This window comes from Nicotiana sylvestris, chromosome 5, assembly GCF_000393655.2.
Source record: "Nicotiana sylvestris chromosome 5, ASM39365v2, whole genome shotgun sequence".
Taxonomy (NCBI): Eukaryota; Viridiplantae; Streptophyta; class Magnoliopsida; order Solanales; family Solanaceae; genus Nicotiana; species Nicotiana sylvestris.
The window spans coordinates 162,831,733-162,903,821 of record NC_091061.1 but is presented as its reverse complement, the minus strand read 5'-3'; the positions used below and the strand labels follow the sequence as shown (position 1 = coordinate 162,903,821).

General features: G+C 37.9%; 4 protein-coding genes and 1 non-coding gene across 12 annotated transcripts; 2 read left to right on the top strand and 3 right to left on the bottom strand.

Moving 5' to 3' along the window:
- Positions 1-26,127: 26,127 nt before the first annotated feature.
- Positions 26,128-28,392, bottom strand: LOC104223624 (probable bifunctional TENA-E protein). Its single transcript, XM_009775088.2, has 3 exons — positions 28,160-28,392; positions 27,703-27,926; positions 26,128-26,637 (listed from the first exon to the last, which is right to left on the bottom strand). The coding sequence occupies exons 1-3, from the start codon at positions 28,328-28,330 to the stop codon at positions 26,328-26,330; spliced, it is 705 nt and encodes a 234-aa protein (XP_009773390.1). The 5' UTR covers positions 28,331-28,392; the 3' UTR covers positions 26,128-26,327.
- Positions 28,393-29,747: 1,355 nt separating this feature from the next.
- LOC104223623 (uncharacterized) lies at positions 29,748-31,921 on the top strand. Its single transcript, XR_011399952.1, has 2 exons — positions 29,748-30,247; positions 31,455-31,921. It is a non-coding gene; the product is annotated as an uncharacterized protein (transcript).
- Positions 31,922-35,056: 3,135 nt separating this feature from the next.
- LOC104223622 (protein LURP-one-related 8-like) lies at positions 35,057-36,913 on the bottom strand. Its single transcript, XM_009775084.2, has 3 exons — positions 36,683-36,913; positions 36,260-36,525; positions 35,057-35,608 (listed from the first exon to the last, which is right to left on the bottom strand). Exons 1-3 carry the CDS (start codon positions 36,783-36,785, stop codon positions 35,162-35,164), a joined length of 816 nt encoding a protein of 271 aa, XP_009773386.1. The 5' UTR covers positions 36,786-36,913; the 3' UTR covers positions 35,057-35,161.
- A 2,457-nt stretch (positions 36,914-39,370) lies between these two features.
- LOC104223621 (uncharacterized) lies at positions 39,371-41,348 on the bottom strand. The gene has a single exon (XM_009775083.2). The coding sequence runs from the start codon at positions 40,945-40,947 to the stop codon at positions 39,541-39,543; it is 1,407 nt and encodes a 468-aa protein (XP_009773385.1). The 5' UTR covers positions 40,948-41,348; the 3' UTR covers positions 39,371-39,540.
- An 8,114-nt stretch (positions 41,349-49,462) lies between these two features.
- Positions 49,463-66,900, top strand: LOC104223619 (uncharacterized). Of its 8 annotated transcripts, none has more exons than XM_009775081.2 (9): positions 49,463-49,845; positions 50,762-50,813; positions 56,362-56,453; positions 63,268-63,321; positions 63,412-63,479; positions 64,822-64,862; positions 65,343-65,358; positions 66,132-66,358; positions 66,493-66,900. In XM_009775081.2, coding segments are annotated over exons 3-9 (462 nt in total). In that variant the 5' UTR covers positions 49,463-49,845; positions 50,762-50,813; positions 56,362-56,398; the 3' UTR covers positions 66,494-66,900. The 8 variants fall into 8 exon arrangements, 5 of the variants coding, with proteins under 5 accessions (XP_009773383.1, XP_070001713.1, XP_070001712.1 ...); XM_070145612.1 differs by adding an exon at positions 54,993-55,121 and having other exon boundaries at positions 63,268-63,479; XM_070145611.1 differs by adding an exon at positions 54,846-55,121 and having other exon boundaries at positions 63,268-63,479.
- Positions 66,901-72,089: the final 5,189 nt, after the last annotated feature.

The following is a 72,089-nucleotide window of genomic DNA, read 5'->3' as shown; positions in this document are numbered from 1 at the left end:
TCATGTTACCTGCATTCATGTGCATTTTGATTCAATTTTCAATTTCAGTTTAAATGATTTTGTCGAGTTCTGTGTGGTGGTTTAAATTTAGTTCATTTGTTTCAATTGGAATTCAACCTTAGTCATTTAGCTGTCAATAAGTTTGGTTATAGTTGTTAGTCAGATTTAGTTTTTAAATCTTTGTTAGCTTGAACAGATTTTAGAATTAAAAGTTTTAATACAGTTGAATAATTGTATTAGGGGCAGTAACATTAAGGGATTTCAGGGGTGATTTGAGAATGAAACAGTTAGGATAATATTTTAATGTTAGTGTTTTGATTAGTGGGATATTAGTGTCTTTAAATTAATATGGTAATGGGGAACAAAAGGGAATGAGGGGCTGAAAATAAGGAAAAGTTTTCCTTAGTGAGGTTTAAAGTGAAAAAATTCAGATTTTTAGTGGAAGAAAGGGGTCGGGCAGTAAGTTGGAAAGGAGGGAAGGTCTGTATAAGAGGGAAGAGAGAGGTTTGTAGAGGAGGACGGGAATTGAATTCTGAAAGCTGAAAAAAAGTTGAAAAAGAATAACTGTTCTTTTATTGCCTGGTTTAGGATCTGAAATAGCTAGAACTTTCTTCCTTTTACTTCTGCTCTATACTTGGGGAAGTTTATAGTTGCTGGTTATTTGTTGTTGTACTGCTGTTGCCACTTCTGTTTGCTACTACTGCTGATGCTGACTCTCTTCTTCTTCTTCTTCTTCTTGTATTGTCAATACCGGGTGCATATTTCGAACTCCCTTGATGTAGTTCCTTGAAGCTCACAAAAAATGGAAATATTCACAGATTTGGGTTTAGTAGTAGGCTGTCTGTTGTTGGATAAATTGTTAGTCAGTTATACCTAGTCAATATTGGTTATGTGTTTTGTATTATGTGAACAGTAGAGACATACGGATTGTAATTAAGAGCTAACTAAACTGCTATGTTCATGTTGACATGCTTTTAATTTACAAATTTGAACTGCTATGTTCATGTTGACATGCTATTAGTTTACAACTTTGAGCTGCTAGGTTGTCAGTGCGCCTTACCTAAACATGATTTGAGCTAGAGTTTGTGGTTATAACTGCTGCACCAGTATTTTAGGAGTGAGTTTACTTAAAGGATGATTTTGTAATTGTTGGCATTAGAACGTATTCAGCCATTGTTTAGCGTATCTGTTTATTGGTGATCTTAAGGTAGAACTCAATTGTTATAAGGTTTTGTTGACCTTATTGATTAGTTGGAAGTTTGATTCCTATTATGGCTCCACCTTGGTGACTGATTGAAATATGTTTGTGATTTATTGCTTAATGCTAATTGACAAAGGGTACAATCTATTGCTTATATTTCTATACCATGTTCTTTCCAGAAGTCCAGGCAACAAAATTCATTAAAAAGGAAATATAACAACCCACTTCTTTATGCTTGAATACTAGTTGGTTATTGTTAAAAAAAAAGCTCATGTCTAATAAGCGACGAAAACAGAGGTGAACGAACTTGAGATTTTGAATGATGTCATATAATATTTGTTTGGTTGCGCTGATTTTGGTTCTGAATTATTCTGTTAATAAGCCGTTTCGAAAATAATTTAAGCCATAAGGCCATTGTGAAACAAGGAATGTATAGCCTTGCAACTCATTTGGGCCAGCTGCCAGCCCAATGCCATTTCAGCTGAACGCTTTGCTTCAATTTAACACAAGCCCAATAGTTATTAAGTTATCTTGAACATTAGCCTAAAATAATTAGAATTCCTTTAAGCTCTCCTTAATTAATTAGGCTCTTGCGATTGGTTTGAGATGTGCCATATTAGCCAAGCCAACAATTATGGCCCTCACTTAATTAACTTTAATCCTTTAGAAATTGAGGTGTGCCATTTAGTGAATTTTCCATGGCCTCGCAAAGTTAAAAATGCGCAGTGGCTTTTAAGGGCAATATTTTAATAAAGTTATTTTCATAAATTTGGGTGCGCATTTATGTGACCCAAATCCAAATCTCAACAAAGTCGAAATATGTCGCTAATCACTGGTACATTGATTGTGACGTGGTTCGAGATGCATTTCCTCGACGTTGCAAATTCCTTTCAAAAATAATGAATGAGACGAGCCTCGGCAAACAAAAATACACAAGTTGCAGGGCCCTCTATACGTGTTGGTAAAGTTACTTAGACTTCAGGATGGGCCGTTTATCAAAATTTCACGGCCCTACCCAAAATAATGACACGCTAGTCGCTTTAGGCGCATATTTAATAATGTTATCTTCTTAAACTCGGGTGCACATTTATGTGACCCAAATCCAAATCTCAACAGAGTTGAAATATGTCAATAACCACGGGTGCATTGATGTGACGTGGTCCAAGATGTATTTTCACGATGTTGCAAATTCTCGGTAAAAATAATAATAATAAAAGCGGTAAATAGTTAAAATTTGCACATAGGTTCAACATGTATTAAAACCAGATAAATAAGCCGAATATGATAGTTGAGCGACCGTGCTAGAACGACGAACTCGGGAATGCCTAACTCCTTCTCCCGGGTTAACAGAATTCCTTACTCGGATTTCTGGTTCGCGGACTGTAATACAGAGTCAATATTTTCCTCGATTCGGGATTCAACCGGTGACTTGGGACACCATAAATCTCCCAAGTGGCGACTCTGAATCTTTAAATAAAATCCCGTTTCGATTGTCCTTTAATTAGAAAAACTCCCTTTTATGCCCCTTTGCGGCGGCGCGGGTAAAAAGGAGGTGTGACAACTCTGGCGACTCTGCTGGGGATAGATAGGCATTTTGTGGAGTTGGGTACTGGGAGAGTGATGTACGACTTTGGAAAATCCGTGGAGAGAAGTGGCATTGGGGAGGATCATCTGGTGCATAAAGATATCCACGGGGACGATGTCGAGGCTGGACGTGTTGATCGGGAAAGCCCATTGGATCATCTTTTCTATTTTTCTTTCTTCCACCCAAGCTTACTGAGATGTTCTGAATGTTTTTCAAACAACTCATGATTTTGCCTGACTTGATTCCCTTTTCAACTAGCTCCCCCATTTTTAACACATCATTGAAAGGCTTCCCCATGGCCAGGATCAAATGACTGAAGTAGGTGGGCCCCTGGACTTGTAGGAAAAGCTCAACCATTTCTTCTTCACCAATCGGGGTATTGACTCGAGCAGCCTGCTCCCTCCGTCTGAGCCCGAACTCTTTAAAGCTTTCCTCCGGCTTCTTTCCCATTCTAGATATGGAGGAGCGGTCTGGGGTAACGCCTGATTTGTATCGAAAGTATTGAACAAAATCTTGAGCCATGTCACCCAATATAGGCCATTTACCAACATCTTGACGAGCATACCAGTCTAAAGCTGCCCCAGTCAGGCTCTCACTGAAATACGCCATCATCAAGTCATCTTTCTCTCCAACACCTCTCATTTCACTGCAATAAACCTTCAGGTGGGAAACCGGATCCCCACACCCATCATACAAGTTAAATTTTGGCACTTTAAACCCCGCGGGAAGGCGAACGTCAGGGGACACATACAGTTCTTTGTAAGCCATGCTTCCCTGGTCTCCCATTCCTTGCTTGTTCTTTAAGGACTTTTCTATGCCTTTTAGCCTCCTAGGTTCCTCATCTTTCCCTTTTCTTCTTGTGAACCTTTCATTTTCAACATGAGACTCATCCCTTGGGCCCTGTTTGTATGAATAGGGAACCTTGTGGGCAACCTCTGAGGGGTAATATTGGGCATCATGAGCTTGGAGACAAGCGGGTGGATCTAGAGAGTGTGGAGGATCATCTGGCATTGTGTCCAGATTTTAGGTAAGGGCAGCATCTAGGAAGCTAGATGGTGGCGGGGGTGGTGCCTTCCCAGTCATCCAAGCCCGATACATATCAGCCATGTGTTGTTTTAACATCTTTACCTCTTCAACCAACCCATTGTCCTGTTCGACCAACTGCTTTCGAGCGCCGGTATCAACCAACTCAGTTCTGTTGTTGTCTGCCATTGCCTTTTGACTTTATATTGTAGAGAAGAGTTACTACTTTAAAACCACAAACCAACCACCCTTCTGCTATGAATATAACAAAATGAAGCCATCACGTTAGCGTTAGGGCATTTAATATAATCTCATTTTATGTGCAATGCATCTAGCCATAGTTATCGGTTCTAAAATGACTTCGAGGGTACAAAGGTCAATTGGCATCATCCCAATTTGTTCATTTCAACCTCTCTTTTCTTTGCCTTTCTAGCACTTGCTGGCTTCCCCATTTTCCTTCATTTCTCCTTTTTTTTAATCATCACTCTTTCTTTCTCTCATATCTCACATCCCACAATTTCACTTTTTTTTCGTTTCCCTTTTCTTCCCTTCTTTTTTTTCTCTTTTCTTTTAATAATAATAAAAAAAATGATTCGATCAAACCCTATGTAGGTTACCACTTTGTTATTATCTGAACTGTATATATAAAATGCTACGAAATCCTTCTCTTCTCTCTCTTGAGGAGTGCACGCTGGTCGTGACTTCTTTCTGTTAGTGTCATATAACAAAATAGAACGAGGATTCGGAGGAGTTGAAAAATCGGATGATCTTTTGGTTACCGGTACGCAGTTCCCATCCTCGGCTCGAGTTGTCCACTCGGGTAAGCCAGGTCTAGAACACACCCAGGATAAACCTAGTATAACAAAACCTTATGCCGGATCCCTAGTAGGAATGCTTATTTGTATCATGTGCACTTAACTTAGGGGACTCAACACAGGGGTTGGGTCCGTCTAGGACAAGCGACCTGAAATGAAAAAGACCATCCTGCTTCATCCTGTTTGTTTTACGCATTTTTTTGACTTGCATGCCGACCGGATTCTGAAAATACTGGAATATCGGAAAAAGAAAAAAAAGGAAAAAAAATGAAAAAAATGTTTTTTAGTGTAATTTATTTAAACAAGTCTTGTTTTCAGAAATAGGTTATTTTCGTTGCCCGAACTACGCCGGTTTGATTTTCACCGGATGTGAGATACGTAGGCAACCCTCATCGGGTCCAACCTCCCCTTTTTGCAAAAATAGCAAAAAATGTCAAAATTTTTAATCTTTCGTCATAAATAAGTCGGGTGATTCCATTCTTGTAAAAATAGCCAAATGTCCCTAAAAAGACTCCGGAAGGCTGTTTTTGCGAAAAATAACCACTTTTGGTCATTTTCAAGGTTTTGTCCGGTTGGTAAAACACAGCCTTTAAATCTTCTTCGAAGTGCTGAAAGGCCGTATTGACAAAACCGGAGTTTTATTTAAACGTGTGTCAATTTTAGTTTATTCTTTCTTTGAGTCCAATGAGTGTTAATCACCCCAAACAAACATACAGAATGAGCCCGGGTCCAAGTTTGCCGGTAACAGTTAGGAGCAAGATCCCTTTGGAGTTGCGCTTGTGGTGGAAGGACTTGGAAAAGTCAGAGCGAGATAAGATCAAATTACATCTGGCAGGTCTCCCCAGTTTGTTGAACGTCAGACCCAGATGTGACATCATAAAGGCTTTGGTTACATTTTGGGACCCAACCCACAACGTATTCCACTTCTCGGATTTTGAACTCACCCCAACCTTAGAAGAGGTAGTAGGTTATATGGACATTACTGATGGGCTAAGGCATAAATATCTGATTGCTCCAAGAGCCGTCAATTTGCACAAGTTCATGGATCTGCTGAAGATAAGCAAGAGAGTCCTGTACTCTGAATTGGATAGGGTTTTTTCTACTCTGCAGTTCATATACCAGATGTATGGGCATATAGGAGGGTTCGACGATCTAGAAAACGGGGTTTGCAGCCTAGGGAATCGGACAAAATGGGATGAACATAGGCGGTTCGCCTTCATGGTAGCATTCTTGGGCATTGTGGCGTTTCCTCGGAAAGACAGAAATATTGATTTGAAGGTGGCTGGAGTCGTCAAGGTCCTAATTACCAACAACAAAAGCACGCTTGCCCCTATGATAGTATCCGAGATATACCGAGCTCTCACAGCCTGTAAAGCCGAGGCAGATTTTTTCGAAGGATGCAATATGTTATTGCAGATGTGGATGATCGAGCACCTGTGTCATCATCCTCAGTATATGAGCTATATATCTACAAACGAAGGTTGCATTGAAGGATATAACACGAGGGTTTCAGGGCTCAAATTGCCAGAAGGGTCTGAAGACTGGGTATCTTGCCTTCGCGCCATCATTGCAGCACAAATAGGGTGGACATTGGGTTGGCTTCCTGTTGAAGAAATTGTGTACATGCCCGCCACGGGTCCTTACTTCCTCTTAATGGGACTCCAAGGTATTCAGCCTTATGCGCCTTACTGGGTGATGAGACAGTTAGGGAGGTGTCAGGTGGTACACCCAGATTAAGATCTCAGTGTTCATGCAATCGAGGTTAGCACTAACGGCCAATTTCATGAAGAAACCGTTCGTTCTATATGGAATGAATGCCAGTATTTAACGGTAAACACTCGAGTGCACGACCTATCCAGAGGTGAAGTCTCACCGGCTTATATCGCTTGGTACAGGAAGAGAGATGTTGTAAGAGATGAGCTAGAACGGCCAACCAAAAAACCTCACATTCAAGAGTTCGTTGAGGCGTCACAAGAACCGTGGGACTGGTTGGCCAAAGAGTGCGAATACCGGGCCGAAATAGGCAAGCTGAAACAACAGGTTAAGGATCTAAAATTTGAGAACAAAGTGCAAGTTGTTGCCGATGAAGGAGAGAAGAACAAATTAGCTCGGAAAAGCAAGGTCCTCAAAGCTCAAATCCGAGAAATGAAAATAGCTGCCCGAAACCCGAAGAGAAGCCGGGCTGATGAAAAGCTCATAAACGGTCTGAAGAAGAAAGTCCTCGAGTATCAAGAAGACCTGGAAAAATCTAAAGCTGGTCTAGCGAGAATCCAGGTGAAATGGATAAAGAAGGCAGAAGAGCGAGCACGGTCTATGCAACAAATGAAGAGGGACTACGAAAAGAGCATCGCTCTATTGAGAGAAACAATATCCACTCTCGAATAGCGGATCTTCGGACAAGCCCGAGATTCCAGAGCAGATAGGAAGCACTACTATGATCTACTGGACCGAATGGAGAAATAGATGAATGAGTTACAGGATCAACTCCTTTACGACGCGCAAATGCTGGGGATGCGGAATCAACAAATAGAGCGATTGCTTATGGAAAGGGACAAAATCAAGGGAAGAATCGACGATATCGGGCACTATATCACCATAAAGTGCCTAGCTTGTGAGGATATGTCACGTACCACCTTCTTTGCTTCAATAATGATTTATGTCCACCAGATCATGGAAGATTTGAAAGATCTGCAAAGGGGCCTTGCACCAAAACCCGCGACGAGGCCAAACGACGCCCCGCGGGCGCCAAAATTCAAAACTCTGAAACATTCATAGCTTGAGTCTGTATTTTCCTTGTCTTCAGAGTCTGTTGTCCGTCGGAGTTTGTATTGCCCTTTTTGGCATAAAAGTTTGTAGTCTGTATCAAGTTTGTCAATTTCCTTTCAAAAATGTTTTGTCTTATAATAAAACGTTTTGCTAGTAAAGGTTGAAAAATCCAAAAATGGTGTCTTTATTTTCCGCACTTGTGTCAGAACTACGCACGGTCTGGTTCATGCGGGGACATGATACGTAGTCAATCCACATAAGATTCGACCACCACTAAAAAAGGGAAAGTTTGGAGGAACTTAAAAAAAGTCGGAATGACGCATGCAGTCAGAACAAAGACATGATAGAAATGGTTAAACTGCTTAGGAACATTGCATCCTCAACGTGAAATTGCAATATATGTTAAACTCTAACGCTAATAAGTTTGTTGTTTATACCAGAGAAAGATTTCGAAACAGTTAGCTCATTAGAACGTTCTGGCAGATTACCATTACCACACAAGATCTAAAGGGCCCATTCCGAAAAGTATGTCTGGTTCGGACAAAAGTTTTGAGGAGGAAAAGACAGAGATGCAAATGATGAAGGAGGAAGTAGACAGGTTGAGACAAGAGATAGCTGGGATGCACTTAGCCTGGGCTAAGGGACAAACATCACCAATACTTCCCCCTACTCCCACCCTCTCACCAGCTCGAACTCCGGAACACCCTTCCACTGGTCCATCAACGAGCTTCCCCATTGCCCAATACTATCAGGGGGAAACTTCCTATAATCCCCAAGCTCCACCACCCAAACAAAACCCTCCTCCACCAACTGTTCCTATTTTCGTGGCACCTCCACCCGCCACATTGCAAAAATCATCCGATGAACCAGTGTTTCAGGTTCACGACAACCAATACTATCCTCCCGAACTCACCTTCAAAGCACCCGAGCCATACACTTACACCCCTCACCTTCAGTTCCCGGCGGAAACTGAGAGGCCGACTAAGAATTCGAAGCAGGACGAAATGCTTCGTAAAGTGAAAAGCCTGGAGCAATCCTTCAGGAATATGCATGGATTGGGCAGCCAAGTTAGTGTGGCCTACAAAGATCTGTGTCCCTTCCCCGATGTTCAATTGCCGGCAGGTTTTAAGATGCCAAAGTTTGATCTATATGAGGGACATGGTGATCCCATGACACATCTACGAGGTTTCTGTAGTAAGATGAGAGGGGCAGGTGGAAAGGATGAGCTACTGATAGCTTATTTTGGTCAAAGTTTAAGCGGGTCCGTACTGGAATGGTACACGAGGCAGGATCCTAGCAGGTGGTATACCTGGGACGATCTAGCACAAGCATTTGCAGGTCACTTCCAGTATAACCTTGAGATCGTCCCTGACCGTCTCACACTGTTGATACTTGAGAAAAAGCCTGGAGAGAGCTTCAGGGAATTCGGATTCCGTTGGAGAGAACAAGCAGCAAGAGTCGATCCACCAATGAGGGAAGGCGAAATGGTGGACTACTTCTTACAAACTTTGGAGCCAACTTACTTTGGTCACCTGGTGACGTCAGTTGGTAAATCTTTCAACGAAGTAGTAAAGATGGGCTGTATGGTTGAAGAGGGACTCAGGTCCAACAAGATAATGAGCTATTCGGCAATCAAGGCCACAACTCAGGCTATCCAAAGTGGCACAGGAGGTGCGCTCGGGAAAAAGAAGAGAGAGGAGGTCGCAACAGTTGAAGCAGGTACTTGGTCCAGATCCAGAGGTCTTTCCCCTCACTACCAACCCAGACCCCATCACCCAAATTACCCATACACTCTATACAACCATCCACAACCCTATTATCCACCACAAGAGCCACATTTCTCTGTCCATCATGCCCAAACTTACACCCAGCCTCCGGCTCACCCACAATGGCGTGCGCTGTTTCCCCAGAATACATACCCACCTCCGCAAAGCACATATCCACCACCAAGGGCTTACAGGGGCCAGGCTTCCGCGGAAATCAAGCTTTCAGGAATGAAAGGGTGTACAGGCAGAGAACATTCACTCCGCTGGGAGAAACCTATACTACTCTGTTCCACAAATTGAGGCAATTAGGCCTATTGAGTCCTGTTGAGCCCAAATTGCCAAATCCCCTTCCCAAAAATCTAGACCACTCGGTAAGATGTGAATATTGTTCGTGGGCTCCCGGGCATGATATTGAGAAGTGTTGGAAGTTGAAGACTGCCATACAAGATCTTATTAACACAAATAGAATCGAGGTTCAGGCACCAGAGGCACCCAACATCAATGAGAACCCGTTGCCGGTGCACCATGAGGCTCACATGATCGAACTAATGCACGAAGGAGGGGAGCCCAAGAAAACTTCACAAACGGTAATGATGATTCGTGCCAGTCCAAACGAAAGTCCAACCAGTGGAAAGACAGTGGTACAGTTGGGAAGGGTAGATGACAAGCCAGTTGTGGTAATAGGGAAAGGTACGTCTGTTGTTGCGAATAAGCCAAAACCAGTTAAGGTAGTGTTGCATTCTGTTCCAAGAACACCAGTGTTAGTTGTGAAGGCGGCTCGCGTCGAACCAGTTGTTATCAGGCCAGTAATGTAGTTGCCGATAACAAGTGAGAAAGCTGTGCCATGGAGCTACAGTCAAGTGACGGTGATGCATAAGGGGAAGGAGGTTGTGGAAGAAGTATGTGAGGCCCAGGGGTTAACTCGTTCGGGAAGGTGTTTTTCTCCCGCAGAATTGAGAAGGGCCAATCTTGTAACAATAAAGAAGCCAGTGACGGAGGAAGAAGCAGAGGAGTTTTTGAAGAAGATGAAGGCACAAGATTACTCCATTGTAGAGTAGTTGAGGAAGACCCCGGCCCAGATTTCGTTGTTATCCTTGTTGATCCATTCAAGCGATCATTGTCAGGCCTTAATGAAGATTCTGAACAAAGCCCATATTCCGGACAAGCTCTCAGTGAACCATTTGGAGAAAATAGTGCACAAAATCTTCGAGGTAAACCGAGTGACATTTTCTGACGATGAGTTGCCAGTAGAGGGTACAGAACACAACAGAGCACTCTACCTGACTGTGAAATGCGAAGACTCGGTGGTCACTCGAGTACTGATTGATAATGGGTCCAGTGCCAATATCTGTCCTTTGGCCACTCTGAACAAACTGAAGGTTGATGATGATATGATTCACAAGAATAACGTCTGCGTCCGAGGTTTTGATGGGGCAGTACTGACACAGTGGGTGATATCATACTGGAATTGACAATTGGCCCGGTCGAGTTCACCATGGAATTTCAAGTGATAGACGTGGCAGTGTCGTATAATTTTCTGTTGGGGAGACCCTGGATCCACGCAGCCAAAGCAGTGCCCTCTACACTGCATCAGATGGTCAAATTTGAATGGGATAGACAAGAGGTTATCGTACACGGGGATGACGGTACACATGCCGTTAGTGATGCCATTGTGCCCTTCATAGAAACCGATGATGACAAGGGCCCATGGGTTTATCAGGTTTTTGACGCAGTCTCAGTAGACAAAATTCCTGAGGGTGGGGCCTTCCACTTCCCAAAATCGCAGCTGGGACCTTCATGATAGCCTCAAAGATGTTAAACAGCGGGTTTGTACCAGGAAAAAGATTGGGGGTTGATCTGCAGGGTATTGTCCAGCCAGTTTCTTTGCCCAAGAACCTGGATACTTTTGGGCTGGGATTCAAACCTACGACAGCAGATGTAAAGCGGGCCCGTAAGTTGAAGAAAAGAGTCTAGGTCCTCCCTAAGCCAATCCCGCGCCTATCCAGATCATTTGTCGAAGCAGGTATCAGAGAGTTGTCGGTCCCGAAGGTTCTCGGACCACTGATCGGGCCAGATGGAGATTTGAATGAAGGCTTTGAAAGGTTGTTCGCCGATGTCAACATGATAGAAGCTAGAGAAGGTTCCAGTAAGGCAGACATACAGTTTGTGGGGCCTAGGGCTAATGTCAACAATTGGACAGCTACTCCTTTTCCTACTCGGAGGGAGTCCTGGTAGTTGGCTCTGATTTTCCTTCCTGTTTTCTGGATTATTCGAGGGTTGTAATCCAGATTTCTTTTTATTTTTTTTGTGTTCATCAAAGTGTGAAACCTTGTTATACTATAGTTCAATAAAATAAAAAGTTTCTTCTTCATTCCTTATTTTTATTTTTATTTTTAATTTTGTTTTCTTCTTTTCTTTGTCTGAACAGTTCTCTTTATACTGGTCTTAATGACATGGCATGCACAACGGATCTTCAACCTAGTCTAAAAGATCAATCTGATTCCGAACTAATTGTACAAGAGGTCGATTATGATGACGAATCGGAATACGATGAGGATGAAGCCTTTGAAGAGATAAACAGAGAACTAAGCCAGTTCGAAGAAAAACCCAAGCCCAACTTAAATGACACAGAAGCCATCAATTTAGGGGATGCAGACGATATTAGGGAAACTAAAATAAGCATCCACATTGAACCAAATATAAGGGAGGAACTAGTCAAAGCACTCACTGAATTCAAAGACATTTTTGCATGGTCATACGATGACATTCTGGGATTAAGCACTGATTTAGTGGTTCATAAATTGCCCACTGACCCGACATGCCCTCCCGTCAAGCAGAAATTGAGGAAGTTCAAAACAGACATGAGTGTGAAGATTAAAGAGGAAGTAACCAAGCAACTACAAGCAAAGGTTATTCGGATCACTCAATATCCTGATTGGTTGGCTAATGTGGTGCCTGTGCCGAAGAAAGATGGGAAGATCAGGGTGTGTGTCGATTACCGCAATCTGAACAGGGCAAGCCCAAAGGATAACTTTCCATTACCCAACATCCATATTTTGATCGATAATTGTGCCGGACGTGAGATCGGGTCTTTTGTGGATTGTTACGCTGGGTATCATCAGATTCTGATGGATGAAGAAAACGCAGAAAAAACGGCTTTTATTACGCCGTGGGGGACTGATTGCTACCGGGTAATGCCATTTGGTTTGAAGAACGCTGGGGCAATATACATAAGAGCAATGACTACTGTGTTTCATGACATGATACACAAAGAGATTGAGGTATACGTGGACGATGTGATCATAAAATCCAAGCATCAGGAAGACCACGTAGCAGACCTGAGGAAGTTTTTCCAAAGACTTCGAAGGTACGATATTAAGCTCAACCCAGCCAAATGTGCATTTGGTGTTCCATCTGGAAAGTTGTTGGGATTCATCGTCAGTCGGCGAGGCATTGAGTTGGACCCGTCAAAGATCAAATCCATCCAAGATTTGCCACCGCCGAAGAACAAGACAGAAGTAATGAGTCTGTTGGGAAGGTTGAATTATATCAGCAGGTTTATTGCTCAACTCACGGCAACTTGTGAACCCATTTTTCGGCTACTGAAGAAAGATGCTGCGGTAGAATAGACGGCAGAATGTCAGGAGGCATTTGACCAAATCAAAGGATATTTATCAAGTCCACCCGTGTTAGTTTCACCTGAGCCGGGGAGACCATTAATTCTTTATCTAACGGTCCTGGAGAATTCGTTTGGTTGTGTACTGGGGAAACACGACATTACAGGAAGGAAGGAGCAAGCTATCTATTATCTCAGCAAGAAGTTTACAGGCTATGAGGTTAAGTACACTCAACTCGAGAGGACATGTTGCGCCCTAACTTGGGTGGCTCAGAAATTGAAGCATTATCTGGCATCATATACTACTTATCTCATTTCACGCTTGGATCCGTTGAAGTATATTTTCCAGAAGCCTATGCCCACAGAGAGATTGGCTAAATGGCAGATACTACTCACAGAATTCGACATCGTCTATGTGACGAGGACGACCATGAAAGCCCAAGCACTAGCCGATCACTTGGCCGAGAATCCTGTTGATGAAGAATACGAGCCCTTGAAGACGTATTTTCCTGATGAAGAAATAATGCATGTAGATGAGTTGGAATTATCTGGGGAACCAGGTTGGAAGCTCTTCTTTGATGGAGCCGCAAATGCGAAAGGAGTTGGAATAGGGGCGGTACTTATTTCTAAAACAGAGCATCATTATTCTGTTACGGCACAACTACGTTTCCATTGTACCAATAACATGGCTAAATATAAGGCGTGCATTTTGGGCTTACGGTTAGCTGCAGACATGGATGTCCAGGACGTCTTGGTCTTGGGAGACTCAGACCTCCTGGTGCATCAAATCCAGGGTGAATGGGAAACACGGGATTTGAAGCTCATACCATATCGACAATGTTTGCACGATCTGAGCAAGCGATTTCGATCAGTGGAGTTCAGACACATCCCAAGAGTTCACAATGAGGTTGCCGATGCTTTGGCCACTTTAGCATCGATGTTGCACCACCCAGACAAAATTCATGTTGACCCGTTGCATATCCAGGTTCGTGATCAGCATGCTTATTGCAACATGATAGAGGAAGAAATGGATGGCGAGCCGTGGTTTTATGATGTCAAGGAGTACCTCAGGATGGGGATATACCCGGAGCAGGCCACCGGAGATCAAAAGAGAACCATTCGGCGATTGACCAATGGATTTTTCCTTAGTGGAGGAGTGTTGTACAAAAGAACACCAGATTTGGGATTGCTGAGATGTATAGATGCTAGTCAAGCCACGACAGTTATGACAGAGGTACATGCTGGAGTTTGTGGGCCACATATGAGCGGATATGTGTTGGCGAAGAAGATTCTTCGAGCAGGGTACTATTGGCTGACTATGGAGCGTGATTGTATCAGTTTCGTGCGAAAATGCCATCAGTGTCAGATACACGAAGATTTGATTCATTCTCCGCCGATAGAATTGCATACAATGTCAGCACCGTGGCCATTTGTCGCTTGGGGCATGGATGTCATTGGACCTATTGAACCGGCAGATACCAACGGTCATAGGTTCATTCTGGTGGCCATCGATTATTTCACTAAGTGGGTTGAAGCTAAAACTTTCAAGTCGGTAACCAAGAAGGCAGTGGTAGATTTTGTTCATTCCCATATCATCTGTAGATTTGGGGTCCCAAAAGTAATCATCACGGACAATGGTGTTAATCTTAACAACGGTTTGATGAATGAAGTATGTCAACAGTTCAAGATTACACACCGCAACTCCATACCATATCGTCCCAAGGCGAATGGAGCGGTCGAGGCGGCCAACAAGAACATAAAGAAGATACTGAGGAAGATGATAGAAGGATCCAGACAATGGCATGAGAAATTACCATTTGCATTGTTGGGTTATCACACTACTGTTCGTACTTCAGTAGGGGCTACTCCTTATTTGTTGGTATATGGAACTGAAGCAGTAATACCGGCGGAAGTTAAAATTCCATCCCTTCGGATTGTCGCTGAAGTTGAGATTGATGATGACGAGTGGGTCAAAACCCGTTTGGAGCAGCTGAACTTGATTGATGAAAAGAGACTGGCAGCTGTGTGTCATGGCCAGTTATATTAAAAGAGAATGGCAAGAGCATACAACAAAAAGGTGCGTCCCTGGAAGTTTGAAGTGGGCCAGCAAGTGCTGAAACGCACCCTCCCACATCAAGCTTAGGCAAAGGGCAAGTTCGCCCCGAATTGGCAAAGGCCATTCATTGTAACCAGAGTGTTGTCCAATGGCGCTTTATGCTTAACATATATCGAAGGGAAATGCATCGACATGGCTATCAATTCTGACGCAGTTAAGAGATATTATGTATGATTTCTTTTAGTTGTAATTGTTGTTTGTTTGTATTTGGCATTTATCGGAGAATGAAATGACGGAGGCAATTCCTTCTTCTATCCAAACACTTTAACCTTTGCTTCCCCTTTTGAGCCTTATTTGTTCTTTCATACCCCTCTTTTTGAAACATTAATGAAAAGGAAAGAAAAGAGAGGAGAAAAATAATGATAATAAAGATAAAAGAAAGTCACAAGAAAAATAAAGGAATTGGGAACTACGTTTGACCTGATTCTTCAAAGAAGGATATGTAGGCGCCTCACGACTCGGTCATAGTGTAACATAGCGCGCGTAAGGTAACATAGTGTAACAAAAAATAAAAATCCCCAAGCAAGAAAATACAGGGGCAGAAGTTTGTGTTTGTAATTTTGGAAAGAAAGTGTGATTCCAAGAGTTGTACTGTTTTACCCATCAAAATTATTTTGAACTCTTGATACCCCATTTCTTTAGCCATACACGAAACCTATATTGATGTCCAAAAAGACCTTCCGATCAGTATCCGAGAGGTGACAAGTCATGCAAACGAAAGTCAGGGATAACACCCCGATCCCCAGCAGAGAAGAGGAGCATGAACTGAAAATGAATTGATAGCCGAAAAGAATCCCCAGCAGAGAGAGTCATATCGGTAACACTCCGATCCCCAGCTGAAAAAAATAAAAAAAATAAAAAAAATAAAAATAAAAAAATAAAATAAAATGAGAGAGTCTTATCGGTGAAAACCTCCACAGGCACCAAAAGGCGACGTAAGTTGAGAAATTAAACAAGAAGAGTCTTATCGGTGAAAACCTTCACAGGCACCATAAGGCGACGGGAGTTGAGAGAAATGAGAGAGTTTTATTAGAGAAAACCCCTCGAAGGGCACTATGAGGTGACAAGACAAGATTAGCGGGAAGGATCCGCAGTTGGCAAAGAGTTGAATGCCTGTTTATCCCCAGCAGGATGAGGCCATCCGAAAGATTGATTGATACAAATAGACTAGGTTGATTAATCCGGAATGCACGACATGATCGTTGGGATCGGTTATATCATTCAGATAAGTTCTTTTCTTTCTTTTTCCCCAGCATTTGTTCAGAAAGACTTCTTCTTTTTCTATTTTCTGAAATCATCACTTTTTCATTTCTTGGTTTAAAGACTTTACCTCCCAGCAGTTTGTTTTTGAAAAGGATTTTCAGAGCTTACTACCAGTCGCCAAAATGGTGCAAAACAAAATGCGAATAGGACAGGCCAAAGATAAGGCGACAAAGCGAAAAGAAGTTGGTCGCAAGATCAAATGATGGATGGGTCTAGATCCCAAGAGGACCAAATTTCCAGGGGAAGTTGAAAAAAAACGGAAAAGCAACAGTTAAAAGGTTATGAGGATCCCCAGCAGATTTGCGAGATACAGGAACAACTCCGACAGATTCACGACCAAGTTCCGCAATACACAGAGCGGGGAAGGAAGAGAAAAGAAAAACCATCCCCAGCAGGAATATCATCCCCAGCAAATAATATCGTCCCCAGCAAGTTCTGTAGCAAAGAAGGGAAAGGAAAAAGGGAGAAACCATCCCCAGCAGAAGTGGCACGACCACTCACCACATTTTAAACTAACAAATTTTTCTTTGATTTGAAGCAGGGAAAGGAAATATTATTGACAGTAGGAAGACATGGCCACAAAGAAGATTATCAAACTGGGGCAGAAAATTTTCTCTCATTGCGAAAATTTTCTTGAAATCAGATACCCACTTGGGGAAGATGGAAGATAACACAAGTTTTGAAGGAAGTGGAATTCCCCGCAGTTTACGGGAGAAAGAATACAAGTTTTAAAGAAAGCAATCTTGGAAGAAGCAAGATAACCCAAGTTTTAAGGGTAGTGGTCTTTGAATCAGTATCATCCCCACCATTGTTAAAGGGAGGAAAGTAACTAGTCTTAAAGAAGGAAGATAATTCCCCAGCAGTGTTATCCCCGACAGGTTTCAGAGAAGTGAAAACACCAGCTTGAGGAAAGTAGCTCCAAGTGGAAGGAAGGCACCAGCTTTAAAGGAAGTAGTCTGTGAAGAAGGAAAATAACATATTTGCGAATAAAATATCGGTGTTATCCCCAGCAGTTTTCAGAGGAATAAAACACCAGTTTTGAGGGAAGCAGTTCTGAAAGAAGATGATTCAAGTAGTCGAAGTTAGGAGCCCACCTGGAGAATGGAGGTGTTACATTTTTAGAAAGTTGTTGAAGTCAGGAGCCCGCCTGGAGAATGGAGGCTGAATTATTTTTAAGAAGTCGCCTGGAGAATGGAGGCTGAATTATTTTTAAGAAGTTGTTGAAGTCAGGAGCCCGCCTGGAGAACGGAGGCTGAATTATTTTTAAGAAGTTGTTGAAGTCAGGAGCCCGCCTGGAGAATGGAGGTGTTACATTTTAAGAAGTTGTTGAAGTCAGGAGCCCGCCTGGAGAATGGAGGCTGAATTATTTTTAAGAAGTTGTTGAAGTCAGGATCCCGCCTGGAGAATGGAGGTGTTACATTTTAAGAAGTTGTTGAAGTCAGGAGCCCGCCTGGAGAATGGAGGCTGAATTATTTTTAAGAAGTTGTTGAAGTCAGGAGCCCGCCTGGAGAATGGATGTGTTATATTTTTAAGAAGTAGTCGAAGTCAGGAGCCCGCCTGGAGAATGGAGGTGTTATATTTTAAGAAGTAATTGTTGTTGAAGTCAGTAAAGCAGCGGGAAACAACAAAATCCCCAGCAGAGGAAGGCAGTTCAAGATTCGAAGGAAAATAACGCGAAGCTCACAAGAAGGAAATAAACAGTTCGAGATCGGCGATCAAGGGAGAATACAAGTCAAGTCAGAAGTAAAAGCAACATCAGAAGAAACACAAGGCAACGAGGCAACACCAGTCACATGGCCAAGTTTGAGAATAAAATTTTGTAATGCATAGATCATAGCTTAGTATAACTTCTTTATCCTTCAACAATGGTGTAATAAGGAGGTCGGTAAGCGGTAACATCAGCAACAACAGCAGTAACAACAAAATTGTGGTCCCATGGTAGTCCCAGCTACCAAAATTACCCGAACTACATTAACCTGATTCCCTTTTAGCCAGAGATATGTAGGAAACCTTTGAAGCAAAGGTTCAGTTAAATCTTTTCAAAAAATGCTTCGCACGGAGTATTCCAACGGGCAAAAAATCGCTCATATCCGCTCACTTTATCTTTGCACGAAAACTCTTCGTATTTCCGGACAAAGAGGGGCAGCTGTGAGCACGTGATTTTGCCTCATACGAATTACTCCAAAATAATTCCCAAAATTAGGTCTTTTCTTTGATTATGTGTTATTTTTAGGAAATATTATGCGATTTTCCTATTGGTTTGCATGGATCTGTGTGCATGTTTAATTTTATTAATGCATCAAAAATACAAAAAATATAGCATTTGCATTTAGGATTGGATTTTTATATTTTTTGAATTAATTAATAATTAGGTGTTTTACAAAAATGAAAATTCACAAAAAAATAACATATTATTTGCATTTTTGTCAAATTGTGTGATTTTCTTTTAATTTAGTGTTTAATTATTTGTGATAGGTATTATTTAAAGTTAATTACTATTTTCAAGCTAATTTAGGTCTTTTATAATTTAATTAGGATTTTTATTTCAAATTTTGAAAAAAAGGAAGAAAAGAAAAGGGAAAAGAATTCTTGGACCAATCCAATCTAATCCTCAAGCCCAAATCAAACACACCTAATACCCAACCCAAATCAGCCCAAACCCATGCCATACCTGGTCCATTCAGTTCAGACCTCAGAGGCGACTCAAACGACGTCGTTTCAACGTCAACCAATCTCAACCGTCCATTCCCCACATCCAACGGCCAGGACATAACCCATTACCCGTTTAACCCGACCTTGAACCGTTTCCCCTTGAACCCGATCCGGCCTCTAACCTTAACAAACGACACTGTTCAAACCAATCAAACAATCCAAGCCATTGATCTCGTTTGATCGAACGGCCTGGATTTAACCTCACCCTCAGTATATATTTGTCCAAACGAACCCCGCCCCCAAACCAAGCCCCCTCTCATTCTCTCCCAAACCTCGTCTCTTTCAGAGACGAAGAACCCTAGCAGCCGCCACCCCTCCCCTTCGCCGTAAACCCGGCGGCAACGATGCCGGTGACCACCAAAAACACACCGCTGAACCCCTAGACCCTCCCCTCTATGAATCCACAACCCTTTCTCCGCGAATCATTACCAAACGTCTCGAATCTTCATATGAAGAATCGGACCAAAACCTTAGTTCACCCAATCGCCCCCAAATCAACACCCAACGTCCACCTGACTTCCCTCGTCACTAATCCCTGACCAGATTGGCTCGAATCCGAGTAAAAACTCATCGAATGGCGGATCTAGGGTTCGACAGTTCGAGATTGTTTTGAAGCTCTCAGGGTCGAACGGTTTCTGGTTAGTATTATAAGTCTATTTTTGATGAAATAGACGTATAATACTAACTGGAAATCAAGTTCGAAAGGGCATATGGTTGAAATCCGAGAAAAGAACAGTGAGTTCTTCTTAATTTTTTTTTCTTTTTCTATGTATTTGTTTGTCTGTGTGATTAGTCGTTTCTTTAGGGTTTTTAGTTTAAGTTAATCTAGTATGTATATTCTGTTTCTTTTTCTGATTTTGGTTAGATTAAATATTCCAATGTTGTTTGAGTAGTTCAATCAACTCTTGGTTTACCTAAATTAGGTTCATCGTAATTCATCTATTGTCCGTTATTTTCTCTCTTCTCCATCAGTTTATGTTCTGTCGATTAATAACATAGGTTATAAATAGTTTCGTCGATTAGTTTGTTCTTGTTTGTAAACCAATAAGCTCGTCAAATGGTTGTTGTGTATGCTTGATCTGTGGACATTAGCTTCAGGGCATTGTCAATAGGCTGACAATGAACATGCATTCATGTGCATTTTGATTCAATTTTCAATTTCAGTTTAAATGATTTTGTGGAGTTCTGTGTGGTGGTTTAAATTTAGTTCATTTGTTTCAATTGGAATTCAACCTTAGTCATTTAGCTGTCAATAAGTTTGGTTATAGTTGTTAGTCAGATTTAGTTTTTAAATCTTTGTTAGCTTGAACAGATTTTAGAATTAAAAGTTTTAATACAGTTGAATAATTGTATTAGGGGAAGTAATATTAAGGGATTTCAGGGGTGATTTGGTAATGAAACAGTTAGGATAATATTTTAATGTTAGTGTTTTGATTAGTGAGATATTAGTATCTTTAAATTAATATGGTAATGGGGAACAAAAGGGAATAAGGGGCTGAAAATAAGGAAAAGTTTTCCTTAGTGGGATTTAAAGTGAAAAAATTCAGATTTTTAGTGGAAGAAGGGGGTCGGGCAGTAAGTTGGAAAGGAGGGCAGGTCTGTATAAGAGGGCAGAGAGAGGTCTGTAGAGGAGGACGGGAATTGAATTCTGAAAGATGAAAAAAAAGTTGAAAAAGAATAGCTATTCTTTTATTGCCTGGTTTAGGATCTGAAATAGCTAGAACTTTCTTCCTTTTACTTCTGCTCTATACTTGGGGAAGTTTATAGTTGCTGGTTATTTGTTGTTGTACTGCTGTTGCCACTTCTGTTTGCTACTACTGCTGCTGCTGACTCTCTTCTTCTTCTTCTTCTTCTTGTATTGTCAATACCAGGTGCATATTTCGAACTCCCTTGATGTAGTTCCTTGAAGCTCACAAAAAATGGAAATATTCACAGATTTGGGTTTAGTAGTAGGCTGTCTGTTGTTGGATGAATTGTTAGTCAGTTATACCTAGTCAATATTGGTTATGTGTTTTGTATTATGTGAACAGTGGAGACATACAGATTGTAATTAAGAGCTAACTAAACTGCTATGTTCATGTTGACATGTTTTTAATTTACAAATTTGAACTGCTATGTTCATGTTGACATGCTATTAGTTTACAACTTTGAGCAGCTAGGTTGTCAGTGCGCCTTACCTAAACATGATTTGAGCTAGAGTTTGTGGTTATAACTGCTGCACCAGTATTTTAGGAGTGAGTTTACTTAAAGGATGATTTTGTAATTGTTGGTATTAGAACGTATTCAGCCATTGTTTAGCGTATCTGTTTATTGGTGATCTTAAGGTAGAACTCAATTGTTATAAGGTTTTGTTGACCTTCTTGATTAGTTGGAAGTTTGATTCCTATTATGGCTCCACCTTGGTGACTGATTGAAATATGTTTGTGATTTATTGCTTACTGCTAATTGACAAAGGGTACAATCTATTGCTTCTATTTCTATACCATGTTCTTTCCAGAAGTCCAGGCAACAAAATCCATTAAAAAGGAAATATAACAACCCACTTCTTTATGCTTGAATACTAGTTGGTTATTGTTAAAAAAAAAGCTCATGTCTAATAAGCTTCGAAAATAGAGGCGAACGAACTTGAGATTTTGAATGATGTCATATAATATTTGTTTGGTTGCGCTGATTTTGGTTTCGAATTATTCTGTTAATGAGCCGTTTCGAAAATAATTTAAGCCATAAGGCCATTGTGAAACAAGGAATGTATAGCCTTGCAACTCATTTGGGCCAGCTGCCAGCCCAATGCCATTTCAGCTGAACGCTTAGCTTCAATTTAACACAAGCCCAATAGTTATTAAGTTAGCTTGAACATTAGCCTAAAATAATTAGAATTCCTTTAAGCTCTCCTTAATTAATCAGGCTCTTGCGATTGGTTTGAGATGTGCCATATTAGCCAAGCACAATTATGGCCCTCACTTAATTAACTTTAATCCTTTAGAAATCGAGGTGTGCCATTTAGTGAATTTTCCATGGCCTCGCAAAGTTAAAAATGCGTAGTGGCTTTTAAGGGCAATATTTTAATAAAGTTATTTTCATAAATTTGGGTGCGCATTTATGTGACCCAAATCCAAATCTCAACAAAGTCGAAATATGTCGCTAATCACGGGTACATTGATTGTGACGTGGTTCGAGATGCATTTCCACGACGTTGCAAATTCCTTTTAAAAATAATGAATGAGACGAGCCTCGACAAACAAAAATACACAAGTTGCGGGGCCCTCTATACGTGTTGGTAAAGTTACTTAGACTTCAGGATGGGCCGTTTATTAAAATTTCACGGCCCTACCCAAAATAATGACACACTAGTCGCTTTAGGCGCGTATTTAATAATGTTATCTTCTTAAACTCGGGTGCACATTTATGTGACCCAAATCCAAATCTCAACAAAGTTGAAATATGTCAATAACCACGGATGCATTGATGTGACGTGGTTCAAGATGTATTTTCACGATGTTGCAAATTCTCGGTAAAAATAATAATAATAAAAGCGGTAAATAGTTAAAATTTTCACATAGGTTCAACATGTATTAAAACCAGATAAATAAGTCGAATATGACAGTTGAGCGACCGTGCTAGAGCCACGGAACTTGGGAATGCCTAACACCTTCTCCCGGGTTAATAGAATTCCTTACTCGGATTTCTGGTTCGCGAACTGTAATACAGAGTCAATATTTTCCTCGATTCGGGATTCAACCGGTAACTTGGGACACCATAAATCTCCCAAGTGGCGACTCTGAATCTTTAAATAAAATCCCGTTTCGATTGTCCTTTAATTGGAAAAACTCCCTTTTACGCCCCTTTGCGACGACGCGGGTAAAAAGGAGGTGTGACAAGGAGTTTTGCCTGTTCTTATATGCGGTATTCTATTTTGTAAGTGACATGCAGATAAAATAGCTTCACCCCACAAATTATCAGGAGCATTAGAACTAACTAATATAGAGTTCGTCATCTCTTTCAATGTTCTATTTTTTTTTTCTTTCAGCTACTCCATTTGACTCAGGTGAATAAGACGGAGTTACTTCATGAATAATTCCATTATTTTCACAAAATTCATTTAAAGATAAATATTCTCCACCTCTATCTGATCTAATTCTCTTGATTTTTCTACTAAGTTGATTTTCAACCTCAGTTTTATAAGAAATAAAATCATTAAATGCATCATCTTTATTTCTAAGCAAATACAACTTAGTATATCTAGAAAAATCATCAATAAAAGTCACATAATATCTTTTACCACCTCTAGTCATAGTCTGCTTCAAGTCGCCTAAATCAGTGTGAATCAAAGATAACAATTCACTTTCTCTATTTACGAAAAACAAGCATTTCTAGTACTTTTAGCTTCATCACATATTTTACACTTGTTAATATTATTTGAGTCTAGACCAGATATTAATCTTAATGACTGTATTTTCTTTATATATGTGACATTAACATGTCCTAGTCTAGCATGCCATAGAGAAATAAACTCAACCATATAAGTAGAAGTAGATACATTTCCATTGATAACATCAGAAATATTAAGTACAAAGAGTCCTTGGCTACAGTATCCCTTCCCACAAACACATTATTTTTGGTCATTATGATCTTATCAGATTCAAATGACACTTTCACTCCGGCTCTTCTCAACAAGGATACAAAGATCAAGTTTGCCCTCATAGTAGGAACATGCAGTACATCAACAAGGGCTAAATTTTTTTCCGAAGTGAGTTTCAGGATAACTTTACCCTTACCCAAGACTTTGGTAGTACTTGAGTCTCCAAGGTAGACCTCTTCTCTAGCATCTTCTACAGGAGTATAAGAGGAAAATGCTTCTCGATTTGCACAAATGTGCTGAGTAGCCCTAAAGTCTATCACCCATTCTTTTGCATGTGTTACAATGTTTACTTGAGCAATGACAGCTGCAATAATATCACCTCTTTAGGCTAAGTTAGCCTTAGGAGTATTAGTTTTTCCTTTGTCATTTCTTGCTCTGTACCTGCACTATGAGGCATGAAGGCCCGATTTTCCACAAACAAAACAAGAGCCTTTTTTTCTTTTAAGATTAGAATTTTTTGGCTTGCAACCTTGAGACTTATTCTCGTACCTTTTGCGGTTGTTGTTGCTGCTTTGCACTAAGTTTGCTTTAAGAGCTGTCATCCTAGCTTTGGCAGATTCTTTCTGTTGGAATCTTCAATTAGGATGTGGGTCATAATTTCCTCAATGGTGAAATTTTTCTGTTTGTGTTTTAAATTATTTTTGTAGTCACTCCATGAGTCAGACAGCTTCTCAATTAGCACTCCAGCAGCAAACTTCTTTGGTAAAGATATCCCCTCGGCATTCAAGTCTTCTAACAATTTTTGAAATTCGTTGATTTGTACGTTCATCTCTTTATCATCTCTCATCTGCCACTGATAAAATTTTTCTACTATTAATTTTGTTTTGTAGCATCTTTAGCAGTGAATTTTTTAATTAAGGCTTCCCATATAGCCTTTGCTTCTTTATAACTGCTATACACGTCAAACAGTTCATTAGAAATAGTTTGCAATATGGTATAACGGCATACCTTGTTGGCGTGTTGCCATGATTCCACTATTTTATTATCATCGTCTGCACTAGGTTGTGGATGCAGCATTGCATGTGCAACACCATGGACATCAAGCAGTGAGAAAATACGTTCTTGCCAACACTTGAAATCTTCATTGGCAATAATTTCAATATTTGACACATCTGGAAATGGCCTGGCATATGGCAGTGCAACTGGGGCTGGAGCAACAGACGTAACGCCAATATTGGCGGTATCAATAGTATTTTCAGCATCAGTGTTATTTGCCATAGTTTCTTAGATTGTAGTAATTGAGAGCAAGAATTTCAATAACACTGTTTCAATATTCTTTGTAAGTAGATACACAGATTAGCTTGATCGTGCTGGGCACTGTCCTAAGAAACTATTTCAGCAGTGTGAAATATTTCTCCAGGATTAAACAAGTTTACCTCTATTTTATTTAGAGGATACATGAATCAGAAAAATATTTATATTATAATAATCTAACAAGATTGGAAAAGAGAATAGGACAAAGAAAATTAATAAGAAAAACTGGAAATAAGAGAAGCTGAGAGAGAAAGAGAAGAATGCTAAATAGAAAAGCACTTATGATGGGATGATTATTGTGCCGCCAAATGATAGCTTTTTATACTTGTAATTGCATGTACATTTGTTGTGCATGGCAAGAAAGTGGCTAATCAAATTTGCCACGTGGCATAGCCTTCTAGGGATCTGACTCCTCTCAATTTCCCTTCTCTCCATTTTTCCCAAGTTCTAGCTTAGATTAGGCACATATGGCATAAATTAAAATTATAACAGAGATAGTTTACACTATAAACATTAACCAATGCTACAATGCTTCTAGGAATAGATATGATCACTTCCTGATAAGTCTAACTTCCTTGGAACTGTTTTACCTGATAAGTAATGAACTTTTATATTCATGAACTGTTTCACCTGATAAGTCAACTTCCTTGGAACTGAATTTTCTCAGGTAAAACAGTTCATGAATATAAAAGTTCCGTAACACTGGAAAAGACTGATATGGCTGTGGAAAAAAATTAAATAGGGGAGAGAAAAAGTTTTAATTTGTTTATTAACGGACAAGTTATTAATTATCTAAATCATAGTTAGGCTTTGTTTTTAGTCAAGTTAAATCTTAGCCATTAATTTTAACTTATGACATATGTCCCTAATCTAAATTAGAACTTAGGGAAAATGGAGAGGAGTCCGATCCGCCTTCTAGAAGGCTAAGACACTTGTCTTTAAAATATTGACACACCTTCATTTGGTTCTTGCTAACATGAAGTATGAGAAATTTTGTTTAACTCTAGTGAATTGAATTTTTAAATCTGTATTCGTGTGAATGAAAAAAAGAAATTGATTAATATTTCGGATCTGTTTTTTTTTTCGCCCACATCCTTAATGGTGGGCTCGCTACCCCTACAATCAAAATAGAAACTGAACATTTCATGGTTCAAAATTTTCAATCCTTGTCCTAACCCAGTTTAAATAATAAACTATTTAGTTTAACCATTGTTTAAACTAAATTTATTGGAAAAACCAAGGGAAAATGATGAAAAGGGAAGCCACAACCTCACTATTAACCAACACCACAGTACACTAGTAGTATACTCATGCTCTAGTACATTAATTATACACCAAAATACATTCATTTTTTGACACGATTTGTACATGCTCTACAGGGAAATTAGTAGATCAACATATTAAGTAACAACAACTCGATAAACATTGGACTATAACGACGGCAGGGATAAGGTCTAAGGTCTGCATGCACACTACCATGGCCAGACCTCACTCGTAAATTTATACCGAGTTTGTCGTTGTTGTGAAAACCCCATAAACGTTGGACTAGTACTGAACAAAGAACTTAAATTTCACCCAAGTTTCAAACTCCAGAAACCAACAACATTCTCAAGAAACTCGAGGAATAAAACTTCAGCTTTTGAAACTTCTTCCTCTGATGCCTGTTCTAGCTTGTTATTAGCTACGGTTTCAAGGGATTGACAATGTTGTTTGAAACTCTCATTACCCCATCTCTTACAAGCTGCCTTCATTTCTTCTGGAGTAGTATTGTCTTCTTCCAAACAATGCGCAAAACCATAGTGATATACTGATTCCACTGCCCATAAAATGGTTACTGCCTCTGTATACTTCACGTCTGAGCTCGTCAAACGTTCAAAAAACCTGTCCCATAAATTTAGATGAAACCATACTTAACAAACAAAAGATGATAAAATTAACCAAGAAGTGAGTGACACATACACCACTTACTACTTATAGCCTATGTTGCACGGATTCTACATGTTGTCGGATCCTTCTAAAGTAGTGTATTTTTGGAGAGGATTCGACACGAGTACGACATTATTTTAGAGAGTTCACGCAACATAGCTAATAACCGCTACCAGTGGATAAACGCACACCACTTATCATGCCATTTGATTGTAGTTTAATAAGTTATGATAATTTTCGCCTAATTAACAGGAAATACAATATCTTGTGTTTTTAGCCTGCCCTCAATTTGAGAATGCAAATTTCAAATCTTATCCTGTAATGTCTTTCGAGTTTTTATTTTTTTTTAATTTTGTTTATTATTTTGCATTGATGTTGCAAAAACTATATAGATAATCAAATACATCACACTTATCAATTAGTTATAAGTAAATTTCTATGCCAAACATGAGTGGATAACCTGATCACAAATAATAACTAATCCACTGTCACGCTAAACTATAAGCTTTAGGTGTATATGATGTAATGCATTTCTCTTAATAACATATAAGAGTTATAGTTTTTGCCACTAGCATACTCACTCCATCCGCCATTGATACTTTTCGGATTTCAAGAGTCAAGCTTCTTAATTAAAACGATGGTGAATTCGAACATAGAATCTTTAACTTATTTAAATATAATTCATATATTTGAAATCTATATAAAAAGTAAATATTATAAGCCGTATATAAAAAGATCATAGTTTAACTTTTTGGACGGAGGGGAGGGAGTAATTATTAATATTGTTGCTGCAAGATTTCTAGTATAGTATCTTTAAGCACAAGAAGGGGAGCCTTCACGTAACTGGTAAAGTTGCTGTCATGTGAGCAGGAGGTCACGTTCAAGGCGTGGAACAACTTCTTGCATTTTTGCAGGGTAAGACTACGTACAATAGAGCTTGTGGTCCAGCCCTTCCTCGCATAGCGGGAGCTTAGGGTACCAAACTGCCTTTTTTTTAATGTTTTAAGTACTAATACATACCTAAAGTAATCAAGGATGGGCTTGTGATCAACAACGACACTGGTCAAGGAAACGTGCCACATGGGAGCTTCTTCTTTTAACCATGATATCTCGTCATTCAAATAGGGTAACCCAGCCAATATGACTTCCACATCTGAGCTATCAACCGATTCTTTCCAAGCTTTAAGCAATACACTAGCTGCAAATGGTGCCAACGCCGTTTTCACAAACACATATTCCCTTCCCTGCAGTTTAATTTGGTTCAATTTACAAAACTATCAATTTAATCATCACACACATGGGAAAAAGAAAAGGAGATAATTTTAATATCTGCTTTGATCCAAATTCACATGATTGTCTCGCATCATTAAAAGATATCTACATTTTATAAGTAGATAAACTATACTCTACTAATAATGCAAAAAAATAAAAAAAATCACACAATTATTAATATATGTAAGTTGAATTGTTAATTTACCAGCCATATCTTGAAGGAAGAGAAGTCGATAGAACCATCATGTATGCTATTAATAAAAGGGTGTTTGGTGGCTGCAGTGTACTGCAATTTGTGCTTCCTTAGCCACTTCTCTATTTGTGTTAGTTTCTCTTTTGGTTTCTCAATGGTTAATGCTTCATTCGTTTTCTCCATCTTCCTCTGTTTTTTCCTTCCTACTAACTTGGAATCTCTCGCAATTATTTTGCTCTGTTTATTCCTTGTTCTAATTGCACTCTTTACTCGTTATTTTTTGTTTTGATAAATGAGATGTTGAATGCTTCTTTTGACAAGTGACGAGCATATATAATCGGCACGTGTTATAGAAAAATTAGTGTTGGCATCTTTTTTCGAGAAGTGTCCAGCTTGCTGCTAGAGATGGGAGCTTCTAATTGCTTCTAGTTACTTCGTGCAGCGGCGGAGACAGATTTTTCGTTGAGAGGGTTTAAAAAAAAATTAAAAGAGATTGTAGTTAGAAATAATTTTACAAAAGTTTTGAACTCCCGGACTACTAAGTTATGCTTTTAGATTGTATTAAGAAAATTTAAAATATATTATATAAAAGTAAAAAATAAATTTCACCTTATATATACAGTCTATTTTTTCAGCAAAGGGGGTCGAATGAACCCCTTCCGCCCCTAAATTCGCCCCTGAGTTCGTGTTGCCATTTTTGATGATATTTTTTAATTTAAAGGGTTAAATTAAATAATAATTTGAACATCTGTAAAGAAATAATTATCTATTTTTTGGGGGGTCAGAATAATTAATGCTCATAAGTGCGGCAAGTTATTTTATCTTTACATACGAAAAGTATTTTCAATCACATCAAACAAACATTGAAAAACATGTTGGTCCATAACTTTCTTTTAATTTCTTAAAGATTTTTTTTGGTATTTATTTTATGACATAATTTCTCATCTTAAAAGGATATGATCTTTTACAGAGGACGTGAAAGTCGAGTATTAGGATTGAAGGTTAGCGGGTAGTTAAGCGTATTTTCTTTCTACACTAGTAGTCTTAGTATTCTTGTAATATTTTCTTATTCTTAGATTTCTTTTACCACATGTTGTTGCTTTTGCTTCGGCTATCTTATTATCTAGCTATTGTTACTACTTCCTTTTCTATAACTTTAACACTATAGTATTTCTATTGTATAATTGATGTGATTTTTCTTTTCTTGAGCCGAGAGTTTATTAAAAATAATCCCTCTACTTGAATAAGGTATGGGTAAGGTCTACATAGAAGATATAATCAAGTAAATAAAAGTGTATTTTCTCTAACATCTTTAGATGAGATGGTAATATACTTCAACAAGGTATCAGAGCAAGATGCAATAGGTTCACATCTCAGCGCCACCCAATATGAAAAGTAATTTTCAAGTGCTTGGCTCATTAGAATCAAACCCGCACGTGAGGAAGCGTGTTGAAGACATCATTAAGTAAATAAAATGTGTTCTCTACGACAGCTTAAACTTTTAGATGTATGCTGACACACACTTCAACACATATTTTCCCAAACCCACTTGTGAAATTATTGTTGCTGTTAGAAGCAACATTGTAGAAAGTTATGAGGACCAAAGTGCTTAAAGAAATAATTAAAGAGGCGAAGTCGTAGTTTTAGCTTACAAAAAAGCGCATTTTTGTTCGTTCCTCTCCATTTTTCCCTGTACCTCAAATACGAGGTCCTCAATCAATCTGCTGTATTTTCATGGCAGTATCAATATCACCCTCGTATTCAAATTCACCCCCAATTCTACCAACCCCATCAATTACCAAATCCTTTTTTCCCATTTACCCCCTTCACAGTCTCAAATTTCCATTTTCACCCCTCAAATCTCAGCCCTCAAAAACTTACCCTAGAAGAAAAACCATTCTTGTTTGTGCAGCAGAAAATGAAAATAGCAATACTGCTAGCTCAGATAAAGAGGTAAAGGAAAAAAGTGATAACGGTGGAAGTAATAATAGTAGTGGTGGAAGGCCCAGATTGAATTTGAGATGGGTGGATCTGATATTGGACCCGGACCCGGATAATATTGTGGCAGTTGGATTAACGGGTCTGTTGACATGGGCTAGTGTAAGTATATTGTGGCAGCTGTTTGTTATAGCATTGGCTATTCTTCTTGCTGCTCTTAAGTACTCTTTTATTGCTGCTCTTCTTATTTTTATCCTTATTACCCTTCTTTGATCACTAGTTTGTCCAAGTTATTTAGCCATTTGGGTTATTCCCTTTTTGTGCACTAAATTTTTAGTGTAAAGCATAGTATATTCAATAGTATTTTCTTTTGTTTAGCTAAATTAGTTTGCACTCTCAAAAGTAAATTGAAACTCCATTGTATTTTTTGCACTTGCAACTTGGTTACGGAGTGAAACCATATCCATGTTTGTTACTCCTTATTTTAATAAACGGAAAAGGGCCAGAAATGCCCTTAATGTATTATAAATGGCTTAAAATTGCCCTCCTTCCACCTATTAGTTCAAATTTACCCTTAATGTTACTTTTAGGCTCGAAAATATCCCTCTCTTAACAGAAAGATGACATGAAATTGATGGGTGTTTTAATTGAACATGTGGCATTTATTTAGTGGTCAATGGAAACCAACTCATTATAGTACCGAGTTTCCACAAACTCTTCTTGCTCCGAGCTGTTATTACTTTCAGAACAGATACTACCGGTACCACCCTGATCAAAATTCAAAAGAACTTATCAGAAAGATTATAATTATAATTAATTCACATTCTATTAAAGGAATGCAAGGGTAATTAGCAGAAGGGTAGGGGCAGAGTACTTGAGATTGAAGAGATCGGTGATTGTCAAGTTCTGGAATAGGTTTACTGCGGGTTTACTTGAGACTGAATAGGTTTACTGCGGGTAGGTTTGGCGAGTCTTTTTGGTGCTTGAGCATCGAACATGGCTTTGACTTGGTTGGTGATTTGGAGCTGCTGATGTTCTAGATTTTTTCTAACCCAACCCAAAAGATCTAATCCATCTTTTAATAGTCCATCCTTCTAAAATAAACCAACGTTTCTGAAAACCCCATTGGCAATTATTTTCTTCTCTTTTGTTCCAAATAGAGTTTTTCCTCTTCTTCTTCCTTCCTTGATTTTCCATCTGCTTTCTGAGTGCAGTTTTTGTATATTTCAGTTCTTCTAATGTTTTGATACCAATTCTTTTAATTCTTTGTCTTAGTTCTTTTAATTCTTTAATTTAAGTTAATTTTCTGGTTTCAATTCGTTTAATTTTCTTTTTTAGTTCTAATATTAATGTTGCTTAATTGTGACAGTTGTTGTGTTGGTTAAATTGTGTTTAATGTATGGCTGGTTCTATTATGTTGATGGAATATCAAGGAAGGAAGAAAGAGATACTGGGTCAGAATAACGAAGCTTTTGCTTATGTTACCAGGCGAAAAGAAAATTACTGTCAAGTTCATATGCTCATTGTTTTGTTGCAGCCAAGATGTGGTTTTGATTATCTTAAAAGGATGGATTATTAAAAGATGGGTCGGATCTTTTAGGTTGGGTTAGAAAAAATCTATGTGGACCCCTAAATAAATGCCACAAGTTCAATTAAAATGCCCATCAATTCCATGTCATCTTTCCGTTAAGATAGGGATATTTTTGAGCCTAAAAGTAACATTAAGGGCAAATTTGAACCAATAGGTGGAAGAGGGCAATTTTGAGCCATTTCTAATATGTTAAGGTCATTTTTGGCCCTTTTCCGTTTAATAAATGAGAAACCTCTAGTGGCGCACGCTTCGAAAGTCGGTAGGTAATGAGCTCGTCCCTTTACACTTCTCTACCTAATTTCCAGGTTGTGATAGTTTTCGAACCCATGACATGCGCCTAATCCAAATATCACAACAAACGGACACTTACCACTAGACCTAAGCCCCGGGTTAAAGTTCTTTTTTCAGCCTCTTATTTCTGTCTTTGGTAGTAATATCATTCTCAGTTCTGTACTTGTTATTTTTTTGTTGTTTGTTTTCGTTAATTGCAATTTTACAACCAATCAATTGTTTAACAGAGGAATTACTAATTAGAAGGGGCAAATAATGGATCTCTGAGCAACCACCTTAGGAATAAGAACTCAATGACTGTTGCATGATGCAAAAAAGCATACATAAATCAGAAGAAAGCAAATATTTTAGGGTTGTTTTAATATCTGGAGAGAATACTGCAATGAGCTTCAAACAATTATGAGTTAACTAAGAGAAATAAGAAGCTTTCTTTTATCGATCGAAGATTACAACTCTGAATCATTGCAAATCATATTGCAAATTATTTTTTTATTACTACCGGCTGTTTCCCTTGCTTCGGTTATCTTATTGCTTTGTTATTTTGCCGTTGTTATTGTTCTTTATCTTCATTAATCTCAACATAGCTTCTTCACAATTGTTTTTCCTTTTCAAACCTGCTGATGAATGCTTTTCTTGAGCTGAGTGTCTATTTCAAATCGCCTCTTTACCTCCACAAGGTAGGGGTAAGGTTTGCGTACACACTACCCTCCCCAGATCACACATTGTCGGAATGCACTGGGTGTATATAACTATACGTAGTGACCTCCTGTCTGCTGCAGCATTTTGTGAAAGAAGTGCATGAATTGGAGTTGCAGTGTCGCTGTTCAAACAGGTTGTGAGCAGTGACTGCATATATTCTTATGATGCTTTCACCTTTGTATCTATTAGTACTACAACTAAGGTAAAAATGAATTGGTTGTACTACTAAGGGAGTGGGAAAATTAGTACATTTAAGCTAAAACATCACCTCAACTCGAGATAATAGTTCCATTTCTTATTCCAAAATGCAACAGAAGACCTATCTCTTGCTGAATTTAATTCAGTATGAAGTTCACTGGTCATATGAACATGTTAACATAACAAGTGAGCAAATGCTAGCTAGAAGAGTTTAGTAGGTAAACTTTTGTTTTACCCAAACCTTGGGTTCTAGCTTCTTTAAAGTCTTGATCACAAATTTATCAACGGATAAGGGTCAAATATATCCTTCTACTATGAGAAAAGGATCAAGTTTATCATCCGTTATACTTTCTATCTAAAAATACCCTTACTGTTATACAATTAGGTCAAATATACCCTTCATCCGTTAAGATTGTCCAAGGTGGATGCCCAATCCCACGTGGCACTGACATTTTGGCCACGTGGCATGCCACCTCACTCCCCTAAACCCATCTTACCCCTCTCTCTTACTTCTTCTTCTACCACTAGAAACTCCTACTCCTCCCCAACTAGTGTCACCAACAACATATGCTCACCATAATTTTGAAATAAAAAACCAAGTTGAGATTGAAAATTGTTTCCGTGTGTGAACACGTTATATTTTAATTAGTACCAAATGTAATTAAGTGGGTCACAACTTTTCTAAACAAGTTAAATGGAAATTGAACCATTTTTCCCGTCTTTCTTTTCCTCACAATTTTTCTGTATTTTTCCCTTTTACAAATTTTCGGTTTTCTGTCCTTTCATTTAAATTTTATAGACGTTCTATTTAAATTTTATTTTTTTGATAAAAATGACACATTTTATATTATAGAAACTTTTTAGATTTAATTTTTTCAATTTACCTTATAACAATCAAAACATTACGGTGTGTTAAGATCACAAAAGCTTTATAGTAATACTTTTAGCAGGTGTTAAATTCTTATATTTCTTAATTTTCATACACAATCAAAACATATTTTTAAGAAAATAAAAAAAGACGAAGATGTGAAAATTAGTAGGTAATAACGCTACTGCTACTAATATATCTTGAAAATTAAAGTTAGAAAAAATATATCATAGACGAATATATTATAAAAATAATATATAATAGTAGTGTTGAAAATTAAGATGGGTTGCTTAACAATATAGAAAAAATATATCATACACGAATATTTTCAAATTTTAATTTTCAAGATATATTAGTAGTTACTATTTAGGTTTTGGACTCAGTGTTAATGGTAGTAGTGTGGTCGAGGGGTAGAAGGTGTTATTGGAGGAAGAAGAAGTAAAAGAGAGGGGTAAGATGGGTTTAGGGGAGTGAGGTGGCATGCCACGTAGCCAAAATGTCAGTGTCACGTGGGATTGGACATCCACCTTGGATAACCTTAACGGACGAGGAGTATATTTGACCTAATTGTATAACAAGAAGGGTGTTTTTAAACAGAAAGTATAACGGAGGATAAACTTAATTCTTTTCCCATAGTAGAGGAGTATATTTGGCCCTTATCCGATTTATCAATTATCATCACGAGAAAGATAGAAAATGCTGCCACTTTTTCCAGGAGAGGAAAACTCTCTCAGACCATCATCACCACAGATGGACATATCATGTACTCTATAGCATCCAGTTTGAACGAAAAAAAATTCTATGGGATAAGGCTCGGAAATCCTACGGTGGTTGGGGTTGAAGGCTAGCTCACTTGGTGAGCTTCTTGCCTTCCACAGTTGAGGTGGAAGATTCAAATCCCATCAGTAATTTAGGCATTCTCTTCCCCTGCCCTCCTCCATGTAAAAAAAGCAAAAAAAATCCTACTCCTTCCGTCCCAATTTTTGTGGCGGAGTGTGGATTTCGAGAGTCAATCGAGTTTTTCTTTGACCCTAATTTTTTCATATGCTTTTTAGATATTTTGAATATTAATTATTGTGACTTATAGTATTTTTTATGTAGTTTTCAAATATATAAATTTTGTTTAAAAAAATTTAAAGATTCTATGTTCGAATTCACATTTAAAATTAAGAAATTTGACGTCCGAAATCCGAGCTCGGCCATATAAACTGGGGCAGAGGGGAGTACAACGGTTTTGTCAACAAACCAGATTGACTAACGTAACCCATCCTTAAGGAGGCTTTTTCCAAAATTCACTAACCAAGATAAGTTTTAGAGGCAAGAATAAAGCGAACACAAAAATTACATTGTATTTGAAGAAGCTCATTAACAGTAAATTCTTTTCTTTACAAAACCCCTTGAAATATTAGACATGAAATTCAATTACTAATTAAGAACAAACAAGGGGAGCATATGAGTTAGGATACATGCGATCCAAGATAATAACAAAAGCCATAAAAATGTGAGGTTCAAAGCCTGGTTGTACCACCAAGCTAAAAACGTCGTCGCTAATCAAAACGGTAGTGCGAGTAGTAGCGTTGGCTACTTTTCTTGATATATTGGCTACAATATGACCAGTAGAATTGGTTATGTTGCAATTTCGCCTACGGAATGAACCCTCTACCCTGTAATCGGGACGACTGACATTATCATTCTCTCCATCAGCAGTAAAGACTTGAGCCTGGCATGAGTTTGTCGCAGTTGTTCGCATCATCATAAGCAGTGATAATGGAGGTTTTCTCATTACGAACAAAGGAGGAGAGTGGTTTCCATTGTTTTCATCTTCTTCCCCTCCGCTATATACTTTCCATTCGTATTGTAATTGCATGCTCCTCATCTGTAAAATTTTTGGGATTAAGTATGATTATGTAATTTGTAATTAGTTAATAGAAGAAATATTGAGATGATCGAAGAACTGACTAATCCTAAGTCAAAGGGTCGAGAAACCCAATGTCACTATTCTTGATCAACTTGGAGTTGGGCTTTCGTTTCACACTATTACAGTTTACGGATATGAAAATAATGGTCAAAATCAAATTCACCTATTGTGATTCCTAATGCTAGAGTCAAAATAGGGACAAACATCCATATGATCCCCATAGACTTTTTTAAGGATTTCAATTTGGAAAAAGAATTAATAGTTTCTATTCTTGTTGTATTAGTTATCATTTTAACGATGAATTTCTCCCATAATGATATCTATGCTATCTGATGCGCTACAACAATGATTAATAAAGAGCCTAATATAGCTAATTTAAGAGATAATTGAGCATGCCATGATGTCGTTAGGATCTCATATAGGCCTTTATGCCCTGACCTGTAAATGGACCTTTTCATTCCTGAAGAGGTGCATAGCATGCCAGAATCCTCTTCAAAATGGTAGGAAATAATAAAATCATTGGAGTAGATACACAAATCACCTTAAATCTAAGAAGCCGAGTTCGTGAAGATATAAAAAAATTAAAGCATATGTACATGTAATTAATACCTGAGGTCTCAATGTTAAGAGAGGTTTACCATTTGCATCCATGAGTACAAGTCCACCAACACCAGATCTTCCTTTGCCAGCAGCAATGGAACGATTCTTTCTTCTGGTGTAGTTGTCTACCCGGAAAACTAATTGTCCTAGTTTATCAAACACCGTGAATCCATCTGTCCCTTGGAAACTCATACTCGATCTCTTCCACACTGTGAAGATAGACGCCGCGCAGGCAGCAGCCGGTGGCGGCCTACTTATTAAGCGACTTGCAGGAGCTGGAGGAAGAACACATGAATAATCATTTCATGATCAGGGACAGAGTTAAGAGTGCAGGAAGTAGGTTTGGCCGAACCAGTAATTTTGATTCAAAGAAATTCATGTAATATGAACAAGTTATTTATTCGATAATGCAAGAGGACTAAAATTTCGAACCTATAAGCTTCAAATTCTGATTCTGTCTCTGTTCATGATCGTCGTGTCTACAAGGTTTGCTTCGCTTTCTATGATGATCTGCTGCTGGATGAATCTTAGACATGTATTCCAATGAGATAATTTAATTAGATGATGGTTAATTTCTCCCTTTGCCTTCCTCTTAATAACGTTAGAACCAATAAAAATCTTGGAGAATATAGTCGGATAATTATTGTTTAATATGATTAATTAATCTTTCTATTTGGTTTTGATCAATATGCATAGTGGAATATGACGAGCCTTTGTCGCCTCCGTCTTCCTTGAATGGGTTTCAAACATGGTACCACGCAAAAGATTAATTATAGTTTTATCTATTAATTAATGGAAATGCTACGAGATTAATATTGTATATATGTGGAAAGAGAGACTTTTCTTTCAACTTATCATGCTTGCTTCTCTATATTGTCTTTTTGTTTAAGTAAAATTAAGAATTGTTAATGGAGGGTAGTATTAATTAGTGGTTATTAACATGTTACACATCAGGATCAATACGTCAGGTAGGGGCGGATTGCCTGTGTCCACTTACATTCCTTGTTACATAAAATAAAAATATACAGGTAAAGATTTTATGAACAGTTGCTATTAATCAACTTGTAATCAGGAGTAGCCCACTGGAAGAGTCATGTATATTTCAGTCGAAGAACAAAAAATCATATTTCAACGCGATGAAGGGTGGGCGTATCCCCAAAAATTTTGCTTTGTATAAATCAAATAGTATTACCTTTTATACATATATATTAAATAGTGCCAAACTTAATAAATTTACATACGTAATTATAAAAAAATTAAATAAGTATTGAATAAGCACCCATCACTAAATTTATTTTTCCTTTTCTTCTGATATTTTTACCGGTAGACATCCATAACTTTGAAATTTTGGATCCGCCACTAATATTAAATCTTGAACGCTCTTAGAAAAATTTCTATTTTCACCGTCGATTATGCCCATATGCACGTTGGTGGAGGAAAGAATGAAGAAGAGCTTTCTTTACCTAATAAATTAACCAATGAGCCAACAACCACCCTGAAGGCTAGGGTCCTGCTTTCATATTGTACCAACTCCAATTTGGATTTTATTTAGGGATGGTAATGGTGCGTTGTGAGTGCGGGGCGGTACGGGTTTGAGCTTATGCGTGACGGTGTGGGTTTAGGCATGTGCAGGTGCGGTGCGGGACGGGGCGGGTTAATTTTTCTGAAAAGAAATTTTTGCGGGTTGCGGGTCAATTTTTTCCTACTGTATATTTAGTTACTCGCATGAATCTCGTTTTCAAGCTTTTCAATATGTTGCTTATACCATTTTTAAAAGATATTCATGTGGATCATTATACTGTGTTGTCTTTAATTTCCAAATATTTTTATTTATTTTTCATGCTTCAATCTAAATACCTTTGATTATTGTATAAAGCTCGAAATGTTCAAAAATGACATTAAACATTGGAGGAACTTCACTACTCCTATATATAAACTACTTTGACTTTTTTATTTGACCCTCTCAAAATTTAAAAATAATAATATTTTCCTCTATTCTCCATATCGTGAGACTTGAGAGTTGAGAGTGCTCTTCGTCAACCATAAAAATGCATCTCTGAAGCTTTTCATGTTATGGAGAAGGTCTATATATATAGGATTACTGTTATTGAAAAACCCAGTTATGTTAATCTGTTTTGCATTTTTTAGTTATGGGCATTAAATTCCTTTTTCTTACTCTTTTGGGAGTTTCATTTGATTCTTTTCTTTACCAATGTTCTATATTGATCTTGTGGTACAACTGATTATTTTCATTATCTGTAAAGTAAATTTTGATTTAACAATTTGAGCATGAATTGGTTCTTATCTTAGCTATACTCATATAATATCCGTGTGAATATCACAATTTATTTTTCTAGTTTTCTAATTATCACATTATCGAAAATATCACAAGAATGGGCCTTGAGATAATATGAAGATGCTCCAACTAGTGTATTGAAAGTTTCTAAAAATAAGACAATTTGAAGAAAAAAAGTACTGAAAAACTTAGTGAAGTGGGGCGGGGTGGGGCGGGGGAACGCGGGTGAAAATGCTATGCGGAGCAGGGCGGGGCGGGTTGAAATTTTGCGGGTTAAGGCAGAACCCGCCCTGCCTCGCCCCGCTCCACTTGCCATTCCTAATTTTATTATGTTAGGGAGAAATACGAAGGATTTTTTCTGGTTCGCATACTAATTATGCGGAGATTATAATGCAATGATTGTTTATGCAAGAAGTAGCAATGAAAGGATTGTTATGCACTTATTACGAGTGAAGGATTGTTATACACGAATTACTTACTTTAAAGGACATTTTTTATCTTTAAATAGTTTAACGTAATCTTATTTCACATGTTATCCTTATAAATAATGGAGTAGATAAATTTTCACATATCTTGATGGAGGTACTATTTAATACTGCCAACCAAAAGCTTGATTACTTTTGCTTATGCCAAAAAAGCAACCAAACGCTATTGTCTTTATGAGATTTTATATGATATCAATTGTTCCAATACCATCAACAACTCCTAAGAAAACGACAAATAGAGAGCTGTGGGCGGCTTTCTCTACTTATGAGGAGGATTTGTTAACTGTTGACTCCAAATTTCAAAGATTAAAGAAGTAGTAATTAATGCAAAAACAACCAATTGGAAATCAAGAATCATGCTTGTAATCCTCCAAGATACCAACAAATGAACTATATACAATTGGATCCCTATATCGGCTAAAAATATTAGATTCATCTTTGTCCTATGACTCATCCTTTCTGCACACTTTCACTCAGTTATCTGTAAGAGCTTAGCTACTAAGAAGCCTTCAGATCATTCTTATAGAGTCAACATAAGATCCTGCTACTTGTTTCAACTTACTTAGAAATTTACTTTGATGATGACAGGAAACATGTCCAGTTTCTGAGGTAGAGGCAATTAGAACAAAGTTCTCTCCATTCCCAACATCTATCTCATACAACCCTGCAAAAACTTCTTGAAATTCAACAATGACTGACTTGTAAGACGACTGGTCTGAAGGAATCACATTTATGATAACAACACCATCTTTTCTAAGCAATGTCCTCGCGGCCAATAACACTGACTTTTGCAAGAAATCTAAAGGAGGAGCACTCGTACCCATACTAGCATTGCTCGAGTCTAAATCAACCATGATCACATCAAACTTACCATGAAATTTATTCAAACAATCATTCCCAGTGAAATCACAATAACCACGAAAACTATCATTATCTACTTGAGTCGCGAATTTCTCAATCATTTCTATAGCATCTCCAACACAGACATGGACCAAGTCACCATGTACCAACCCGAAAAATCTCCTTGCAACCTCCAAAATAATATGATCAATCTCAACACCAAAGACTAGAAAACCTAAGTGGGAACTCAAAAAACCAAGAAGCGCCCCTCCACCAACACCCAAACACAAGGCTTTTGGCTTTATCCCTTTTCCAATTTGCTCGTCCAAATATGAAGCGATTACTGAAAGACCAGCCACCATTGGAGTCAAATAAGGATGAACTAGATCCCCATCATCAACCACCTCAAATTCAACGCCTTCCATATCAACAAAATCCACTTTCTTGGGACGGATTCTTATCTGAGTTTGTACCAAATTTGGCATTCTCTTGAATCTCAGTCTCCTCCTAAACTCTCTATCCCCATTTTCCAATTCCAACTCCACATCTTCTACCAGCATTTCTCCAACACATTGTCCAACACATCTTTCCAATACCAGACTCCGAATTACCCCATCTTCATAGCTCAAGAACGGAATTTCAGGTATTTCAGGTAGCCCATCACCTGTTCGACGAAATGCCGATATGGGTGTCAACTCAATCAACAGAGGCAACAATTTTTCTTCAAGAACAGATGAATCAGCGGTACAATTGGAGTGCAATGTGGGATTATACGAAGTGGGGTGTGGGGAATTCGGTGAATTGCCGATGATTATGAGGCGAGAGAGATGAGAGAAAGTGAGGAGGATTTGAAGATGACCTTGTTCTGTAGAAAAAATCCAGTCTGATTCGCGGTTAATTGGAACTAACATTGCTGCGATTTGAGTCGGATTTGAAGGGAGAGGTGAATCAAGAATTGAAATGCGGAGTTCTTGAGTATGGAAGTGATTGAGATGAAGCAATGGGTTTGGGATTGTGAAGGTAATGTAGCGAGATGGGACTATGGATTTGAAGATAGTTGGATTCAGTTGCGACATTTTTGAGAAAATGGGAGGGAAGACGAAAGCTGCAATAGGAGAATGGGAATTTACCAGAATTCGTTGGGTTTAAATATTTTAAAGCAAAAGATCTCAACCATCCACGTCACCGCTGCTTCGCCTTTTTAAAATGGTTGTTAATTTCGTTAATCTGACTAATCCCTTTTTCACCAAACGACGCCGTCTTATTTCATAATACTGAAAACTATGTCGTTCGCTTCTCTCTTTCCCTATTTTAAGTACTTTGTGATGATTAAAGTAGACTGTAGACTGTAGAGTTGAATGGTGTTCACCCTTCTGTTTTCCAAATAGCCACTCCAAAATAATACGTACTATTTAGCTTTGAGAAAAAGGACTTAGATTACATTGTTTAAAGTTTAAACCCAACTTCTGTGTAGAACTCAATTAGCTCTTTGTACTGATTAAATAGGGCTTTTAACACGTTTAGTCACTCCATCAAAATAATTACAACTGCTAACCAAATATACACTGAATAACAAACGTATGTATATTCTACATCAATACACAAAAAATATAATTTTTCGGCTATTATTTTGGCGACAACCTAGACTATGTAAACCCCCATTGAAATTGGCATGGCCCCTTTTATTTCTTTGATCAAAATGGTTTATGTGGTTGGTCCTAGGATAATTGAATCGTCGGCAAGTGGCAGGTATAAAAAAATTTTTAAAAACACAAATTTGTGGGGATGAATCACAATTGCAAAACTCAAACGAGATAGAGAATCGTGATTTTTAGAAGCATGAATTATAATTTGTAGAGCATGAACTATCTTGAGTTCTAATGGCGAAATTTCAAAATATGTGGAGCATAAAATTAAAATTTAGAATCTGCCTCTTGAAACGGTGAAATCTTAAAGGCTGAACCCGTCACATTCAATATAAAATCTACCTCTGCATGCATATTGAAGTTGAGCCACTTAATACAAAAAGATCTTGAACCTCATCAGAGTAACAACAATAACAATATATATACCCAATATTATTCCACACCGTAAGGTCTGGAAACCTCATCAGAGTACAATGTACCAAAGCATAGCCTACAAAGCAACTGAAGTTCAACTCAATCATCTGAACGAATGAAGAGACTATCAGGTGGAATAAGTTACATGTTGCTTAAATTCTGAGAACACTAACAAAACTGCACAGAAACAACCTCTAATTTTGGGAAACCAATACTGTGCCAACAGAAAAACGACCAATGCTTAAACCTTAAAGGGTGAAATCAATTAGCTTGCTAATTTAGCTTAGTACCTTAGTTTTTTTTAAAAAAAAGATGCATAACTTATTCAGCTGGCTGTTATAGTTAAATGCAAGATAACCATCTAAAACATTGACTAAAGACATAAGTCACGTGAGCTAATGGAACAACTTATTACCTTGAAATAGTTAAAAAAATTATCGTTTGCTACTTGTTCCGGTTAGGGATATAGTAGATTTGCCCTAGATCCATTCTCATATTTGATGATTTGAACATATTTTTGTGAATGTTATTTGATATAAAAATATATGACATTCTTTTATCATAGTTATTATCAATTGTTTGATTCATTTGATAAGGTCCTTGATTAAATTTTGAGATTTGTCATCGTGATAAAGATCATGATAATGAGAACAAAGTCTCTTATAATTTAATCTAAATTTGTTCTTAATCGTAGGATTATTAATTTGGACATTAGTAATCCGGTTAGATCAATATTTATGTGATCGTCTTTATTGGATAAAGATTAGTTGATCTCATTAACTAAATCACATAGATAGATGATACATATAGAGATATGATCATTGAACCGACTCATTGGATAATTCCTAATGATTAGAATTACCATAACTGTCAATAGGATATTCTCTTGAAGAATGTGATGTAAATATTTTCTTTGATCTGATATCGTCATAGTAATTGACAAGTTATTTATTGTGCTTTGATACCAGTCACCTATGATCCTAGGGCGATAGTTGAAAGGATATTGGGTATGATTAAATGCTTGTAGAATTAGTAATTGATCAAGATGGAATCTGTCAACTCTTGGTAATGAGTTTAAGCTCCATGTTGTCATGAATTATAAACGACCAAACTAAGACCTTGGCCATGGCAATGAATGAAAGAAGAAAAGAGTTTTTTAGGTCATTCAATGGTCGATTATATTTGACATGAACACATAGTTGGTCGCCAATTAGGATTTGACAGTTGAACCATATCCTAGGGTGATCCAGAGCTATAAGAACAGAAAGAATTACTATATTATTCTTCTACTGGTTCTTGAGAGTAAATTGTATACTTCATACTATCCGGTCGTTAAGGAGTGTTGCTAGACGCCACCCTTGATTAGTATATTGATGTGGTCAATTTACTACCGGCTTAGTATTGAACCTATGAGGTCACACACTAACGAGTGTTCTGATCTTTGCTAAAGGGTTAATTACTTTATTATTTGATAATTAAATTAAAGAATTTAATTAGTCAAATAAATTTAGTTATTAGTCCAAATGAAATATTATTATATTCTTTGCTAGCAAAGAGATTATAATTAATATTGTGAACAAATTAAAGTTTCTATTTGGAATAGAAAATAAATTATTTTTCTTGGTTGAAATATATATGATATATATATATATATATATATATATATATATATATATATATATATATAATATGAATTAATATTGATTTATATAAAAGTTATATATATATATATATATATATAGTATTAATTAATTTACCAATTTGGAATTGGAAATATAAAGTCCACAAAGGACGTATAGAATGAATCCAACATTAAGTTGGATTGACGAGAATCTAATTTTAAGTTGGAGGAATGGATTCGGCAGTCACTTTCTCATGAAGACGTGATTTATCAATTTTCCATAAAATTCGATTGAAGTTTATTTTTGGAATAAATTTTTATCCTAAGTAAATCATTACCTCAACCAAATACGTAAAGGGTTTATAGGTAATGCTATATAAAGGGTGATGAAGAATATTTGCCGCATTAAATTCTAGAGAAGAAAAACACTTTGTGAAAGTGAGAGTGCAATACAAAGCCAAGAGAGAAAATATAATTACAAGAAAAGTGTTTCTTGTTCTTCTAATTTGAGTTGAGATTTTTGAGAAAAATTTCAGCACAAGTTTTTCGTTCAATTTGTTCGCGGGTTTCATTGATCAAAGATTTGATAGCAAGGATCGGTCTCGGTGTGGATACACATAGAGTCTTTGCACTATCGAAGAAATTTTGAAACGAGACTCTCTTCACCAGGTACGTCTTTGATCCGATCTTTGACATGTAAATAAATTTTAAACACGAAAAGATCTGCCTAGGATTGTTATTGTCTTCCGCTGCGTGTTACGAACACCTATACGCAATTCTTCAATTCCATATTAGGATTCCTGTCAAGGCGAACAAAAGGGTTCAAAGAAAGGAAATCAAGCAATAACCGCCAACATTTGTTGAGGATAAAGGAGTGACTTGATTATGAGAGTAGTTTAGCTTATTTATGTGTGGTTGATTAGTTAGGAAGTTAGTGAGGTTAATGAGGTACTTAGTTAGTTTGTTACAATAGTGGTTTGTCACACGTGTGTATATATGTGTGTAAGTGTAAGAGATGCACAATAAGTGGTAAATACAATTTTTTCACTGTTTTATTCATTTCTCTTCCTCAAATAACTTCTTCCTTTTCTCTTTCTCTTCTCCCTCGTAGCTAGGGTTTCTACAGGTGATTAATCACCAAACTTCAGCATGGTATCAGAGCTCCGAGCTCGGAATTGTAGCTCAGATATTGATTATCAACTTCTTCTCAGTCTAATTTCTGGAACAAATTTTTTTGGTTCAAAATCTATTTTTTTAAAAAAAACTTGAAATTGCTCAACAATGGTAGTTGATGATTTGTTGAGAGAACACAATTGTTACTACTGAAAATGCTTCACATGCATCGTCAGATGATAAATTTGAGTAAAGAGTGACATTAGCAGTCACTCATCCTCTGTACTTAGCTCCCACCGATACAAGTGGAATCTCCTTGATCTTGTTTCAGTTAACCGGTACTAACAATGACTCCTTATGGCATCGATCTATGTGAATCGCCTTACTTGGCCGTAATAAGCTTAGGATTGTTGATGACAGGTGGCCTAAGGAGCGGTTTCGTGAGAAGTACTGGTATACATGGGAGAGGTGCAATGCAATTGTGTTGTCATGGTTGATGATCAATGGCCCCGACCTTAATTAGTGGCATTGCTTACGCTACTAGTGCACATGTAGTGTGGATAGATCTTCAAGAACACTTTGATAAGGTGAATGATACACATTGCTACAATTTGCACAAGGAAAATTGCCACCTTAAATCAAGGTACTGCATCTATCTCTGTTTACTAATCGAAGCTCAAAGATGAGACTTAATCTGTAGTACCTACTCCTGGCTGTGATTATGTTAAGACAAAAGAATTTATTGTGCATCTACGAAAACAGAAGGTGTACCAATTTCTAATGGGCTTAAATGACTCTTACTCTTAAGCTCGTAGTCAAATTCGTATGATGAAACCCCTACCTACGGTGAATCAATCTTATGCTATGCCCATGAGTGATGAAAGTCAAAGAGCTGTAGAAACCACTGCTGGAGTGTTAGGATCTGCTCCTAATGTAAACACAAATGCCTATCAGTCTACTGCTTTGTATAGTGCTAAGCCTAATTTCAATCCAAAGTTTAGGAAGAATTACAATATTTAGTGTGAGTTCTATAAAATGAAAGGCCACAGTAAGGAAAACTACTACAAAATCATAGGATATCCACAAGACTATAAGTTTAACAAGGAAATGGGAGCTGGAACATACAATGCTATAATAGAACCTAGTCATGATGTGCCTTTGCACACAAATCATGTCTCTCAGAACATGTCAATGACACCAATGCTAATGTAATCCATGTCCATGCATCATGACCATCAGTATGTGAGCCAAACTACTAAAGGATTACAAGGTCAAGGAAACTCTGGCACTCAAACTCAAGTAGGTTCTTCCTTCTCACAGCCTTAGGGATCAGCAAGTACTACTTCACAAGGAGGTGGTTTTCCCTTCACCAAGGAACAATATGATCAAATAATGCAGATTTTGAATAATAGCCCAACTCCTCCTACTCAAGCAAATGCAGCAGGTATTGATACTACCTTATTAGCATCCACTAACTCAAAAGATGGATAATTGATATAGGTGCCACCAACCATATTGTGTCAGATGTTAATTTACTGACCAAAACCTCTCTAATCATACCTTCTAAGTGTAAAAAAGTTCTACTACCTCATGGAGATATCACTCAAGTTACTCAGATTGGAGATAGTCATATTTCAGATAGAAGCACTATTAAAGAAGTGCTCTATGTACCTCAATTCAAATTCAACTTATTGTCTGTCTCTAAAGTGACAAGAGATCTAAGATGCTTTACTTCCTTTTATCCTGATTTATGTATATTTCAAGATCTCTTCAGTGGCAAGGTGAGGGAGATTGGTAGCGCAAGAGATGGGCTATATTTCCTGCAGAAACATGGGTCCAAGAAGCTTACTGCAGTCGCTTTAGTTGCAGCTGGAATAAAGTCAAGAAATACTGATATTGCTTTGTGGCATAAAAGACTAGGTCATGTCTCTTGTATGGTACTCAGAAAACTATTTCTTGCTAAACTAGCAAGTATTACTGACACTATAAATAAATGCACTATATGCCATGTGCTAAACAAACCAGGTTGTCATTCCCTACTAGTTGTATTAAGAGCACTGATGCATTTGATCTGATTCATGTGGATGTTTGGGGTCCTTATAAATATGCAACTTTTGATGGAAATAGATATTTCTTGACTGTTGTTGATGATTTACTAGAATGAATTGGTTATTTCTTCTGAAAATAAAATTTGATGTATGTGTTGTACTTGCACAATTTATTGTGTTTGTTCAAACTCAATTTAACAAAACCTTGAAGGCAGTCAGAACTGACAATGAGTCTGAATTTGTCAATTTTGTATGCAATACCTTATTCCAGAAATATGGCATTGTCCATCAGAAGACATGTGCTTACACTTCTCAGCAAAATGGAGTTGCTCAAAGGAAACACAAGCATATCCTGTAAGTAACTAGAGCCTTAAGGTTTCGGGCCAATATTTCTATTAAGTGTTGTGGTCATTGTGTTCTTGCAGCAATATATATTATTAATAGAATGCCATCTTCTGTACTCAATGGCCTGTCTCCCTTTGAATTGTTGTATGGTAGAGCACCCACTTTGGAACATCTGAGAGTTCTTAATTAGCTGTATATGTTATGCCAAACATGTTCAGGAAACAGACAAACTTCTTCGCAGAGCTAAGCCTACTATCTATATGAGGTTTCCGATACTCAAAAGGGATATATCCTGTTAGATTTGGACACTCCTTTCATTCTCATTAACAAAGATGTTTCCTTCGGGGAAGTTGTTTTCCCTTTCAAGGACTCTCCAGCATCTGTACCACCTGTGTTCTTGCCCCCTGAATCATCTATTTTTGATGCAGAACTCACCTTACCTCATTCTTCAACCATTTCTGACCATGCAGCTAGCAAATCAAGACAATACTTATCTCTACAACATCACTCACTGTCAGAAGTGGTGCCAGCTTCCTTACCTTCTAAGGATAAGAGATTCACTGGTCTGAGGAGATTATTAAGGACCAAACAAGCTCTTATTTGGATGAAAGACTTTGTGTCTTTGCCAGGACACAAGTATGTGCCTTACTCTATTATCAACTATGTGTCATATGATGGACTCTCTCCTAAATATCAGGCCTATCTAGCTGCCTTCTCCACAATAGTTGAACCTACCTCCTTTGAGGAAGCTGTTAAAGATCCTAGGTGGGTGGATGCTATGTAGGCTGAGATTCCTGCTTTAGAATCTAACCATACTTGGGATGTGGTCTCCTTGCCTGATGGCAAAGTTACTCTTGGGTGCAAGTGGATATACAAAGTAAAGTACAAGGCCTCAGGAGAGGTAGAGAAGTTCAAGGCCAGGCTTGTGGCCAAGGGGTATAGTCAACAAGAGGGTGTTGATTATCAGGAAATATTTAGTCCAGTGGTTAAAATGGTTACAGTGAGAACAGTTCATGATTTTGCTGCATCTGAGCATTGGTACATTCATCAGATGGATGTGTACAATGCTTTCCTCTAGGGTGACTTGCATGATGAGATATATATGACTCCGCCACAAGGCTTTCAGAGTCAGGGGGAGAGTAGACCAATATGCAGACTCTTGAAATCCTTGTATGGTCTCAAACATGCACCAAGACAGTGGAATGCTAAGCTATCTGAAGCACTGGTGCACTTAAGCTTCGTGCAGAGTCAACATAAGCAATGGTTTATGTGGTTGCTCCAAGGATAATTGAATCGCAGGCAAGTGTCAAGTAATAATTTTTTTTGTAAAAACACAAATTTGTGGGGATGAATCATAATTGCAAAACTCAAACGAGATAGAGAATCGTGATTTTTAGAAGCATGAATTATAATTTGTAGAGCATGAACTATCTTGAGTTCTAATGGCGAAATTTTAAAATATGTGGAGCACAAAATTAAAATGTAGAATCTACCTCTTGAAATGGTGAAATCTTAAAGGCTGAACCCGTCACGTTCAATAAAAAATCCACCTCTACATGTATATTGAAGTTGAGCCACTTAATACAAAAAGATCTTGAATCTCATCAGAGTAACAACAATAATAACATATATACCCAGTATTATCCCACACCGTAAGGTCTGGAAACCTCATCAGAGTACAATGTACCAAAGCATAGCCTACAAAGCAACTGAAGCCCAACTCAATCATCTGAACGAATGAAGAGACTATCAGGTGGAATAAGTTACATGTTGCTTAAATTCTGAGAACACTAACAAAACTGCAAAGAAAGAATCTCCAATTTTGTAAAACCAATACTGTGCCAACAGAAAAACGACCTATGCTTAAACCTTAAAGGGTGAAATCAATTAGCTTGCTAACTTCAACTTAGTACCTTAATTAACACTTTTAAAAAGATGCATAACTTTATTTTCAGCTGGCTATTATAGTTAAAATGCAAGATAACCATCTAAAACATAGACTAAAGACATAAGTCATGACGTGAGCTAATGAAACAACTTATTACCTTGAAATAGTTAAAAAATATCGTTTCTACTTGTTCCATATTATGATTCCCATCAAGGAGAATAAAAGTGTTCACAGAAAGGAAATCAAGCAATAACTGCCAACATATGAGCCATAAAATTCTCTTTTCCAACCTCGTAAATATCAAGATAAGTTTGGAATTTCGCACATACTTGAACTTTTTGTCATAAGTCTACCAGTGTAACTAACATGCACAAGTTGTTGAGCCCTTTAAACGAATTCTAACAAGTCCAAGTAGTTAGATATATTCAAAGTTGGCAAGCTCACATCAGGGAAACCAAATGTAAATGGTTCTCAATATATTCTCTTATTCTATAAGAGAGAGTTAAGCTGGTCTCCGTCAACATGCTTGCTTGTGCTATGTGGGTATCTTGGTCATTTTACATTACATTCTCTTAATCTATAACGGAGAGTTATCTCTAGCCTTCCTTGTGGATTTCAAATGATGAAAAAAATCAGAAATATTCAGCTCCCAAGTACGCAACTTTTTGGAATTCCGTTTCATTCCTAATGATCAGGTTTCCCAAATTGCTTTTACTCGGTCTGCTGACTCACACTCCTGAGAGAACGTCGTCTGCTGTTTTTGCTTTTGGGTAAACGGTGGGCAATATCAGATATTACTTTTCTTCCCCTACAATTTTCAATCAGTTTACACTCTGTTTGTTGTTTAGTTTCGCTATGTTCTTCGGCTTTGTTGCTGCTACTCTTTTGATCACTTCCAGGTGAGATCAATTTACCCTAATTTACTATTTCCATTATCTCCCTGCTCTTCTCTTTCTATGTGGTAGCTTCTGTGTTTCTGTTTTAGCCTCTGCCTGTAGGTGTTTGAGAAAATTACTCAACGAATTAGGCTTTTCTTTTGTAGCGAGGTGTACTGATCAAATTTGAGGTGAAGCATTTAGACATTTCTTAAAATTTTGAACTAAAAATTAGCAAGAAATTACGTTGAAATACTAAAAATTAAAATCTTGGAGGAGAAAAAAATGAAGATTAAAAATATGAAGAAAGACTAAAATTGCAGAAGGAAAATGATAAAATAATTTGTAGGAGCCTTTGATTAAGTGATACAATGCATTTGGACTGATGTTCCATCTTACCTGTAGAGCAAATGAGTTTGCTTTTCAAATTTTCATAATTATTTAATTTTACTACTTTATATTGGTCTATTTCCAACTCTCTGTAATTTGTTTTGCTTCTTCAAGTTTGTCCACAAGTTTAGTTGGTACAAATCCTTGACAAGTCTCACTCACCTTAAATCATCCAAAGTTTTGTCTTCTCTTGAGTCTTCTTACTTTTTCTTTAAGTTGTTCCTGAAAGAAATTTAAAGAAAAATATTATAGTCGGTGATAATTAATAAGTATATAATAAAGGAAAGCAGAGCAAAAGTTTAGCACTAAATACCTGTTGAACCTTTTTAACTACTTTATATTGGAGAAATTCTTTTACATGGTGATTTCCACCAAACTCATCTTAAGTTATTGAAACGAGTAATTTTTATAGTTCAGATGATCATTGACTTTTAGCTCTGAGCGGAGTGACATTAACTTGATGGCTTTTATGAATATTCGGACAATGAATTTTTAGCGAAAAATGTGGTTTGCCTATTTTGCTTTAATGACTGATGCACACTGTTTGCAGGTTTCTGGAATTAACGTCTGATTACTCTGTCTAACTACTCCGGCTTTACGAGGTAAGCTAATAGAAAGCATCAGTTCCCCACCAAATTATTCAATTTTGCCTTTCACTTGATATCTTTTTGGAGAAAGGGTGTAGTTTATTTTTTAATACTGCTTACATTGGATGAGTATAGATGTCGGGGGATAAAAAAGATGTGCCTATATCACGTTCAGGACAAAAGAACAAAAGTCCATGCTTGGCAGATAGAAGTGCTAAAATGAAATTCAATCGCCATAAAAAATATAAGAAAATATCAGCGGATAGAAAGAAAGCATTATTGTTAAACCGCCGTACGAAAGAACTCGATTCAAGAAAACGTCTTCCAGAAAGTCGTACTCTGTATAACTCAGTCAAATCAACATCTCTAAGTAATTCAACGCTTCAAAGGGAGAGTGCTCTCATAATAAGAGATTTTTCTCTTACTTCAAATCAAAGTTAGCAAATTAAACTTTCGCTCTTTCTGTTTAAATGCAGTCAGTTTAAACTAAATATGTTTCACGCGTCTTTATTAGCTGCTAAATGTGAAGTTAGTACTTTACCTGCTGCTTCTGTGAAAGGAAAAAGTTTAGTTGGTCGTTTTTCCTTCTTCGAAACAGGCGAGTATATGAAGCATATTATTTTAATAAAATTTCTATTGTCGTAAACCATTTACTTATGTAATTCATAATTGCGTCTATATTAGGATCCACATCAGGTACATCTAATGACCGATGTGGTGTTGGTTCAGAGAATGTAGCAAATAGAGGTTTGTATCACTCTCAAGTTAGAATAGTATTCATTATCTTCCTTTGGAGTTAAAATTGACTCCTAATTATTTCCATAATATTCAGGAGTTAGACTACATAGAAGAGCCCCTCTGCACGTTATTGGTTCACAAACCGAATATGTTGCTTTCAAAGTTGTCCCAAACTGTAAATTTTGTGCTGCAAAAAGATTTCAATATGAACCCCCTGGATTCTATTGCAATAAAGGTTCAATCAAGCTTACTTCACATGAAATGCCTATAGAGCTACGAGAATTATTTTTGGGTACTACTGAAGAGTCTGACCATTTACGAACATATGTTAAGACATATAATAACATGTTTGCATTTACTTCGCTCGGGGTAAAATATGACAAAGACTTAGCTAAGAGAAATCATGGTATCTATACATAGAGTTCAAGGAAAAATGTATCACTGTATAGATGATTTATATCCTGCGAACGAGAAAGGAAGAAATTGACAGTTATACTTCTACGACAATGAAAATGAGGTAGCAAACAAAATTGCTTGTTCAACTAGAGTACATGAGTCAATGATCGGAAAATTGATGAATATACTACAAAATAATCTGTATAGTGTTTTCTTGAAATCTTTGGCAGATGTTCCGGAATTATCGAACTTTTATATTGCGCTCAAATGTGACTCAGGTTTAGATCAACGAGTATATAACTTACCTACTACATCTGAAGTTGCAGTAATAATGGTGGAAGAAGGCGTTCATATTTCCACACCTCACATTCGAATTTATACTCACAGCAATAAAAGCCAATTAGTGAACTGTTACTATGGATGTTATGATCCCTTGCAATACCCACTATTATTTTCATATATTCAAGATGGGTGGCACTGTGGTATAAAGAAAATAGTACAACTAAAGAATACTACTAGATGTCGTGTCTACTGTGAACAGGAAATTTACCAAGTGTTGCAAACATGTGTTCAATTAAACATTTTCTTGATATGGAAGCTCAGGTACTAGAACAACAAAGGAAAAAAAGAAATACTGTCTTTTGTCGTGAATATTATTGTTATAAAATTCAAATAAGAGATGATGAGACTGATGAAATCTTACATATTGGAAGGATATTCTAAAAATATGTCGTAGATGTATTCATAAAACTTGAAACACAACGACTAGACTTCTTCTCTTTCAATCCAGACTTGTTTAGAATTGAAGTTTTGCAAGGTATTCTTGATGTCTTAAGACATGGTGAAAGAGATGCTTCTAGAATCAGAAAACAAACTTTCCTTCCTGTTACATTTACAGGGAGACCAAGAGATATGCGCCGACGATATATAGATGCTATTGCTTTGGTACAACGTTTTGGAACACCTGACTTTTTTCTAATGATGAAATACAACCCATTATGGCCAGAAATAAAAGAACATTTGTTATCTACTGATGAGGCATAAAATAGACCTGACTTAGTTAGTCGAGTATTTAGAACAAAACTGGAAGAGCTAAAAAATGATATATTAAAAAGAAATATATTTGAAAAGGTTGCTGCTTTTATGTACACTGTAGAATTCCAGAAATGTGGTCTTTCACATGAACATTTGATTATTATTCTTGCTAATGAATACAAATTGTTGACACTTGAGTCTTACGACAGAGTTGTTTGTGCTGAATTACCTGATCCTGATAAATAGCCTTACTTATACTCACTTGTTGTACATCATATAATGCACGATCATTGTGGTCATTTGAATCCTGCAAATTCATGCATGAAAAATGGATATTGTAAATTTAACTACCCTAAAGATTTTGCTGATCGAACATCAAAAGGAAAAAACTCTTATCCAATTTATAAAAGACGACATACAAGTGAAGTAATAAAAATTAGAGAACAATTTCTCGATAATCCATGGGTGGTACCATATAATCCTTTTTTACTTGAAAAGTTTAAATGTCATATGAATATCGAGATATGCTCAAATATTTAAGTTGTCAAGTATCTTTACAAGTACATATGTAAAGGGCACGATAAAATTTCTTTTTCTGTATATGACAATGATAAAGACAAAGAGATTGATAAAATAAAAGAATATCAGTCTGCTAGATGGGTATCTCCACCCGAAGCTACATGGCGTTTATTTGGTTTTTCTATTAGTGAGATGACACCAAGTGTTTATCATCTTCAATTACACCTTGAAGGACAACAATATGTTTCTTTTAAAAGCACCGAGAGTATAAATGCAATTTAAAAAAAAAAATCCTATGATTAGAAAAACAATGTTGACAGAATTTTTTGTCATGAACCAAACAGATGATTATGCTATAGAACTTAAGCTACTATATAAAGAGTTTCCAGAATACTTTGTCTGGTCAGTTACAGACAAGACGTGGACACGTCGAAAACAACGTACTATTATTGGACGCGTTGTGACATGTCATCCAACAGAAGGTGAGAGATATTATCTCAGGCGATTATTAATGAATGTAAGAGGACCAACATCATATGAAGATCTTCGTACTGTAAATGGAAGAAGTTATATTATATTTAGAGAGACTGCTGAAAAAAGAGGATTATTACATTCTGACAATAGTTTGCTTGACTGTATGATTGAAGCTGCAAGCTATCAATTGCCATATAGTTTAAGACGATTATTTGCTACGCTATTGGTATATTGTACTCCTACTAATCCAAAAGAGTTGTGGGAACAATTTGAAGACTCAATGTCCGAAAACTTCAAACGCTTGCCAAATAATAAATTTAAAGATATTCATCATAGAGTCCTGAACCAGATCAATGACAAATTACACTCGATAGGACACGACATTAACGAGTACAAGCATGTTGCAGAAAACATTAGAGCTTCTGCAGTTGCAAAAGAGGCAAAAGAAGTTCATTTTGAGAGAAACCTAAGAGTTTTCGAAGAAGATTTGTTATTAGAAAAAAAAAACTAAATACAGATCAACGAAGAGCATACAATATGATTGTTGATAGAATATTTTCCAACAAATCGGGAGCTTTTTTTATTGACGGGCCAGGAGGAACTGGTAAAACTTTCTTATATCGAAGTTTGTTGGTTACGATAAGATCTAAGGGATTTGTAGCACTAGCAACTTCAACTTCTGGTGTTGCAGCTTCTATTCTTCCTGGAGGGCGAACAACTCATTCACGTTTTAAGATCCCTATTGATATTGATGAAAATATTGGTTGCAATATCAGTAACCAAAGTTCACTTGTATGTTTAATTAGAGACATAAAATTAATTGTATGGGATGAGGCATTAATGGCTAAAGGGAAAACGATTGAAGCTTTTGATTTACTTTTGAAGGATCTAATGGATACTAAGATGCTCTTTGGTGGAAAAGTAGTTGTTTTTGGAGGTGATTTTAGACAAACTCTTTCAGTTGTTCGAAATGAAAAAAAGAAGACTTCATTTCTGAAAGTTTACTATACTCTGAAATTTGGAATCAACTAGAAAAACTACAGCTGTCAGAGAATATGCGTGCAAGAACAGGTCCTAGCTTTTGTGAATACTTGATGAGAATTGGAAATGTTGATCATTCCTTTTACAACTGAAGAAGAATCCTTGAATGAGTTATTTGAGGTAACATATCCCAATAAAGATTCCTTATTTGATGATTCTTCCTCCATAGCTTCTCGTGTGATCTTGACAACAAAAAATAATTTTGTTCATGAAATAAATGACATGCTCATATCTAGATTCCCAAAAGATGCTAGAACATATGTTGCAATTGATGAAACTGTTGAACCGAATGACCAAGGTCAATTCGAAGATTATTTTCATACTTTAAATCCTGCTGGTTTGCCTCTTTACAGATTAACTTTAAAAGAAAATTGTCCAATAATGTTACTACGAAATTTAAGTCCTTGTGAAGGTTTATGTAACGACACACAGTTAACATGTTGTAGTTTTAAACACACATGTTATAAGTGCCAAAATTGCTAACGGTGATTTTCAAAATAGACATGTTTTTATTCTAAGAATACCACTTAAGCATCACAAGATGAAAAAATTCCAATTGCTTTTAAAAGAATACAATTTCCAGTACTCTTATGCTTTGCTATGACTATAAATAAAGTTCAAGGTCAAACTTTGGATTTTGTTGAAATTTATTTACGTGAACCAATTTTTCCCATGGTCAACTTTATGTTGCTTTATCAAGAGCTAAAAGTTCAGAAGGTGTGAAATTATTAATTTGACCGCTGACATCAGACATTGAGGATAATCACTCAACGTATAACATAGTTTATGATGAAGTTATTCAAAAAGCATTCAATTAACTAATGCCAGGTAATAATTTTTATGCTTCACATGCCGCAAAAATAATTGTGATGTTCACTCTATACAACTCTGTTAAATTCTAAAGTCATTTATACCTATTTGGCACTTTCTATTTTAATAATTGTTACTGTTGACGGTTTAGGTGTATTATTTGATGGAAAACATGTGATATTTGTAGCAAAAATACTCAATTAATAATTCTAAGGGGCAACAGTTGAAAGAGTAATAATTTTGGCTATTTCATTTATATTCTCTGTAGAGAACTACTTGGTTCTTTTAAAAGAAATTAAAGGTTTGATTCTTTGTCAGTAAAGAATATAGGTTTTTAACTTGATTTTGGTGAAATAAGAAAGTTTATAAAAAAAAATGAATAATGTTTTCTCTAATGTCTAGAGTTACCATTTAGCATTGCCCTGCTATTATCTGCTTTACTACTCTTATTACTTGTAGCCGAATTTTCTTATTTATGTTTCTTATGATGTATTGCTCCAGTGCCATCCGCACCACTGTTCATTTTTTCTATGTTTTACCCTCCTTTCAGTACTTAGCAATGCCATCCTGACCTATTCAATTTTGTAATGCTTCATCATTTGGAGTCAAGATATCCATCAGTTCAGCAAGACAAACATGAAGGTGAATTTCCCTGTTAGAAGTTGAATTATATACTCATGCTTTGTAGCTTTTGATATAATTTCTTCATTAGTTGCCTACACGAGGAATGTTTCTCTGTTATTCCCTTGGACAAATGATTTTAATAACAAGGTCTTGCTTTAGACCATATAAGCATCATCAGATAATATATTTGAAAAAAGTATAAAAGGAAAACAAAGAAATTATAACAGCTTGGTTCATGCTATGATGTATGCTTTGAATCTCTAATTTATAGATAAATTTGTGTTTTACCAGTCTTTTATTTGGTGATGTGCTATACGATGAATTGTCTCTCATTATTGTTGATCGCTATCTTGTCGCGACCCCAAACCCGGACCCGGTCGTGATGGCGCCTCTCGTGAAGACAAGGCCAACCGACAAATTTTCAATTCAGTTTTAAGCAATTAAACAATAAGCATTTAGTCTTAAACATGATATAAATTCAAAAGTAACGGTGACAATACAAAGCAATTTGCGGAATACAACCCAACACAGCCCGATACCGGGGTATCATTAGTCATGAGCATCTATCAATTCCAACACAAGTCTGAAAAATATATAAGCTATTACAGAATAACTGATAAAGAGATATAAATAAGATAAAGGGGTAGAAACACGGGATTGCGGATGCCAAACAACTACCTCGTGGACTCCGAAGTCTGCCAGGAGCTCTCAACTCGCACTAGCAGGATCAACAACGCCTGAATCTGCACACGGGGTGCAGGGAGTAAAGTGAGTACTCTAACTCAGTGAGTAATAAACATAAATAAATGATTGAGAGATATGAAAACACGTAAGGCACATTACATACTATAATGAAGCAGTAAAACCAGTAAAAATAGTGAATCAGTCAAGAAATATAAAATCATTTAAGTTCAGTTTATAATTCATGGAATGCCTTTTCAACAATTAAACAGGTAAATGACGAAAAAATAAGAAAGATAAACACATAAAGGTTCGCCCTTCGGGTACAATGTCAACAATTCCGCCCCTCGGGCAATATCTCAGATCAATACCAGCCCTTCGGGCTACATCTCACATCACAATGGGTATCCGCGCTCACTGGGGGTGTGCAGACTCCTGGAGGGGCTCCTTACGGCCCAAGCGCAATATCAAGCCATCTCGTGGCATCATCACTAGGCCCTCGGCCTCATATCAACATCAATGTTTCCTCACAACATAGGCCCTCGGCCTTACTCAGTCAGAATCTCACAGCCGCTTGGGCAATAGTAAAACATAGTGCTCAACCCAAAATATCATTTAAGTGTTAAAGTAGTGTAAACATGGCTGAGTTATGAAAAACAATAGAATATAACATGATTGAGTTCAAGTATAAAGTCAAAACAGTGAGGAAATATCAATAAAAATCCCCTAAGGGTTCAAATAATTGGCACGAAACCCAAATATGGTGTTCAGCCCAAAACATGATGATAACAAATAGTTTTCAGTCAAATACGCGGTAAAACAGTCATTCGGGACGGACTAAGTCACAATCCCCAATAGTGCACGACCCCATGCTCGTCATCTAACGTGTGCGTCACCTCAATATAGCACAACGATGTGCAATCCGGGATTTCATACCCTCAGAAAATCATTTACAATCATTAGTCACCTCAATCCGGTCCAAACTCTAGCCCGCGAGGCCTTTGCCCCTCGAATCGGTCTTCACTCGCGTTGAATCTATCCAAAATTAGAATCATGACGTCAAAATATGCTAAGGGAATGAAGCCCAAGCGAAAATAATCATTTTACAACCTAAGTCCCGAATTACTAAAATTCGACCCCCGGGCCCACGTCTCGGGATTCGATAAAATTCACATCAATAGATTCCTCATCCCACCACGAGTTCATACATATCAAAAGTACCAAAATCTGACCACAAATGGTCCCTCAAATCCTCAAGTCTGGGTCTCCAATACCAAGCCCTAGTTTCCCCAATTTTAACCCTTAATTCCATTAATTATAGCTCTAATCCGTGAAATATTACAATAGGAACGAGTTTTAGGTCCAAAATCGTTACCTCAATAAAGTTCCCTTGAAATCCTTCTTCAAAATCATCTAAAAAGCTCCAAAGCCAACGTAGAAATGGTGGAATGGCTCAAAAATCGCGAAGGAAACAATTTATACTTTCTGGCCCAGGGATTTCGCATCTGCGGCCCAATTCCTATTTTTGCGGTACCGCTTCTGCGTCAAGACCACCGCATTTGCGGTCCTCACTTAAGTCTCAACTTTTCACATCTGCGATGAACATTCCGCACCTGCGCCTTCGCAGGTGCGATCCAACAACCGCTTCTGCGGTTCTTCCTTTCCAGCCATTTTCCGCTTCTGCGACCAATCGTCTGCATCTGCGGCATCGCACCTACGGTCCCCAATCCGCAGGTGCGGAAATACCAGAAGTAGAAAATCTGCAGCTTACCAAAATTCCAAACTTCTCCATCAACCATCCGAAGTCACCCCGAGGCCCCCGGGACCTCAACCAAAAGTACAAACATATCCCATAACCTTATTCAAACTTATGCCAATCTTCAAAACACCTCAAACATCATCGAATCAACCAAAATACATCGGATTCAAGCCTAAGTTTTCCAAATTCTTCCGAATTATGCCTTTGATCAAAAACCCAACCAAACCACGTCCGAATGACCTGAAATTTTGCACACACATCCTAAGTGACACAACAGAACTACTACAACTCTCGGAATTCCATTCTAGACCCTATATTAAAATCTCACCTATCAACCGGAAAACGTCAAAAATTCACTTTCGCCAATTCAAGCCTAAATCTACTCCGGACCTCCAAAACTCATTCTGATCACGCTCCTAAGTCCCAAATCACCTCCCGAAGCTATTTGAACCATTGGAACTCACATCCGAGTCCTCTAACACATAAGTAAACATCTGGTTGACTTTTCCAACTTAAGCTTCCTCAAAAGAGACTAAGTGTCTCAAACCTTACCAAATCCTTTCCGAACCCGAGCCAACCAACCCGATCACATATAGAATCGATAGACAAAGTAATAAGGAGCAGAAATGGGGGAAATAGAGCGGTAACTCATGAGACGACTGACCGGGTCGTCACATACTCCCCAACTTAAACAAACGTTCGTCCTCGAATGAGTTAAGAAACATACCTGAAGCCTCAAACAGGTAAGGATATCTGCTCCGCATCTCTCGCTTGGTTTCCCAGATAGCCTCCTCCACGGGCTGACCTTTCCACTGCACTTTCACTGAAGCTATATCTTTTGACCTCAACTTTCGAACTTGACGACCCGAAATAGCTACTGGCTCCACATCATAGGTCAAATCATCATCCAACTGAATAGTGCTAAAATCCAAAACATGAGACGGATCCCCAATATACTTTCGAAGCATGGACACATGATATACCAGATGTACACTCGACAAGCTGGGTGGCAAAGCAAGCTCATAAGCCACCTCCCCAATCCTCCGAAGCACCTCAAAAGGTCCAATGAATCGAAGACTCAATTTACCTTTATTCTCAAACCTCATAACACCCTTCATGGGCGAAACCTTCAACAGAACCTTCTCACCAACCATGTAGGACACATCCCGAACCTTCTTGTTAGCATAACTCTTTTGCCTCAACTGTGCTGTACGAAGCCTATCCTGAATCACCTTCACCTTTTCTAAAACATCCTGCACCAAGTCTGTCCCCAATAGCCTAGCCTCACCTAGCTCAAACCAACCAACTGGAGATCTACACCGCCTCCCATACAAAGCCTCATATGGAGCCATATGAATACTCGACCGATAGCTGTTGTTTAAGCAAACACTGCAAGTGGTAGAAACTGATCCCATGACCCTCCGAAATCAATGACACAATTATGCAACATGTCCTTCAATATCTGAATAGTGCGCTTGGACTGCCCGTCCTTCTAAGGGTGAGAATCTGTGCTCAACTCGACTTGAGTACCAAACTCTCGCTGTACAGACCTCAAAAACTGCGAAGTGAACTGAGTGCCCCTATCTGAGTTGATGGAAACTGGGACACCATGCAAACGAACAATATCCCGGATATAGATCTCTACCAACTGCTCTAAAGAATAAGTAGTACACACAGGAATGAAGTGCGCAGACTTGGTTAGCCGATCCACAATCACCCAAATAGCATTGAACTTCTTCAAAGTCCATGGAAGTCCGACTACAAAGTCTATAGTGATCTGGTCCCATTTCCACTTTGGAATATCCATCTGCTGAAGCAAGCCACCCGGTCTCTAATGCTTATATTTCACCTGCTGACAATTGAGACACCGAGCTATAAATCCCACAATATCTTTCTATATTCTCCTCCACTAATAATGCTGCCTCAAATCCTGATAAATCTTCGCAGCACCCAGATGAATGGAATACCGCGAGCTATGGGCCTCCTCCAGAATCAACTCCCGAAGCCCATATACATTAGGCACACAAATCCGGCTCTGCATCCTCAACACCCCATCATCACCAATGGTCACATCTCTGGCATCATCATGCTGAACTCTGTCCTTAAGGACAAGCAAATGCGGATCATCATACTGGCACTCTCTGCTGCGATCATATAAGGAAGACCGAGAAACCACACAAGCCAATACCCGACTGGCCTTGGAAATTTCCAACCTCACAAACCGATTGGCCAAGGCCTGAACGTCAAGTGCAAAAGGTCTCTCCCCAACTGGAATATATGCTAAACTCCCCATACTCACCGCCTTTCGGCTCAAAGTATCGGCCACCACATTGGCCTTTCTCGGATGGTACACTATAGTGATATCATAATCCTTTAGCAACTCCAAGCACCTACGCTACCTCAAATTGAGATCATTCTGTTTGAACAAGTGCTGGAAACTACGATGATCAGTAAACACCTCACAAGACACACCATACAAGTAATGCCTCAAAATCTTCAACGCGTGAACTTGGCAGCCAACTCCAAATCATGAACGGGGTAGTTCTTTTCATGGGGCTTCAACTAACGAGAAGCATAAGCAATAACTCTACCCTCCTGCATCAAAACGCAACCAATACCAACTCTCGAAGCATTACAATACACGGTATATGAACCTGAAGCTGATGGCAAAACTAACACTGGAGCTGTGGTCAAGGCTGTCTTGAGCTTCTGAAAGCTCTCCTCACACTCATACGACCATACAAATGAAGCACCCTTCTGAGTAAACTTGGTCAAGGGCGATGCGATGGATGAAAATCCCTAAACAAACCGGCGATAATAACCCGCCAAACCAAGAAAACTATGAATCTCTGTGGCTGATGACGGTCTGGGACAACTCTAAACCACTCTATCTTCTTCGAATCAACCTGAATACCCTCGTTCCGACCCCTATATCTAAATATCACCTATCAACCGAAAAATGCCAAAAATCCAATTTCTCCAATTCAAGCCTAAATCTACTCCGGACCTCCAAAAATCATTTCGATCATGCTCCTAAGTCCCAAATTACCTCCCGAAGCTATCCGAACCATTAGAACTCACATCCGAGCCCTCTAACACATAAGTCAATATCCAGTTGATTTTTACAACTTAAGCTTCCTCAAAAGAGACTAAGTGTCTCAAACCTTACCAAATCCTTTCCGAACCCAAGCCAACCAACCCGATCACATATAAAACCGATAGACAAAGCAATAAGGAGCATAAATGGGGAAACAGAGTGGTAACTCATGAGACGACTGGCCGGGTCGTCACATAAATGCTATTGAGATTATTTTAATTTAGACGGATATATGTTACAAGATTATGGTTATCTACTGAGATTATGTTGGATCTCTGGCCTTTTCTAAAATTGTTCTTGATAAATAAAAAAGCTTATTAGTGGATATTTGTTTGATGAGTAGTGCAAAACAAATCAACCACGAAAAAATGGTAGCAGCTGCAACCTACAGGTGAGCTTAAAGAATGAACACAATAACAAGTAATTTGTTTGATGGAGTTCAAGAGTTTTGAAGAACTATACAGATAAATTTGTTCTTGTCAATAGCTACAATTAACTATGTATACCTCAAATTTGACAGCAATATTAGCAAGAATCTCAGTCTCCTCTGTTTATAGTAAATAACTATGACATCATCTTTGAAATCTTCACAATTATATGATGTTCTAACTACTACATTATCACCATATGAATATTAGTCGATGTGTTTCACGAGGACCGACCACTCCTGTAAGTTAATATGTTTTGAATATTATTATTTCTTTTGTTTTGTTTGTTTACTCTTTTAACAACTATATGTATTTTGCATCAGTTCATTTTGTTAGTTGTCTCTTAGATTTTTGAGGATGATATGATCTATAACGTTTATTATGCTCAAATCAGTTTGCAAAGCCTATATGAGTTCTTTTATATGGATTTGCAAGACAAACTTCATGCTTTGAATGTTCTCACTCTTGAACTTATACTGACTTTTTGTCTTCATCTGACGCTTCTATCTAAATCTACTTCACTCGCTCCACCACGAAAGAAAGGGATGCGTCTTTTTTGTACTTATTACTCATTTTATTTAACAAAATTTCGTTCTTGCTATTAAGCTAACTTGGTTTTATAATGTTTCTATTAGCTGTTCTGTTCAATGAAACTCTCTGATGTGCTCTCTCGATAAATTTATCTTACACAGTAATGGTGCTCAAAAGTTGTTGGATATCGTGATTGTTATTGGCGAGGCACTTACTTATGTTCTGTCAGGGATTTATGGCAGTGTTAGCCAATTGGGTGTTGGAAATGCTATCCTAGTTATCCTTCAACTCTTCTTTGCTGCTATCATCCTTATGTGCTTAGATGAACTTCTTCAGGAAGGATATGCTTTTGGCTTCTGGAATTTCCTTGTTCATACTTACCAATATCTGGTAAGTTTGTTACGGGCCACCACAAAGAATGTCTTGTGTTCCTCAATACAATCTTGGAGCTTTTGATTTCTCGTTTATTATATTTTGCAGTGAAAGCATTATCTGGAAAGACTTTAATTCCACAGCCATCAATACCAGGCGTTACGCCAAATTTGAAGGTGCTATTATTCCTCTGTTCCATCATACTATTACGAGAGCATATAAGATCGGTGCCATTCGAGAGGCGTTCTATTAGTAAAGTCTCCCCAATGTGACAAATCTGCCTGCAACTGTGCTGATCTTCCTTCGTGATGCTAATAAAAAAATTATGCTTACACTGTGATACAACTCAACCCACGTAATGTACATTTAACTATCAAGTTAGTCTCATTTGAACTTTCAAACCTATTGTACTTGCAATTTACGATTCAGCTGTTTAGCAAATAATGTTCGGAGTCTTGAAAAAGAAGAAAATAGAATATTAAAGTGATAAATTGTAAGTAAGATACCGCCATATTGTTATCTCCTTCTACTCCAAGAGAGAAGATGAAACTGTAGATAAGCAGTAATGAAATGATCAGAACAATAGATTACTTTTTGACCTGTGAATCTTTTGTGTTTACATATCTTTCCACACAAAGTCGTCATTAGAGATTTCTCTAGTATTTTATATAATGGTAATTCCAACTTTGGGATTATGCTGGATTTATTGTGAAAGAGTTCTTAAGGACTCATGACCTTATATTGTGATGTATAGCTTTTAAATTTACAGTTTTGGAGGAAACAATTATACTACATTCAGAATTGGTTAGTTGGGGATGAGGTGAAGTTATTCGAATGGGAAAGATAAGCAATATATACATATAATATCTTGACTTTCACATAGATGTCGGGATAGAATTGTTGGATTTTGTTATTATTTATTAATAACAAAAGAGGTGTGAATGGAAAATGGTGGGAAAAGAAATGAAGTGAAGCAAAATTTTGAATGAGTTCATTTATCTAATGCACGTTGTCCCTCATTGGTAGAAGCAAAGAAAATCTTTGTGTATATATAGAGAAGCTCATCTTTTAGCTCTTAAAGAGTTAAGAAGAAGGCAAGCCTCGCATCGTCGTCATCGTCGATCGCTTGACTCGGCTTCAGCTTCGGTCAAAGATTGATTGATTAATCTTTTTGGACAAAATTCTTTTCAAATATTTAATTAATTAATTAAAAAAAATTCAATCCGATATAACCCATGACCCGCGACCCGGTCGGGTTCGACCCGTTTTCTTTTTCGGATTATTTTAAATCCGTTTTAATTTTCCCGCAATATTTCCAACAGCTATGGCTGTTCTGAAATAGTGTCAAACTTGTTCCAACAGCTATGGCTGTTCTAAAAGGTTGCAAACCTTTTCAGAAACAATACCAAATTGGCTATAAATATTTCTTCAAATCTCAGAATATTTACTCTCTGATTGCGCATAAACTGAACAAGTAGGTACATGCTACTTACCTTAATTTCAATTTTTTTAACACAGGACAAACACAAGGCCTACATCAAGTGCTACTTAGTTCACATGTAAGAGTATATTCTCATGATTTCTCACAAGATACTAGAGTGTTTGACTAGGTATTTGTTCTTTTCACCATAATTTAGATCTACTAAGAGGGTATCTATGAATTAAATAATCAAGTGAAAGATATAAGAGTCCTCTGTGGAGAGTGGTTCCCAAAAGAGAATGGACTGTGTCTAGTAAGTAACCTGCAGTGATCAATCCAACAGTAGCTTTGGTTGAGAAAAAGGCATAAAAGAATGCAAACAAGTTCACCTAAGGTTTGTGTCTGCTGATCATCTTGTGAGATTATACACTGCATCAAAGTTTCTGATTAAAAAACCTAAGGTTTAAAGCCATGAAAACTGTTGTGAAACATGATCTAATCGTAAAAACAGAAAGAAAAATAGACATTATGGTCCTTTATTCAACTTTGTCACATTAATATTTTTAATAGTTGAAACAATAATATTATTAAGCTAGATAATCATATACTTTTTCTGCAGCATCTTTGTTGATCAGGTTTGTCAAATTGCTCCTACTCAGTTTGCTGACTCACACTCCTTATAAAGGCCATCTGGTATTTTTGCTTTTGGGTAAATGGTGGGCAATATCCGATTTCACTTTTCTTTCCTGTACGATTATTCAGGTCACACTCTATTTATCTTTCTATTTAGTTTCACTCTGTTCTTCGAGTTTCTTACTGCTATAAATTTGCGTTTGATCACCTTCGGGGTGAGATCAGTTTATACTGTAATATTTCCATTGCCTCCATGCTCTTCTCTTTCTGTGTGTGTAGCTTCTGTGTTTCTGTTTTAGCCTCTACCCTTAGGTGTCTGACAAAATTATTCAATGAATTAAGCTTTTCTCCTGCAGTGGGGTACAAGTACAATGATCAAATTTGAGGCGAAGCATTTAGACATTCCTTAAATTTTTTAACTAAAAATTAGCAAGAAATTACATTGACCTACTATATATTAAAATCTCGGAGGAGAAAAAATAAAGATAAAAAATATGAAGAAAGATTAAAATTGCAGAAGGGAAATGGTAAAATAATTTATAGGAACATTTAATTAGGTGATACAGTGCATTTGAACTGATGTTCCAACTTATGTGATGATGAAAATATATAAATTATTCGAAATATATATGCTTACAGATAAAAAATCCCACAACACCAGCTTGATGACATTAGCAAATAAGATTGTTATAATGTAATCTAAATAAACTCTGTCAATATCTCCATTCTTTCTAAAAGTCGCGTATTTTTTTTGCTTTTGCTCATATATTGGTAGGAACTGTGTAAACACCGTGCTCTTCAACTGAAGTTTCTGTATGGAATTGGCTACTGTCCTGTTGGTGCTCTCTCATTGGTGATAAACAACTTCAGTAAAATGTGTCCTATTACTCATTTCAAGACTTCTCAAAATCTCTTCGGAAACAGAACAACACAGCCTTATCTTATTCAGACCATTGTGTACAATAATGGCAGTGATGAATGTAAGATGGGGCATTTTCTCTGGTGTGACCCTACTCTGGACTTCCATTGTGTACTATAATTTCAACAAAAAGTTTCATGTTGAACAAATTTACCTAAGCACAACATATTTGAGATTAAGGTATAGTTAATGACGATCAATACTCTTTTGAATGCAGATTTTTTATGAATAAGGTTCCAATAAGGGTATACAAGAACGCGAATCAGACGAACAATTTCTTTTCCAATTGACAGGCCAATGTAAGTACTTTCTAGCACATGGAATGCAGATAACTGGGCTACTATAGGAGGCTTGGACAAGATAAACTGCATAAGTGCACCATTTTGTAGCATGTTATACGAATTTTAGTTTAGATGCTTGTCAATGGAAATCCCTTTTCTCTGCTCGTGTTTCCACCACTATCCATTGTTGGGATCAGTATAATGCTTGTTGCTTTCTGTCATAATCAAGGGTCAAACCAGTTTTGGACTTACAATTATACTATTGCAACAAATAAAGTAGCAAACATAATTGCTCAGAAAATTGATACTTCAGCTGTAAACTGCTTCATGCAACTTCTTGAATCAACTGCTTCAAATAATCATAGAGGAGATGCGAAAACTTTACAGAGGTTCTTATCATGTACAAGGTAGAAAACTCTCGAATTTCAAGTGTTTGATAGATGTTCCGAAACTCTAGAGTTCATCTAAAGTTCTTTCGTAAATGATATTTGCTCACTATCCCGTTTTCTCATTCCTGTGCTCCAATGCATTTCTCTCTTTTATGACTTTTATCTACTAACAGTGAAGCCGTTGTTCCTAGAAGTTGAAATAGGTAATTCTATTTCAATTTCTGAAATACAGTTAATATAAATATATCAGAATGTTGCCTGATGGTTCTACTTTTTCCATTCTGATAACTTGTATTACACACATGTGCTAAGATATTTTTTGCTTGTATATTTTTCAGATTAGCTTGTTGTCTCGGCCATAAGGCAAAAATATTCTACTTCCTAATAACACAAGAATTAGGGAACTGGTAGAATTGTAGCACTTTGTACTCTTCGTTTTGAAACATTTTGAATCAAATTGTATAGATTTCTTCCAGCTTTGTTTCATGACTTGTAAACAAATGTTTTTTTATGTTAAATAAAAATTAATAAGGTTCTTGGGCCCGGGCACAACCCGGGCTACCTCCAACTAGTTCTAATACTAAGGGATCAAAAGAAAGAATAATGCCTTTGCTCCAAGGATGGTCCCATATGGGGTCAAGAGGGTTTATATGACCCCGCTTCTTTGAAAAATAAATTTTATCTTTCATATAAAAACTATTGCTACAAAAAATATGTTGACCCCGCTTAATACAAGCACAACGAAAATCAATAACCTTCATCACCATCACCATTTGGTACTCTCTCGATAGCTTCAATAGTTTACTGAAAGCCCGATACCGGAGTGTCACTAGTCATGAGCATCTATCAATACGCTACAAGTCTGGAATGCCTACTAAACCATTACAGAATAATTGATAAAGAGATATAAATAAGATAAAAGGGGAGAAACACGGGACTGCGGATGCCAAGCAGCTACCTCGTGAACTCCAAAGTCTGCCGGGAGCTCTCAACTCGCGCTAGCAGGATCAGCAACGCCTGAATCTGCACACGGGGTGCAGGGAGTAAAGTGCGTACTCTAACTCAGTGAGTAATAATTAAAATAAATGACTGAGAGATATAAAAACACGTAAGCCACATTACAGGCTATAATGAAGCAATAAAACTAGTAAAACAGTGAATTAGTAAAGATATGTAAAATCATTTAAGTCCAATTTAAACTTCATGAAATGTCTTTTCAACTATTAAACAGGTAAATGACACACAAATAAGAAAGATAAACACATAAAGGTACTCCCCTTGGGCACAATGTCAACAAATCTGCCCCTCCGGCAATATCTCAGGACAATACCAGCCCTTCGGGCTATATCTTACATCATAATGTGTACCCGCGCTCACTGGGGGTGTGCAAACTCCTGGAGGGGCCCCTTATGGCCCAAGCGCAATATCAAGCCATCTCGTGGCATCATCACTAGGATCTCGGCCTCATATCAACAAGCCACCTCATGGCATACATATCTCAGGCCCTCGGCCTCATAATCATAGTCAGTGTTTCCTCACAGCATAGGCCCTCGGCCTTACTCAGTCAAAATCCTCACAAGCCACTCGGGCTATAGTAAAACATGGTTCTCAACCCAAAAAATTATTTTAAATATCATTTAAGTCTTAAAACAGAGTAAACATGGCCGAGTTATGAAAACAGTGGAATATAACATAACTGAGTTCAAGTATAAAGTCAAAACAGTGAGGAAATATTATAAAAATCCCCTAAGGGTTCAAATAGTTGGCACAAGGCCCAAATATGGCATTCAACCCAAAACATGATGTTCACAAATAGATTTCAATCAAATACGCGGTAAAATAGTCATTCGGAATGGACTAAGTCACAGTCCCCAACAGTGCATGACCCCACGCTCGTCATCAAGCATGTGCGTCACCTCAATATAGCACAATGATGTGCAATCCGGGGTTTCATACCCTTAGGACATCATTTACAATCATTACTCACCTCAATCCTGTCCAAACTCTAGCCCGTGACGCCTTTGCCTCTCGAATCGACCTCCACTCGCGTCAAATCTATCCAAAATCAGAATCATGACGTCAAAATATGCTAAGGGAACGAAGCCCAAGCGAACATAATCAATTTACAACATAAATCTCGATATTACCAAAATCGAACTCCCGGGCCCATGTCTCGGATTCCGATAAAATTCACATCAATGGATTCCTTATCACTCCCCGAGTTCATTCATACCAAAATCATCAAAATCCAACAACAAATCCCAAATTCTAGGTCTCCAATTTCAAGCCCTAGTTCTTCAATTTTAGGCTTAATTTGCATGATTAATTAGGTAAATTTCACATTAGAATCGAGTTTTAAGTCCATGAATCTTAGATCCAAGTGATTCCTCTTGAATCCCTCTTCAATCCTCTTCAAAAAGCTCCAAAAAAGTTTAACAATGATGGAAATAAACCCCAAAATCGCGGACAAGACGACTATTTAAACATTCTGCCCAGGCCTCATTTCCTTCTTCGCGAACGCGGTCAACGCCTCGCGTTCGCGAAGCACAAAATAACTTTGACCAAAAATTCCTCTTCGCGATCGCGACCTGCCCATCGCGAATGCAATGGTTCCTCAAAAAAATCTTCGCGAACGCGCTCCATCACACGCGAATGCGATGAACAAAACACCTCAAACCCCAACTGACCAATTTCCTTTGCGCGAACGCGGTCCCCTTCACGCGAACGCGATGACCAAACACTCAGCCCTTTGCTAACACGGAGCTTTCCTTACGAACGCGAAGGCTTAAATCCCAGCCTTCACCAACTGACCCTTCGCGAACGCGAGGACCCACTCGCGAACGCGAATGTCCAAATCCTCTGCAACACACAATAATTTTCAGCAACTCTCGGAGTTCCATTCCGACCCCTATATCCAAATCTCACCTATCAACCGGAAATCACCAAAAATCCAATTTCGCCAATTCTAGCCTAAATCTACTCCGGACCTCCAAAACTCATTCCGATCACGCTCCTAAGTCCAAAATCACCTCCCGAAGCTAACCGAACCATCGAAACTCACATCCGAGCCCTCTAACACATAAGTCAAAATCTAGTTGACTTTTCCAACTTAAGCTTCCTCAAAAGAGACTATGTATCTCAAACCTTACCAAATCCTTTCCGAACCCAAACTAACCAATCTGATCACATATAGAACCGATGGACAAAGCAATAAAAGGCAAAAATAGGAGGAACGGAGCGGTAACTCATGAGACGACTGGCCGGGTCATCATATCCTCCCCAACTTAAACAAACATTCGTTCTCGAACGAGTCAAGAAACATACCTGAAGCCTCAAACATGTGAGGATATCTGCTCCGCATCTCCCGCTCGGTCTCCCAGGTAGCCTCCTCCACGGGCCGACCTCTCCATTGTACTTTCACTGAAGCTATATCCTTTGACCTAAACTTTCGAACCTGACGACCCAAAATAGCTACTAGCTCCATATCATAGGTCAAATCATCATCCAACTGAACTGTGCTGAAATCCAGAACATGAGACGGATCCCCAATATACTTCCGGAGCATAGAAACATGAAATACTAGATGCACACTCGACAAGCTGGGTGACAGAGCAAGCTCATAAGCTACCTCCCCAATCCTCTAAAGCACCTCAAAAGGCCCAATGAATCGAGGAGTCAATTTACCTCTCTTCCCAAATCTCATAATACCCTTCTTGGGCGAAACCTTCAACAGAACCTTCTCACCAACCATGTAGGACACATCTCGAACCTTCTTGTCAGCATAACTCTTTTGCCTCGACTGCACTGTATGAAGCCTCTCCTGAATCACCTTCGCCTTTTCTAAAACATCATGCACCAAGTCTGTCCCCAAAAGCCTAGCCTCACCCGGCTCAAACCAACCAACTGGAGATCTACACCACCTCCCATACAAAGCCTCATATAAAGCCATCTGAATACTCGATTGGTAGTTGTTGTTATAAGCAAACTCTGCAAGTAGTAGAAACCGATCCCATGACCCTCCGAAATGAATGACACAAGAACGTAACATGTCCTCCAATATCTGAATAGTGCGCTCGGACTGCCCGTCCATCTGAGGGTGAAAAGCTGTGCTCAACTCAACCTGAGTACGCAACTCTCGCTATACAGACCTCCAAAACTGCGAAGTAAACTGAGTGCCCCTATCTGAAATGATGAAAACTGGGACACCATGCAATCGAACAATCTCCCGGATATAGATCTCTACCAACCGCTCTGTAGAGTAGGTAGTACACACAGGAATGAAGTGCACGAACTTGGTCAGCCGATCCACAACCACCCAAATAGGATCGAACTTCTTCAAAGTCCGTGAAAGTTCAACTATAAAGTCCATAATGATCTGCTCCCACTTTCACTCTGGGATATCCATCCGCTGAAGCAAGCCACCAGGTATCTGATGGTCATATTTCACCTGCATTTAATTGAGACACCGAGCTACAAACCCCACAATGTCTTTCTTCATTCTCCTCCACCAATAATGCTTCCTAAAATCCTGATACATATTCGCGACACCCGGATCAATAGAATAACGCGAGCTATGGGCCTCCTCTAGAATCAACTCCCGAAGCCCATCCACATTGGGCATACAAATCCGGCCCTACATCCTCAACACCCCATCATCACCAATGGTCACATCTCTAACATCATCATGCTGAACTGTGTCCTTAAGGACAAGCAAATGCGAATCATCATACTGACACTCTCTGATGTGATCATATAAGGAAGACCGAGAAACTACACAAGCCAATATCCGACCGGGCTTCGAAATATCCAACCTCACAAGCCGATTGGCCAAGGCCTGAACATCAACTGCAAGAGTCTCTCCCCAACTAGAATATATTCCAAACTCCCTATACTCACCGCCTTTCGACTCAAAGCATCGGCCACCAGTGAGAAGTTACTCTTGGGTGCAAGTGGATATACAAAGTAAAGTACAAGGCCTCAGGAGAGGTAGAGAAGTTCAAGGCCAGGCTTGTGGCCAAGGGGTATAGTCAACAAGAGGGTGTTGATTATCAGGAAATATTTAGTCCAGTGGTTAAAATGGTTACAGTGAGAACAGTTCATGATTTTGCTGCATCTGAGCATTGGTACATTCATCAGATGGATGT

What these genes read in the sequence shown, in the direction of transcription:
- LOC104223624 (XM_009775088.2), bottom strand. Translation starts at nt 28,330, where the DNA reads ATGGAGAAAACGAATGAAGCATTAACCATTGAGAAACCAAAAGAGAAA. An exon ending in CTTCCTTCAAGATATGGCTG is followed by an intron (nt 27,927 to 28,159) that starts GTAAATTAACAA and finishes ATTAAACTGCAG; the next exon opens with GGAAGGGAATATGTGTTTGT. An exon ending in CCCATCCTTGATTACTTTAG is followed by an intron (nt 26,638 to 27,702) that starts GTATGTATTAGT and finishes TTTATGGGACAG; the next exon opens with GTTTTTTGAACGTTTGACGA.
- LOC104223622 (XM_009775084.2), bottom strand. Translation starts at nt 36,785, where the DNA reads ATGTCTAAGATTCATCCAGCAGCAGATCATCATAGAAAGCGAAGCAAA. An exon ending in TCAGAATTTGAAGCTTATAG is followed by an intron (nt 36,526 to 36,682) that starts GTTCGAAATTTT and finishes TTCTTCCTCCAG; the next exon opens with CTCCTGCAAGTCGCTTAATA. An exon ending in TCTTAACATTGAGACCTCAG is followed by an intron (nt 35,609 to 36,259) that starts GTATTAATTACA and finishes AAAATTTTACAG; the next exon opens with ATGAGGAGCATGCAATTACA.
- LOC104223621 (XM_009775083.2), bottom strand. Translation starts at nt 40,947, where the DNA reads ATGTCGCAACTGAATCCAACTATCTTCAAATCCATAGTCCCATCTCGC.
- LOC104223619 (XM_070145610.1), top strand. Translation starts at nt 56,399, where the DNA reads ATGCTTCATCATTTGGAGTCAAGATATCCATCAGTTCAGCAAGACAAA. An exon ending in TCAGCAAGACAAACATGAAG is followed by an intron (nt 56,454 to 63,267) that starts GTGAATTTCCCT and finishes GAACTTCTTCAG; the next exon opens with GAAGGATATGCTTTTGGCTT. An exon ending in GCGTTACGCCAAATTTGAAG is followed by an intron (nt 63,480 to 64,821) that starts GTGCTATTATTC and finishes TTTTTAACACAG; the next exon opens with GACAAACACAAGGCCTACAT.